Source organism: Humulus lupulus, chromosome 3, assembly GCF_963169125.1.
Source record: "Humulus lupulus chromosome 3, drHumLupu1.1, whole genome shotgun sequence".
Taxonomy (NCBI): Eukaryota; Viridiplantae; Streptophyta; class Magnoliopsida; order Rosales; family Cannabaceae; genus Humulus; species Humulus lupulus.
In genome coordinates this window covers 46,816,516-46,888,604 of record NC_084795.1, presented here as the reverse complement: position 1 = coordinate 46,888,604, position 72,089 = coordinate 46,816,516, and the positions used below count along the sequence as shown (strand labels likewise).

The 72,089-nt window shown below is 36.7% G+C and overlaps 3 protein-coding genes and 1 non-coding gene across 4 annotated transcripts; 3 read left to right on the top strand and 1 right to left on the bottom strand.

Annotated features, from left to right (window-relative positions):
- Positions 1-20,760: 20,760 nt before the first annotated feature.
- LOC133828137 (small nucleolar RNA R71) lies at positions 20,761-20,867 on the bottom strand. The gene has a single exon (XR_009890775.1). It is a non-coding gene; the product is annotated as a small nucleolar RNA R71 (small nucleolar RNA).
- Positions 20,868-25,315: 4,448 nt separating this feature from the next.
- LOC133824074 (uncharacterized) lies at positions 25,316-25,636 on the top strand. Its single transcript, XM_062256942.1, has one exon. The coding sequence runs from the start codon at positions 25,316-25,318 to the stop codon at positions 25,634-25,636; it is 321 nt and encodes a 106-aa protein (XP_062112926.1).
- A 21,034-nt stretch (positions 25,637-46,670) lies between these two features.
- On the top strand, positions 46,671-53,701 carry LOC133822632 (DNA (cytosine-5)-methyltransferase 1-like). The gene is made up of 12 exons (XM_062255033.1): positions 46,671-46,847; positions 47,009-48,506; positions 48,872-50,378; positions 50,527-50,694; positions 50,834-51,035; positions 51,116-51,227; positions 51,304-51,451; positions 51,566-51,763; positions 51,945-52,223; positions 52,319-52,480; positions 52,572-52,790; positions 53,172-53,701. Exons 1-12 carry the CDS (start codon positions 46,799-46,801, stop codon positions 53,307-53,309), a joined length of 4,680 nt encoding a protein of 1,559 aa, XP_062111017.1. The 5' UTR covers positions 46,671-46,798; the 3' UTR covers positions 53,310-53,701.
- A 718-nt stretch (positions 53,702-54,419) lies between these two features.
- On the top strand, positions 54,420-59,568 carry LOC133822631 (DNA polymerase epsilon subunit B). The gene is made up of 13 exons (XM_062255032.1): positions 54,420-54,722; positions 54,815-55,001; positions 55,218-55,371; positions 55,499-55,631; positions 55,892-55,968; positions 57,140-57,244; positions 57,371-57,451; positions 57,559-57,689; positions 57,794-57,888; positions 57,999-58,098; positions 58,289-58,403; positions 58,493-58,603; positions 59,072-59,568. The coding sequence occupies exons 1-13, from the start codon at positions 54,557-54,559 to the stop codon at positions 59,210-59,212; spliced, it is 1,596 nt and encodes a 531-aa protein (XP_062111016.1). The 5' UTR covers positions 54,420-54,556; the 3' UTR covers positions 59,213-59,568.
- The last annotated feature ends 12,521 nt before the right edge of the window (positions 59,569-72,089 follow it).

Here is a 72,089-nt window from a genome sequence, read left to right as displayed (position 1 = left end):
AACACGGCCGCGGCCCGAGCCCTTAAACCCAGAAAGCCAGCCTTTTTCCTACGTATTTCCTCGAGCCTAAACCTCAAAATTCAACCCCAACTATCAGCCAAACTCAAAATTAAGTCCATAATTATTAACCTTATAGCCTAAACATCATAACCAACCTATAAATCATTCTTTACACTCATCAAACACCAAAAATAAATTTTGGAATCCACTTTCATGCAAGCTCTAAGTTCTAACAATAATTCAATAAAATTCAACAAGTTAGGGCTTGATATCTTACCTTTGTTAGTGGCCTGAATTCCCCAGCTATTCCTTGTCTATCCGAGCCTCAATTCTTCAGATTTTCCAAGCTCCAATTCCCTAAGTTTTCTCCTTCAAATCTTCAAAATTCCCTTAGGTTCTAGAGTGGGAAAAAGAGAACGTGCGATGGAGAGAGAGAGAGAGAGAGAGAGCTAAGAACTTAGTAGATTCTGATGGGTTATGGCTAAGCCTAGACTTCCCACTAAGTTATCCCTTACCTAACCAAAGACCACACTGCCCTTGTTATTATCTTAGCCTCCTATTTGCCCTTTAGGGCAAAATGGTCATTTTGCCCCCCGTTTCCCGCTAATACCTCGAGTCATCCTACTAATTGCTAGTTAATCCTATCATGCCCAACTAATTACTAAATACTTACTCGTTTCTCAATAAACCCCAAAATATTCTCTAAGTTCCCAAAATACCCTTAGGCTCACCCCGAGCCGGGTATTAAACCCTGCAGTGACTATTTCGCTAACCCACTCACTAGGATCGCCTCGAGCCGTGTACTACAAAAATATTCACATAATAATGTGGTCTCAACCATTTAACACACATAATCACATTTATGCCATTAATGGGCCAAAACTACAAATATGCCCTTATAAACAATAAAGGGCCCACATGCATATCTAATACTCATAAACATGCATATAATATATTCACATCATCCAATATATCATGCATGCCACATAGTCATGCATTTAAATCACGTAATCACATACATATCCAATTATGCCCCCCCCCCCCGACACGCTAATCAAGGCAATATACCCTATTAGCACTTTTGGGTCGTTACAATCATACTTCCAAGTTTATCTCTGCAGTGAACAATTCAGTCTATTGGGTAATAATAACAATGCCTCTTGCTGCCCAATGGTCCAAGACCTAAAAAACAAGCATTCACACTCAAAAGTTATGCTAATAAGCATGTCAGTTTATATTCATACTCGAACATGGTGCTAATAAACATTTCCTGACATTTATAAGTAGATAACACTGCTAATAAGCATTTTCTGGCATTTACAAGCATATAACGATCTAATAAGCATTTCTTTAACATTTACCAGCATTAACAGTGCTAATATTCATTTCCTGGCCTACATATACATATAACAACGCTAATAAGCGTTCTTTTAACATTCACAAGAAATAATAGTGCTAATAAGCAAATTGTACGCCCTGATATTCAGCCCGGGTCTTTTATGCAGCTTGAGTATAGCTGGCTATCTAAGAACAACTCTAAGGGACCCACAAGTTGATATCTCCTCAGTGGAGGCAGTGCGACCCCCTAGATAATAACACGAGCTGAGGAGCACGAAACATTAAAGTGCGAGCTGGAGATGGATATAACTTACAGCCTCATGGACACGGGTTGGCATTATGCTCAGGTCAGAGTCCTTTGACCACCTGCCATGCCCGTGAGTTTATTAAGTTGGATACGTTATATATAAACATGCGTGGTCAGACATCGCATGTCCATTTATCCCTGAATTCTCGGACATGTAATATAAACGTAATCAGACATCACGTGTCTAATTATGCTAGGCGACCCATGATCTTTTTACCTAATGATTAGACCTTACCTTAAGATATATTGTAATATTCATCATTTGTAGAAGACAGGTCACAAAAAAGGATGAATATTCAAGTGACAACCCCAACACCTACCCTGGGATGGTTCTTCTATAAATACCAGGACCTTGGATAGAAAAATGGTTGGATTTTCCCTGTGTAATGCAAATATTCTGTCAAACTATAGAGAGACATACAGCAATAATATCGACTCGTGGACTAGGGGGATTTTAACCTCCGAACCACGTAAAAAAGGAACGAGTGATCTTACTATATCATTCTAAGCATATTTAACAATTATTATTCTTGTTATGATTTATCCTTAAGCACTAGTTTATTCCAGCTAATTTTCGTAATACACTGTTGGCGAAAAATCGCGTCAACAGTTTGGTGCTTTCATTGAGAGGGGTGAATTAGTGCCATTGAAAAAGATTAAAGAAAAAGTTCATCATGGTGGTCACTCATTCAAGGCACGGTAACAAAACGGATCAGCATGGTGGGCAGGAGGCTCACCATACAGCTGTTTCCAACGAACAAAACCCGGAGACCCAGCAGAGATCGAGAAAGCAACCGATGGGCCACGGTGACACCGGAAGTTCAGCACCTCTACCGCCGAATCCGAACCCAGGTTACTTGACTACGGTGGATTTGGAGAACATGCAGTTGAGGAGCCATCTAGCAAAAGAAAACAAGCAAATCGAGTAATTCTTGGCTCGGTTACCCCCTCTTGCAACTGACGTTAACATCGGAAAGAGGCAAGGCGGAACTCGTAAGTCACGCCGGGATAGTCGACCCAGGCCCAGTCAGTCGGTTAGAACCTCAACTCCAAGTTCTACGCCCGTTTCTCACAATCACCAAGAAACCTCGTTTGGTGGCTTTCCCAGAGATCATCAACGAGCCAGCAGGTCGGTCAGAACCTCGACTCTGAGTTCGGCGTCACCTCAAATTCCCATGGACACCCACACAGACGGTCAAGGACAAACTCGCAAAGACGACATGTCCCAACTGACTTCCCTGTACCGCGATCAGATCGTCAGGTTCAAAGAATCTGGAATGGTGGAACAAAGCAATCACAAGCTAACTTGGTCCGGCCTGATGGGATAAGGATTTCCTCACCGATCAGGCATCCTCCGTCGCCGATAAGACACCCGTCACCACCTCGTTCAGCTCGAGATGTTCCAACCTATGGAATTAGTAGGAGGAATCCTCCTCCCGCTGCCATTGCTCATGTCCCGCGGGCACGCGGGGATATCCCAGATCCTCATCCTCGGCCGCAAGCTCTGAGTTTTTCTAACGGAAACTATTGGATGGAGGGCCATCGAAGTGAGAGGACCAGCGCAGATTTGAGGAATCAGCTGAGCTCGACTCAGCACCCTCGAGTTGATCCACATACCGATCTTCGAGGTTGCCTAAATTCACAAAGAACCAATTCAGCTCGCGATGGAGTCCGCGGCACTCACCACGAGGGAAGTCCTTTAGAAGTGCGTGATAACGGGAATGCCCCATCGAACCAAGCTCAAACTTGGAGGGACAATAACCCGTCAAATGCGTACGGTCGAGTGGGAGCTGTTGAACAGCCCAGGGAATCAAGGACCCAACCCTCGAGAGGTTGGCCCAGATGGAGGAGTTGATGAAGAAAATCCTATCAGAGAAGGAAAAAGACGAATATGACTCAAGGGATGAGCTCGAGCTTTTCGCTCCCAACATCGCTGCAACGCCATACCCGCCAGGTTTCAGGATGCCTCATTTATCAAAATTCGATGGAGATGTTGATCCATCCGACCACTTGGGGATGTTCAATACCCTAATGATGGCCCATAACATCGGACCTGAGTTAAGGTGCTTGGTATTCCCTTCGACTCTGGTCGGACCCACCAAACAATGGTTCAAGCAATACAAAAAGCATTATATCAGCTCGTGGAAGAGCTTTTCCGCCGACTTTAAGAGGGCGTTCCGGGCTTCTCAGGCGGCTCGGATAAAGGCAGACTCCCTGGCAAACGTAAAGCAGCAGCCCGGGGACCCTCTAAAAGCTTACTTGAGTAGGTTCGCCAATATCGCAGCGCGAGCTAGAGATGCAGAAGAAAGCTCTAGGCTTATGGCGATGAGAACAGGAATCCTTGTCAAGGGCGACCTGTGGAAAAAAATCTAGAGAAAGGGCGTCAACACAGTGGACGAGTTCCTAAACAGGGCTCAAAGATGGATCAACCTAGAAGAGGCACGAGCTTTAGTCGCAGGAACCAGCCAAGTCCCTAATCATCCCGTTGGAGCGGTAACGAACGTTGCAACTGGTTCAAACCATTACCCAGAATAACCAAGGGGGAGAAAGCAAGAGGAAGGGAAATGGCGAAGGCGGCCAGAATGGTTCAAAGAAAAATAAGCCCGTGGAGAAATTCAAACCAATCTACGCGACTTATGCCGACCTCACGGATACCAGAGAGCGTATCTTCTTGGTGAACTCTACCCGCCTTCCGTGGAAGAAGTCGGAGCCTCTAAAAAATCAAAGGGCGAAGAGAGTCCCTTCAAAATTTTGTCGATTCCACAATGACATCGGTCACAACACCGATGACTACATGCATTTGAAGGATGAGATCGAGACGCTCATCAGGGTCGGGCCCCTGGCTCAGTATGCCCGGAATTGAATCACTCCTAATCAGCTCACTTGGCAAAACAGTCAATCAGCTTCGGAAGCCCCCGCAAATCAGACCGGAGCCAAGTGAGTCAAGACACCCCTCCTCCGATAACAGGAGGAGAAATAGCCACCATCTCTAGAGGCCCTCATCTGGCAGGCACGAGCAGAAATGCCTAGAAGAGGTATGTCAATGAGCTGAGGTCTCATAATGGAGTTGAGTTCATCCTGGAGCAGCGTTTGTCTAAACAACAACAATTGGAGAAACAACTGATCAGTTTTACTGAAGAAGACGCTAGTTGTAATGCCCCAAAATCCCTAATGCGGTTTAATGGCTGGATTAGTAGGCCGGGAGGGCCATAATTGTTTAATTATGCCATTAACTGATTATATGCATGTTTATGTGAATTATATTATAATATGATGTTATATGCATGCATGTGGGTCCACATTTGATTATTAGGGTGTTTTGGTAATTTGGATCGTTGAGGGCATATTTGTGTATTTTGGTGCAGGTTAAGGGAAAGAAAAGCTCACCCAGCCTTGAGTGGAGAGCTTAGGTGGTGCTGTGTACATATGCTGCCGCTTGACCACCACGGCCAAGGAGTTCTTAGAGGAACTAGGGAGTTTACCCTATTTTTGCCGCTTAAGTCAGCGGGTTGTAAATTTGAAACAGTAATGACCATTTTGAGTTGTAAATAACTTGTAAATGTTTTTTATGGGCCCATGAACAGTTTTATGTTCTAAATAACATATATCCTTTCTTTTTTATTGGTTTTCCACCTTAGCCTGTTAATAATACCTAGAAGCACGTTTTTAACCAAAGAACTCGGGTAGCGAGTTAAGTTTCCGGTTCACCATAACTATTCTGGGGTAACCAGGGTGTTACAACTTGGTATCAGAGCGTGCCAAGGTTAGGGTTCCTGTAGACTGGCTGTGCATGTACACTCATCACTGAAGTTAAGCTCAACTCATGGTTTATTATATAAGCAAGTATATTATATAAACAAAAGACTTCTCGGAGCAGAATCTCGGTATCCTCAATGGAAAAGATGGCATTCTGCCTTATTACGGCTTCCAAGAAGCTTAGGCCATATTTCCAATCCCATTCAATCCACGTCATGACCGATCAGCCTTTAAGGCAGGTGCTGCAGAAACCTGAGACATCGGGATTGTAGCGACCCAAATTTGCTAATAAGGCTTGGGGCCTTGATTAGCGTGCCTGGAGGGCAATAATTTTTATATTTTATTAATATATGTGAATTTAATGAATATGTGATTAGAATGCATGTTTAGGCAATTAAATATGCATGTGGGCCTCGTTTGGTTGTTAGGGGCATATTTGTAATCTTAGCCCGTTGAGGGCATAAATGTGATATATGTGATATAATGGTGAAATATTTGTGATGCACGTTCCGAGACGGTCCTAGGGAGCTGTTTAGCTAGGAAAGTCACAACGGGGTCAAATACCCGGCTCGGGAGAAGCTTGGGGGTATTTTGGGGATATTATAAAGTGTTCAGAAATTATTGTGTAGCGGTTAGTGATAGTAATAGCTTAGACATGTCGGGATTAAAACGGGGATTTTTAGGCACACTCGAGGATTTAGCGGGATGTGTTAAAAGACAAAATCGCCCTTGGAGGCATAAGAGGACTTAGGCTAATTTAAGGGGCAATTGGGTCTTTTTGGCAACTGGTTAAGATTAGATAAGGGCTGGGAATTATTAGAACAGTTTAGAAAAAAAGCTAAGGAAAGGAAAAAGAATAGAACTTCTCAGCTCTCTCTCTCTCCCATGCGACTTCCTCTTCCCCTCTCCTTGTTGATTGGGAGCTTGCTGAGTTTTGAGGATTATTGGCTAGTGAATTGAAGGATTTTGGCTGCTGTGACTAGGGGAGTTAGCTCAAGGGTGTGTTAAGTTCAGAGGTAAGGAATTCATCCATGTTTCCTTTAAGTTTTCAAGCTTGATTTTGAGAGTTTGAAAATGGAAGTTGAAAGCTGGATTTGTGGTCTGTTAGTGTGCGAATTCATCTTGGGAATCAAAAGAGGTTTAGCTTGGAGCTGGAATTGGGGGAAGCTCAAGGTCGAATCCTTGTTTGAGGTAAGAATTCCATACATTTTTTAGGTTATGCTCTGTTATGGTTTAAGTTTTATAAGGTTTTGAACCAATTTGTGAATCATGGGTTTGAATGTGTATCTAGGCTTGTTGTTGATGTTTCTGAGTTGTTAGATGGTCTATATGGGGTTTTGGATTGAATTTGAGACTTAGGTATGCTTTGGTATTGATTTGGGAGTGTTTTGGCTCGGGGAAAATGTTGGGAAAAACCTAGATTTCTGGGTTCGCGTATGGGCGTCGCGACCCTGTTCTTCCGTGCCGCGGCGCTAGGATGCATCAGGGGAAGGGCACCTTTCTAAGCGCCGCAGCCCTTATGGGTTAGTGCCGCGGCGCTAGGCCATTTCTGGGCAGGGGAAATTTTCAGTTTTTAGGCTTTTGCCCAGGGGGCTCGGGGGATGCTTCCACTACCTTGTGGGGGAAAATGGGAGGTCCTGAGAGCTCGGGATTGGTTTCGGGAGATGGTTATAATTGGTTAGTAATGATAGTGTTGTGTATGTGTTGTGACTAGGTTTTCAGCGAGGCTCGGGTTAGAGGACTGTGCTCGTGATTTCGGTGCTCAAGAAGCTCGGGACATAGGTAAGAAAACGGCTGTACCCATAGAGCAGGGCAAGGCCCCATAGTTGTGTTGCAAGGCATGGCCCTATATGATTATGTGCATGGTATAGCTCATTGATTATGTTAATGCGTGTTTAAGTGTTTGATTAATTATGCTATGTATGTAAATACGTGAATGATCGGCAAGAGCTGGGAACGGTGAAGGCCGAGAATGGCAAGGGCCGAGAACGGCAAAGGCCGAGTGTGGCAAGAGGCCGGGAGCAGCGTTTAGCACGCGGAGTGCGAGGTGCTAGGGCGAGACCCTAAGGGATGCCTGGGATATCCTTACGGTGTGGACCGCGAACCCAGGGCCTGGTGAAGCGCCTGGGACGGAATGGTCGTATGTGTTTAGCCTATTGATGGCCTGTTTATATGCTGAGTGATTTATATGCATATGTTGTCTATTTGTGTGGGGTTTTCTTGCTGGGCTTTGGCTCACAGGAGCTCTGTGGTGCAGGTAAGGGCAAGGGGAAGATTGGTCAACCTTGAGTACGGAGGGCGTGAGGCGATGCATACATGTTTGGTCTGCCTAGCCGCCACAGCCAGGGGTATTTTTGGGAGCTGTTTTGTACTGGATTATGTTTTGTCGTTTAGTCGACTTTAAACACATTTTGAGTTGTAAATATTTATAAACAGTATTTTCTTTTGGGATCCCTAATGTAAAACACTCATAATTTTTCAATGAACGATTACATTTTCAAATTATGTGATTTTAATACAGTTTAGTTACACTTTTGAACTTAATGCTTGGTTAGCAAGTTGAATGCACCTTTTAAACTCACTTAGTAACGACTCTATGGTAGTAGGGCATTACAGGGATGACTGTTGAAATGGGCGATCGAGCTCAGCCAGTTCGAGATACTGTATATACCCCGAACTACGATCAAAAGCCAAGCCCTGGATGAATGCACTGGATTCCAGGAAGAACCCTTAAGAGAACCAGTGCAGGAATTATGGAGAATCTTCGTAGACGGGTCATCTAATCTGAACGGGTCCGGAGCTGGGATCATCTTAATATCCCCTCAAGGACATCGTTTCCACTCCGCGTTGTGGTTCGGTTTCGTGGCGTCCAACAACGAAGCCAAATACGTAGCCTTATTGGTCGGGCTTAGAGTGGCGAAGGAGTTGAAAGCCAGGTCGTCCACTGCTACAATGATTCCCAGCTCGTAGTAAACCAAGTGTCTAGGGAATATCAAGCATGGGGGGCCCAAATGGCGGCTTACCTGGCCAAGGTCAAGAAGGAGCTATCCGAGTTTGAATATAGCCTAGTCGAGTAGATCCCTCGCAAGCAGAACACCAATGCCGACGCTCTAGCTAGACTCACTACCTCCAAAGAAGTCGAGACTCTAAGCTAGTACCAGTGGAATTCTCATAAAGCCCGAGCGTAGCGGGAAGTGCGATGGAGGTCGAGATGATCGATGTCAGACCGACCTGGATGACACCCATAATAGAATTTATTTCAACAGGAAAATTTCCTGTCGAGCGGAAAGACGTGAGGAGAATACTCTATCAAGCTCCAAGGTATACAATCATAGACGGGATGCTATACTGACGCGGCCATTCCTTACCTCTACTACAGTGTGTTCTGCTAGAGGAAACCAAAACTATTTTGCAGGAGGTGCACGAAAGCTTCTATGGGGATCACGCTAGGGGGCAAAACCTGGCTCTGAAAATACTAAGGCAGGGATACTTTTGGCCCACGTTATCAAAGGACTCCATATCCTAAGTCCAAATGTGTGCTAAGTGCCAACGGTTTGCCACCATCGTCCGAGCTCCGCCAGTCAAGCTAAAAATGATATCATCCCCCTGGCCATTCGCGGTATGGGGAATCGATTTAATTGGAGCCCTACCCCCAGGGAAGGGAGGAGTTCGCTATGCAGTAGTGGCCATCGATTATTTTACGAAGTGGGCGGAAGCAGAGCCCCTGGCGACAATCACCGCAAAAAGATTCCTCTACTTCGTGGTCAAGAATATTGTTTGCCAGTTCGGACTGCCAAGAAAGATTGTATCAGACAATGGGACACAGTTTGATAGCGATCTCTTCACCAAATTTTGTGAAAGACACGGCATAATCAAAAGCTTGTCCTCGGTGGCCTACCCGCAGACCAATGGGCAGGTCGAGGCTGTGAATAAAACCCTCAAAGCAAGCCTTAAGAAGAAGTTGGATGAGGCCAAGGGAGTATGGCCCGAGCAGCTACCACAGGTGTAGTGGGCATATCAGACCTCCCACCGAACTTCCACGGGGCACACCCCTTTCTCCTTAACTTTCAGAAGTGAGGTCGTCCCCTCTGTCGAAACAAAGATAGCCACACATAGGCTCTAGACCTTTAGCCCGAAGCCGAATGACGAACCACTCAGCGCGTCCCTCGACCTGATTGATGAAAAACAGGAAGATTCACAACTACGACTCGCGCATTATCAACAAAAAATCACTCATTATTTTAATTCAAAGGTCAAGAAGTGTGTCTTTGGTTTAGGAGACCTGGTACTCCGAAGGGTGTTTTTAGTAGGCAAGGACCCCAAAGATGGTGCCTTAGGTCCTAGCTGGGAAGGGCCCTATCAGATAGTGGAAATGATATAGGAAGGTACTTTTAAATTGGCCTGACTTAGTGGAGAAACGGTGCCATGGATCTGGAATGCTATGCATTTGAAAAAGTACTATCAATGATCAAACCACCTGTCTATGTAAGCCTCGAATATAAAAGCCATTTAATTTTAGAAATATATAAAAAAAATTATGGTATATTTGTATCTTTGTATGGTTCCATCTGCGTGTTAGTTCGCATGGTAGCGTTGATCCAAAATAACCCAGAAAGTCCACTTCCTGATTACTTGGGGGGCAGATAACCCAAGAACCAGGTTCCGAAACTTAGAAGTTGGTAAAATTGATTAACTAGTGTTTTTCTAAAAAATGTGAGGTGTCAATAAAACTAACGAGAACTAAGTTTTTAATTAAATATCCTGGACACGACCAGGTTCCGAAACTTAGAAGTTGGTAAAATTGATTAACCAGTGTTTTTCTAAAAAACGCGAGGTGTCAATAAAACTAACGCGAACTAAGTTTTTAATTAAATATCCTGGGCACGACCAGGTTTCGAAAATTAGAAGTTGGTAAAATTGATTAACTAGTGTTTTTCCAAAAAACGCAGGTGTCAATAAAACTAACGCGAACTAAGTTTTTAATTAAATATCCTGGACACGACCAGGTTCAGAAACTTAGAAGTTGGTAAAATTGATTAACCAGTATTTTTCTAAAAAACACGAGGTGTCAATAAAACTAACGTGAACTAAGTTTATAATTAAATATTCTGGACACAATCAGGTTCTGAAACTTAGAAGTTCGTAAAATTGATTAACAATGTTTTTCTAAAAAAACACGAGGTGTCAATAAAACTAACGCGAACTAAGTTTTGAATTAAATATCCTGGACACGACCAGGTTCCGAAACTTATAAGTTGGTAAAATTGATTAGCCAGTGATTTTCTAAAAAACACGATGTGTCAATAAAACTAACGCGAACTAAGTTTTTAATTAAATATCTTGGGCACGACCAGGTTCCGAAACTTAGAAGTTGGTAAAATTGATTAACTAGTGTTTTTCCAAAAAACACGAGGTGTCAATAAAACTAATGCGAACTAAGTTTTTAATTAAATATCCTGGACACGACCAGGTTCAAAAACTTAGAAGTTGCTAAAATTGATTAACCAGTGTTTTTCTAAAAAACGCGAGGTGTCAATAAAACTAACGTGAACTGCGTTTTTAATTAAATATTCTGGACACAATCAGGTTCCGAAACTTAGAAGTTCATAAAATTGATTAACAATTTTTTTCTAAAAAAACGCGAGGTGTCAATAAAACTAACGCGAACTAAGTTTTGAATTAAATATCCTGGACACGACCAGGTTCCGAAACTTAGAAGTTGGTAAAATTGATTAACCAGTGTTTTTCTAAAAAACACGATGTGTCAATAAAACTAACGCGAACTAAGTTTTTAATTAAATATCCTGGACACGACCAAGTTTCGAAACTTAGAAGTTGGTAAAAATTGATTAACCAGTGTTTTTCTAAAAAATGCGAGGTGTCAATAAAACTAACGCGAACTAAGTTTTTAATTAAATATCTTGGACACAACCAGGTTCCGAAACTTAGAAGTTGGTAAAATTGATTAACCAGTGTTTTTCTAAAGAAAAAGCGAGGTGTCAATAAAACTAACGCGAACTAGGTTTTTAATTAAAAACCCCAGATACAACCGGGTCCAAGGCCTGATACTTAACAGGTAGAATATAAATCGTCATTTTTGGTTATGGACAGAAGTAAAGTATCTATCTCGACCTAATGGTCATTTCCTAAGGCTTTAAACGTGCACGTCATGAGGCATGAGAAAGAAATCAAGGAATAAATAAAACTTAGATACTGAAATTATAGATAAATTGTCTCGATGAGAATAACCTAGTGCTTAACGTTTACAAAAAATATATATATAACATAAATGAAGGCAAATAAAATCTAAGACCCTCTAGGCCGCTTTGAGGACGTCACCTCCTCGATCTCCTGTTCTCAGTGATAGAGGCCTCCCCGATCTCAGACTGCAGCTCTTGTTGAAGCCGAGCCTTGAACTTCTCGAGGTAGTGCCCCCACACTTCGGAGGCCATGAAGGAGAAGTTGTCGTCTTGATTGAAGGCCCAGCAGTGGTACAGCAGGCTCTCCATGGAGGATGTCGATGCCTTCTTTTCCTCCTGAATAGCCGCCTTGACCCCCAACTGTTTGGCCTTGGCCCCCTCGAGCTCGGCCTGAAGGGCATCCGAGGCAGGCTTAGCTACCTGTTCACCCTCTTGAGTTGTGGTTAAGGCAGACTTTGCCGCCTGTTCACCTGCTTGGGCCGCCGCCAAAGCAGCCTTGGCACTTTGTTCGCTTTGTTGAGAGGTGACGAGAGCTGCTTGGGCCGCAGTCAGGGCGGCCTGAGCAGTTTGGAGCTCAGTCTTGAGTTCATCATTCCTAGCCCTGGCCCGAGATATGCTGCGATGTTGAGCCAAGACCACCTGCAAAAATCGAGGAAACAGTTAGGCACATACCAGGGAAAAATAATAAAAGTCAGGTCAAGAAAAATGCTTACAGTGAGGTTCATTCCCAGGGCTGATTACGTAACGTTCTCCAGGCTCCTCTCCTCGATCGCCCTCAGGTCGTTGGGCTTGGACTTATAAAAGTGCTCCACCACGTGGCTCGCCGTCTCGTAGACAGTCCCCTGAAAAGTGTCTAGAATTTGCTTTAGGTCCTGGGTGTTGACGAGGATGCAAACAGTGGTGGCAGGGACTATTGGAGCTGGGGGACCAACTAGTGCTACCTGGTCCCGAGCAGGAGCTGGGGGAAAGCGAGGATGGGGTGCAGTCGAACCCCTCTTCTCTGGGGGTGCGGCGGGCGGAGCTCCCGAGCCTGAGCCTTTCCCCTTGGCCGGGGATTTGGAAGCAATCGCGGCCGAGGGAGGCATTTTCTTTTATGTGGGCCGAAGTTTCTTCACAAGGGGACCCTCGCTGGATCTCCCTTCCTGGAACATCAAGCGGATGTCGGGTTCCCCTCGCTGTGCCATCTCCTCACCTAAAAAAGAATGGGAAATGAGTTAAGTATGCATATACATTCATCAATTTACAAAGAAAATATGTACAAAGTAACAAAAAATCCTACCCTCCGAGCTAGAGGAGGAGTCTATTTACACGATCTCTAGACTCGAAACTGCTATAGGGGAAGGAGAGCCTAAGTCAACCACTTCTTGGATTAGGGGAGGTTCTAGGTCAAGTTCTACCTCAGGACTGGACTCCTCTAAATATTGCCTAAGTCCAGGAGCAACAACACCTTGGAGAAGGGAAGACCACGACCTAAGGTTGGTTCCATACTCTTTGAAGAAGGCCGACCTAAAGGACATGGTATTGTCTACTACTACGGTCCCCCTAGGATGACCCATGTCATGATGTATCACTAAATGGTCCACACACTGGAGCAAGGTTATGTTACGGTGGGGGTCATTAGGGTGACGATGTACGAGCTAGTTTGGGTTAAACCTGACTAGCCTTAGGTTGGCAACAACCCTATCTAAATCCCTAAAGGGATATGGGTTACCTTGGTCGGAGGGGCTGGCTGCTACCCTCAACGCAGCTCGCTCAACAATGGGGTCCTTGGCGGCCTCGGGAGCTCGCCTCTTTCGCACGAGGGGTACCTCGTCCTCTTCTGGCTCCTCGCTGTCGATGGCCTCAGCGTTCCTTTTAGGAACGGGCAGGAGCTGACGAATTATAGGAACGTTGGCTCGCGTTCTTCTCAAGGCTAGGGTTTGACCTTCAGCAAGTAACTTACACGCCAACATCGTGTCGTCAGACACGAGCTGGCGGTAGTCCTTCTCGCTGGATGGGAGCCCTGCCAAAGTATCAAATTGACCCCCAAGGGTCACTGATTTGGCCATCCTCGCAAAAATGGTTGCACGAAGACACTCCAGTCAATATACACGCAAGAAAAACTAAGTGTGAAAGGAACTTTCTTTTTTCCGAGCTAAGAAAAGAAAGAAGACTTACGAGGGCGGTTGAAGTGTCGGTGTTCGCAGTTGCGAAACCCATTCGACATAAGGAACTGGTCTTTGAAGTCATTGGGATGACTGAGCAGCTCGATGACTGTGGGCGAGTTCAGGAACTGGGTCAAGTAATAGAACCCATCGCCTGGTCCCCTTTGGTCCGAGCTGGCTTTGAGGCAGAAGAAGTAGAGGATGTCTTCCGGAGTGGGGACCTCCCACTCATGCTTCAGAAAGAGGTACTTCAACCCCGCCAACAGCCGATACGAGTTAGGGGGGAGCTGGAATGGCGCCAACCTCACATAGTTGAGGAAGTCCATGAAGTACTAGTCGAGGGGGAGGAAGGCCCCGGCCTTTAAGTGTTCATCACTCTAGGCTGCGAAATCATCCTAGAGTGGTGCACAGCTCCGCTCCCCCTCATAGGGAGGTCGGGCGATGAGAGCACCCATCCCAACCTCAATGTTGTGGGACAGTAGAATCTTGTTGACCCTTCCTTGGGTCGTTATCTTGGAGACAATCCTTTCGGCCTCGAAAAAGGCATCAGGAGCGACCACGACCTCCTTCTCCACCACGGGGCCAAATTTAGGAAGGGGGGAATCAGGGACGACCTCCTTTCCCTTGTGAGATTGCTGGGATGACGAGCCAGCTACGTTCTTCTTGGATGCACCTTTCTTGGGTGCCATTAGCTTGCCTATCGAATAAGAATGACGGAGTTTTTAGTGGGCGACGTAGAATTTTTTTAACAGAAGAAATAACAAAGGCCAGGGGTCCTAACACGAGAGCTTATGCAATATCAACCCGCGGTGTGATGCCACGCATTGCCTATGCTACGCGCCTAGGTTTCCCAATAGACCCCTGATATTTAGGGATCCGTGTGTCAAAAAGTCAAGCCACCACCCTCCTTGAGGAACGGTTTATAGCAAAACCGCCCAAGAAGCGTAGCCCCTACACAACCTAATGTCGAAACCTAAAAACTTTTCATCTCCTACATGCCTAATGGATATTTTCTAAAAATTACCCAGGAATCACCTGAAGATTTACCCAATTTATGAACATCACCATCCTAGATGTACTTTAGAATCTAGTCAATAAACCTAAACCGAAACATGTGCACCAAAAACATGTGGGAACAGTCTAATGTTAGTGACGGTGAAGTGCAGATTAGCGTTATAAAGAAAGAAGAAATACACAAAAAACTAGTAAAAAAAAGTTCCAGTAGAATAGAGAACTTACAGTGTGTTCGTCGACGGAAAGAATGTGCAACGTAGAAGGAAAATTCATAGAAATAATCCTTGGTGGCTTGGCTTACAAAGGTTTCGGTGGCAGATTTTTGGGATTTTATGAGAAAGGGAGAAGGGTTTTCGAAGTTCAAAGGAGAGAAAACTAGGAAAATTTTCAAATGAGAGGGTATGGACACTGAAAATTGCAAGCCTTATTTATACGTAATAAGCATAAAGAAACATGGACCGTCCGATCAAGCTAATGCGAGATGCGAGGGTCATGTTTCGAAAGATTAAATGGCGGCAAAAAAGGTGGCCAGGCCATTTAATGCAATCCTCGAAACCCGAACAGGTGCCAATCGCGGCGTTCCACGTGTCCAGTACTCAAGTAATGAACAAATATTGATAATCGCAACAGAAGTTTAAAAGTCCCCACCGTGTCAGTCAGAGAATGACGTCATAAGACACGGGCAGGGACTTGGGGGGCAAATGTACGCTCTGATATTTAGCCCAGGTCTTTTATGCAGCTCGAGTACAACTGGCTATCTAAGAACAATTCTAAGGGACCCACAAGTTGATATCTCCTCAACGAAGGCAATGCGACCCCCCAGATAATAACACGAGCTAAGGAGCACGAAACATTAAAGTGCGAGCTGGAGATGGATATAACTTACAGCCTCATGGACACGGGCTGACATTATGCTCAGGTTGGAGTCCTCTGACCACCTGCCACGCCCGCAAGTTTATTAAGTTGGATACGTTATATATAAACGTGCGTGGTCAAACATCGCATGTCCATTTATCCCTGAATTCGCGGACACATAATATAAACGTGCGTAATCAGACATAACGTGTCTGATTATGCCAGGCGGCCCATGATCATTTTTACCTAATGATTAGACCTTACCTTAAGATATATTGTAATATTCATCATTTGTAGAAGACAGGTCACAAAAAGATATGAATATTCACGTGACAACCCCAACACCTACCCTGGGATGATTCTTCTAAAAATACCAAGACCTTGGATAGAAAAGGGGTTGGGTTTTTCCTGCGTAATGCAAATATTCTGTCAAAATATAGAGAGACATACGGCAATAATATCGACTCGTGGACTAGGGGGATTTTAACCTCCGAACCATGTAAAAAAGGAACGAGTGATCTTACTATATCATTCTAAGAATCTTTAAGAGTTATTGTTCTTGTTACGGTTTATCCTTAAGCACTAGTTTATTCCAGCTAATTTTCGTAATACACTGTTGGCGAAAAACCGTGTCAACACACATCTTTAGCATACACACAACAGTCAAAGGCCAGGCCCTATCAGAATATCTCATGCTCCCTAACAAGACAAACAAATAAGGCATTTATATCCTATTTAAGCAGTTAAACACATAACAACATAAATAGGTACCAAACCTTGAGTCGAGCTTGTCTTTAGTGGCGAGTGTACATGCCCAGCCAGTCTTAAGGAACCCTTAATTCTTGTCAGCTCTAATACCAAGTTGTAACACCCTGGTTAGCAATGACTGTTACAATGTGTACTTTTAAATAATGCTAGACTCTCTAAATGAGTCATTTGGTCGTAAACGTGTATCTAACGGTAATTAATAGGTTAGGGTTAAAAAAATTGGTCAAAGGAATATTTACTTTCATTAAAAAATTTAAGTTTGTACATGGGATCCCAAAATAAACATTACAAGGTCATTTACAATTCAAAATAATACAACAGGCCGACCTAAGCGGCAAAATTAAGGTTTAACCCTAGTTCCTCTATGAATCCACGACCATGGTGGTCGAGCAAGCTGCATTTGTACACGCTGCCACTGAAGCTCTCCAACTCATGGCTAGTCTAGCTTCCCTTTTGCCTTAGTTGCACCACATAGCACTCGTGAGCCAAGGCTCAGCAAGAAAACTTAAACATGCTTATAAGTAGTTGATTACATATTATAGAATCATAAATAGCATGCCTAGTAGTAATAACTCTACTCGTGCATGCATTCAATCTATATAAGGGACTATAGAGTCACACCGGGGTCCGCTGCCCTAGATAAGTGATTGTAGAGTCACCCTGGGGCCCGTTGCCCTATTTTTGTATAACCAGCCTTAGGGATGGCCAAGCATACTTGGTGCTTTATTTTTCAAGCGACCATAGGGTCAGTCAAGTGTATACCATGCTCCTGGATAGGCCTAACCATATCGACTAGCGCTCAGCGCGCTATTGTCGCCCTTGACTTATAAGTCAACCCTTTTGGCCTACGCTCAGCACACTATTGCCGCCCTTGACTTATTATAAGTCAAGTCTTTCAATCAGATAATACAGACAAGCATAAATCATTTAAAAATTATCCAGATAGAGAGCACTCAAGCATGCTTAATCAAATAATCACATGCGTAATCATAATCATGCTCATTCACAGGAGCCGAGCCCTAATCATAACCCAGGGCGCAATTTTCTTACCTCTGGTCCAAGCACTGAATAACTAGAAATGACCCTCGATCAAGATCCCCTTATGAGCCGTAGAAGTACCCTAGTCACAACCATAATAAATGATATCCATCAATATCGAGTAAATAAAGGCTTTCGAACCAAGTCCTAGCCTCTGGGATCTCGAATTCTATTAAACAGGGTAGTAGAATCCTTCCCGAGCCCTTGGGTTTGAGTCCCCGCAACTTGAAACCTCACTTGGCTATTCTTCCCAATTAGAGTTGCGATGTGCCCCAAAGCAGAGAAACCTGGTCCTGTTTTCACTGGACACGCGTCACAGCGCAGCCCTGTAGGCGTTGCGGCACTAAGGCGGTTCAGAAGAACCCCAACGCCCCTAAGTTCATAAGGGTCGCAGCGCTCCAAGACAGTGTCGCGACGCAACCTCGCGAACCTAGGTTTCCAACATTTTTCTCTGAGCAAAATTCATCTCAAATAACAACCGAACCCATAATTGAGTTCTAAACTCATAACAACACCTCATAGGCAACATATTAACATCAAAACTCACCCAAACTCTCATTAAAACTCAAAACCCAAATCTTGAGCTTCAAAGCTCAAGAACACAAGAAATTCACGAAATCATAAGAGAATTCTTACCTCAACTGTGTAATCACGACCCAAAACTGTAACGACCCAAAATTTCCTAATAAGGCTTAGGGCATTGATTAGGGGGCCATGATGGAAAATTATGGAATTATGTGATTATATAATATTTATGTGTATTATCATGTGATTATGTGATTTATATTATAATATGACTTACTATGCATGTTGAGGTGTATTAAATATGCATGTGGGCCCATTTCTGTTTAATTGGGCAATTTTCATAATTTGGCTTGTTATGGGTATATTTGGCATTTATGTGGTATGTGTGTGGTACTTCATTATTATTTGGTTATACTTGGGTTACTCAGCACGAGACAATCTTAGGAGGCAAGCCAGTGGGAAAGTCACAACTAGATTCATACTTGCCTCAGAGTGAGTCAAGGGATATTTTGGGTATTTGGCACATTACCGGGATATTGGGTAATGGGAATAAATATTTGATGATAAATTGGGAGTTAGTTAGATCAGGAATTATGGGAATTTTGACTATTTTACCCCCGGGGGCATTTTTGGGACCCCGAGCATTAGGATTTGCTTGAGGTTACTTAAGTGGTAACTCTTGAATAAAGAGTTATTTCATGTGCTTTTGAACTTATGATTGTGGAAAAATCGTGGGCGATGTTAGTTTATTTTTAGCTTTTGTAGCTAACCTTTGTGTTTTTATGATCTTAGTTAAGTTTAGTTATTTGTACAAAGAATGAACTAACATGTGAAACTATCTAAATTGAATTTTGATTGCTGAATTAGCAAGTTTGCAGCAGCAAAGCAGATTTTGCTGAAGCATTTTGATCATGTTGCTTTTGGACACCTAGGCGCACTTGGAAAGTCAATGGGTGAGCTGGAATAGTGGCTGAGGTGGCAAGTACATAAATCATTAGTCAAAAATTGGAAGTAAATGTCAAAAGAAAATAGGAGACCCACTATATACCAAAAGGAGGGGCACTATTGTACTTACATGGCTAAATGGGGAAACCTAGATGTACTTAGAGAAGGGCTAGCCACATATTGAGGGAGCTCTGCCAATTTTGGAAAAGAAAACAGCAAGAAAGAAGGGAGAATAAACCAGAAATCAACCAAGAAAGGAGGATGACGAAAAAAGAAGCTCAAGCATTATTTGGATTTGTTCTTTCTCATATTTCTAAACTTCATTTTTATGTTCTCTAAGTTGATTTCTAATCTGAATATTGATGGGCTGTATTGAATGTGGATTAATGCTCTTTAACTCAGCCATGAACTAATTTTTGTGTGGCTTGAATTGTTGATGAACCCTATGTTATAGTGTAGTAATCTCTTGCACCTTATTTTAGTGAAATCTCTCTTGTTCATTCAAGTGTGTTTATTATTAATCTCTTGTTGTTGTTTGGCCAGCAATGGCAAGGTATTTAATTATGTTTGATGCTGGAAAGATTAAATGTAATGGGAAGAACTTGGATGACACAAGTCATAATCTAGGTTAGATTATGTTAGTAAGTAACATAGGGATGTGTTATTTGTCTTGTGTTAATTTTGAGAATTGAACCTTGAATTTGCATTCTTAAATCTGATTTGGCATAGGAATATGCTTAATTAGGTCAAATAATTAATGTCATAAAATTTGGGAAAGTTTTATGAGTGTTTAGTGAATTCTTGTTAATCTGGGAGTTTTGCTAAAATATTGCTGCAGCAATCTGTTCAGGATAATCAACATAGGGGGAATCAATAATTCAAGTCCATTATACAATCCATATATTTCTTTCAAAATTTCCTTGTTTAGTTCAGTTTATTTTCAATATTTCAATCTCTTTAATATTTTGTTTAGCCTATAAACAACCCATTTGATTTTCAATACTTTTAAGTTGTTTAGTAATTGTTTTGCTTATTTTTATATTTTGCAATCCCTATGGAGACGATCTACTTATCAATGTATTACTTGTGTGATTACGTGCACTTGGGTATTTAAAATCAAATATTATTTTTCACAACAAGTTTTTGGCGTCATTGTTGGGAACTGGAACTAGAAATTTGTGTAATATCAATTACTTGCAATTTAATCTTTTGTTCTTTGTTGTTATAACCTTGTTTGCTTGTTCTTGTGTTTTCTCAGATGATCTACTGTATGAATGAGCAAGAAGACATTGAACTAGCTCCTATTGACCTTGAGATTGAACGAACAATTAGAAGAAGACTAAGGGAACAACAGGCTCAAATTCACCTTGCTATGGCTCAAGAAGGTGAAGGGGTTGAGGAAATGAGAGCTCAACCCATGCTTAATGTGACTGAGAGAGTTGTTAATGAAGCAGCCAATGTTAATAATGTCCCTAACACGATTGCTGTGGTCGATGATAGAGAAAGAGCCATAAGGGAGTACGCTGCCCCAATGTTTAATGAGCTGAATCCTGGTATTGTTAGGCCCAAAATTCAAGCTGCTCAGTTTGAGTTGAAGCTCTTCATGTTCCAAATGTTGCAAACAGTGGGTCAATTTAGTGGGCTACCTACTGAGAATCCTCATCTTCATCTTCGTTCATTTTTGGAGGTGAGCGATTCATTCAAGTTGCAAGGCGTTACTAAAGAGGCCCTAAGGTTTAAATTTTTTCCTTTCTCTTTGATGGATTGAACTAGAGCTTGGCTAAACACCCTTCCTCCCAACTCGGTATCTACATGGAATGAATTGGCTGAAAAATTCTTGATGAAGTACTTTCCTCCTACCAAAAATGTCAGGTTTTGCTATGAAATCATGTCTTTTCAGCAGCTGGAAGATGAATCCTTTTGTAAAGCTTGGGAGAGATTCAAAGAGTTATTGAGGAAGTGCCCGCACCATAGGATTCTGCATTGTATACAAATGAAAAGATTCTATAATGGGTTCAATTCTTCCACTCGCATGGTGTTGGATGCTTCAGCTAATGGGGCTATTATCTCTAAGTCCTACAATGAAGCCTATAAGATTTTGGAAAGGATTGTAAGCAACAATTACCAATGGTCCAATGCTAGAGCCTCAACAAGTCGAAAAGTGGCTGGTGTACTTGAAGTGGATGCATTGACAGCTTTGACCGCTCAAGTTTCATCCATGACTAACCTTCTCAAGAACATGAGTTTGGGGGGAATGGTACAACCAACTGCTATGGGAAAGTTGCTGACGTGTCTTGTGTTTATTGTGGAGTTGGGCACACATTTGAGAGTTGTCCTTCGAATCCCGCTTTAGTTTGTTATGTGAGGAATCAAAATGCCAACCGTAATAATTCATATTCAAACTCTTATAATCCGGGGTGGAGGTAGCATCCAAACTTCTCATGGGGGGGGTCAAGGAGCTAGTTTAAGCGGAGCACCAATGTAAAACAAGCCTACATATCCATCGGGGTTTTCTCAACAACAACCAAGAGCTCAACCACCTCCTCCTCAAGTGTCTCAAGCAAGCTATTTGGAGAGTTTAATTAAAGAATATATGGCCAAGAATGATGTTGTGATTCAGAGCCAAGTGACATCCTTGAGGAATCTAGAGATTCAAGTGGGGCAGCTAGCTAATGAGCTAAGGAATAGACCATAAGGTACCTTGCCTAGTGATACCAAAAATCCAATGAGAGATGGTAAGGAGCATTGCAAGGCGGTTACCTTGAGGAGTGGTAAAAATCTGGAGTTGACTGAGAATAATTCTAAGAGAAACAGCAAGCCCACTTCAATCCAAAGTAGTGTGGAAAAGGAAGACAGAGTTGTAAGTTAAAAAAAATGTCAAATGCTAATCCTGAAGCAATTGCTGCAGCAATTCCTCAGCAAAATGTAACAGAGAAGACTATGAGCAAGCCACCTCCACCATTTCCTCAGCGATTTCAAAAGCAACAGCAAGATGGTCAATTCCAAAGATTTTTAGATGTTTTAAAATAGCTTCACATCAATATACTGTTGGTGGAAGCTTTGGAACAAATGCCCAACTATGTGAAATTTTTTAAGGATATTTTAACTAAGAAGAGGAGGCTTGGAGAATTTGAAATGGTGGCTTGACTGAAGGTTGTAGTGCTATATTGAGGAATACAATTCCTCCTAAATTGAAAGACCCAGGAAGCTTTACAATCCCTTGTTCTAATGGTGGTAGAGATGTTGGTAGAGCACTTTGTGACTTGGGGGCTAGTATCAATTTGATGCCCATGTCGATTTTCAAGAAGTTGGGAATTGGAGAAGCAAGGCCAACCACAGTCACTTTGCAACTAGCCATTCGTTCTATGGCACACCCGGAAGGAAAAATTGAAGATGTTCTAGTGCAAGTTGATAAATTAATTTTTCCGGCCGATTTCATCATTCTTAATTATGAAGCTGATAGAGATGTTCCTATTATCTTGGGTAGGCCATTTCTAGCTACCGGGAGGACTTTGATTGACGTATAAAAAGGGGAGCTTACTATGAGGGTGAATGACCAATAAGTGACTTTTAATGTGTTCAACGCTATGCAGTTTCTGGATGAGATTGAGGAATGCTCTTGGCTGAGTGTAATTGAGTCAATTGTCGCTGAAAAATTCCACAAGGAAGTTTTTAAAGATGGAATGGGGGTGGGGTCAATTGAAGAGCTTGAAGACTTAAGTGAAGAGGAAGAAAACTAAGTTACATGGGTGGAGTCAAAGCAGCCCTTTACTAAATTTAGAAGGCCTTTTGAGTCCTTGGACTTGTCGGAAGGGAATTTTAAGCCTCCTAAGCCCTCTATTCAAGAGCCACCAAAGTTAGAGTTGAAGCCTTTGCCTAATCACTTGAAGTATGCCTATTTGAGAGATAATGAGACTTTGCTTGTGATTATTTCAGCCATGTTAGGAGTTGAAAAAGAGCGATTGTTGCTTGATGTTTTGAAGAAATACACAAGGGCCATTGGTTGGACCATGGCAGGTATCAAGGGTATAAGCCCCCATTTTGTATGCATAAAATTCTGTTGGAAGATTGCTGTAATAATTTTGTTGAGCAGCAGCGAAGGCTTAATCCTATCATGAAGGAAGTGGTTAGAAAAGAGATAATTAAATGGCTCGATTATGGAATTGTTTACCCAATTTCGGATAGTTCTTGGGTCAGCCCAATTTAGTGTGTTCCTAAGAAAGGTGGAGTCACGGTGGTGGCTAATGAAAATAATGAGTTGATTCCCACAAAAACAGTGACGGGGTGGCATGTTTGTATGGACTACCGAAAGTTGAATAAGGCCACTCGGAAAGACCATTTCCCGCTGCCATTCATTGATCAAATGCTTGATCGGTTGGCAGGAAAGGAGTTTTATTGTTTTCTTGATGGGTATTCAGGCTATAATTAGATTTCCATTGCGCCAGAAGACCAAGAGAAGACTACCTTCACTTGTCCTTATGACACCTTTGCCTTTAGAAGGTTGTCGTTTGGATTGTGCAATGCTCCCACCACTTTCCAACGTTGTATGATGGCAATTTTTTCAAATATGGTAGAAAAGTCTCTTGAAGTCTTCATGGACGATTTTTCAATATTTGGTGAGTCCTTTGACACTTGTTTGGCTAACTTGGAGCAAGTCTTGGCGAGATGTGAAAAAACAAACTTGGTACTCAATTGGGAAAAAATGTCATTTCATGGTACAAGATGGCATTGTTTTGGGCCATAGAATTTCTAACAAAGGCATAGAAGTGGATAGAGCAAAGCTTGAAGTCATTGAAAAATTACCACCACCTACTATAGTCAAGGGGATTAGAAGCTTTTTGGGGCATGTGGGCTTCTATAAGAGGTTTATAAAAGATTTTTCAATCTCCAAGCCCCTTTGTTCTTTACTTGAGCAAAATCGAGCATTTGAGTTCACCAAGGAGTGTCAAGAAGCATTTGTGACTCTGAAGAAAGCTCTTATCACCGCACCCATCATTGTAGCTCCGGATTGGTCTCTTCCTTTTGAATTGATGTGCGATGCTAGTGACTTTGCTGTGGGGGTCGTACTTGGGTAGTGAAAAAAGAAGGTCTTTCATTCCATGTATTATGCAAGCAAGACATTAGCTGATGCTCAATTGAACTATACCACCACTGAGAAAGAACTTTTGGTGGTGGTGTTTGCTTTTGACAAGTTTAGATCTTATCTTGTGGGGACTAAAGTGGTGGTTTACATTGATCATTCAACGATCAAGTATCTAATAGCCAAGAAGGATGCTAAGCCAAGACTTATTTGATGGGTGTTGCTTCTTCAAGAATTTGACTCGGAAATTCAGGATAGAAAAGGAACGGAGAACCAAGTGGCTGACCATTTATCTACACTTGAAGCTAGTAGTGAAAAACAAGGTGAAGGGCAACAATTCCCCGATGAGCAATTGTTGGTTGTGAACCAAGTCACTGCACCATGGTACACTAATTTTGTCAACTATTTGGTGAGTGGTTTACAACCACCTGATTTAAATAGGCAGCAACTCAAGAAATTCTTTCATGATGTGAGATTTTATTATTGGGATGAGCCCTATTTGTACAAGCAATGTCCAGATCGAATCATGAGGTGTTGTGTGCTGGAGGATGAAGTTTCAAGTATACTAGAGCATTGTCATTCAGTTCCTTATGGTGGACATTTTGGTGGGCAAAGGACAACAACTAAGGTTTTTCAATTGGGGTACTATTGGCCTTCTATCTTCAAGGATGCTCATGACTTTGCTAAAAGATGTGATCGATGCCAACGTGTTGGAAATATTTCAGCAAGGAGTGAAATGCCTTTGAATTGCATCCTTGAAGTGGAATTGTTCGATGTTTGGGGAATCAATTTCATGGGGCCATTTCCACCGTCATTCAGAAATTTGTATATCTTGGTGGTTGTTGACTATGTCTCTAAGTGGGTTAAAGTGGTGGCAAGTCCTACTAATGATTCCAAGGTGGTCATGAAGTTCTTACATACGCATGTTTTCACCCGCTTTGGCACTCCAAGGGCACTTATAATAGATAAAGGCACCCACTTTGTGAACAAGATTTTGGCAGCTTTGTTAGCCAAATATAATCTGAAACACAAGATTGCTACAGCCTACCACCCTCAAACAAATGGTCAAGAGGAAATATCCAATAGGGAGATCAAGGGAATCCTAGAGAAAGTGGTGAATCCTAGTAGAAAGGATTGGTCTCGGCGATTGGATGATGCTCTTTGGGCCTATAGAACGGCTTTCAAAACCCCTTTGGGGATGTCACCGTATCGTTTGGTTTTGGGGAAAGCTTGCCATTTACCCGTTGAGTTGGAGCATAAGGCATATTGGGCCACTAATAAGTTGAATATGGATCTCCAAGCTACTAGAGAAGCTCGAAAGTTATAATTAAATGAGCTGGAGGAGATGAGGTTTTTCTCCTATGAAAATGCTAAGCTTTACAAGGAGAAAACTAAGAGGTGGCATGACCAAAAAATTAAAGCTCGAGTCTTTGAGAAGGGGCAGAAAGTGTTACTCTTCAACTCGCGCTTGAAGTTGTTTCCTGGCAAATTGAAGTCCCACTGGTCAGGCCCATTCACCGTGGTGAAAGTTTACCCCTTTGGAGCAATTGAAGTTCAGGAAGATCAATCCAGAAGGGAATTCAAAGTGAATGGGCAGCGTTTGAAACATTATTGGGGAGGTGAGGTCGACTGCGAGAAGACCTCCATCACTTTGGAGGATCCTTAAAGTTGTTATTTTGGGTTGTCAAGTGATTCAGGCACTAATTATAAGGCAACCCAGAAAGAAAGAAGTGTAAAATAATATGTGTATAAAAATATAATATATATAAGTAGTTGTTCTTCTTCTAATTTCTTTTAGTTCTTTAGTTTAATTTCATGTGATTATGTTGTTTTTAGAAGTGGTATTACTTTTGTTCTTGTGTTTCAGGGGTTACAAGGTGAAAAATTTGCATTCTGGAAGTCAGTTCTGGGTTTGATAGTTTTGCGAATTTTTTGCTTCAGCAAAAGGAAGCAAAAATTTCTAAAAAAAAACGGAGGGGTTACGTCAAATTTTGGTTGCTTAAGCAAAACTTAGGCAAAATGGTGGCAATTTGGGCAGGCACAAGTCACGGGCGTGTTTCGTTCAGAAAAAAAAAAATATACATATATATAATACTATTTATATATATGCAAAAAAAAAAATATATCTATATATAAATATATATATACATAAATATACATATATACAGAAAAATAAATAAATAAATAACATACAATATATATTACTAAATATAGATATTATATATATATGAATAAAATACCCCCATGTACCCTATTCACCTTCGGCAGCCACCATCACTGTAATGACCAAAATTTCCTAATAAGGCTTAGGACCTAGATTAGGAGACCGGGAGGGCCATAATTGATTTATTATGCCATTAAATGATTATATGCATGAATATGTGAATTATATTATTATATGATGATAAATGTATGCATATAGGTTCACTTTTCATTATAAGGGCATTTTGGTAATTTGGCCTGTTGAGGGCATACTTGTATATTTTCATGCATGTTGGTGAATTATTAACGAGACCACATTATAATGTGGATTTGTTCGAGCTATTCGGCATGAGACGATCTTTGAATGCAAGTTAGCAGTTTGGTCATAACGGGGTTAATTTCGGGGCTCGGGGTGAGTCTCGAGGTAATTTGATGATTAGTACATTACCGAGAATTAAAGGGTAATGAGATATGATTTATTAGCATTTGAGAATATTGGGAATAACGAGAATTGGAGGACGTTAATTATAATTAATGAGATAGACAGGAAAGGACGATTTTGCCCTTGGTGGCTTAAAAAGGAAATAAATAGGCTTAGGGCATTTAGGTCATTTGAACTTAGGATATGTTTAAAATCAGATGGTTGTAGAAACCTTAGAACCAAAAACAGAGGTTCTTTCCCTCCACCACAATCATCTTCTTCTGTAATGACCCAAATTTACTAATAAGGCTTAAGGGCCTTGATTAGTGTGTCGGGAGGGCATAATTGGATTATATGTGATTTAATGATTTAAAAACATGTTATATGACTACTTGAACATTTGTGATGCATGACTATGTGTCTTAGTATGCATGTAGGCCCTGATTAGGTTAGAAGGGCATAATCGTAATTTTGGCCCATTGAGGGCATAACTGTATATATATGTGATAAACTGCCGAGAGCACATTATTATGTAGATATATTTGTAATCTGTGACTCGAGACGATCCCAGTGAGCAGTTTAGCGAAAAAGTCACGGCAGGGATTTATACCCGACTCGGGGCGAGCCTGAGGGTATCTCTGGGAATTTAGAGAATATATTGGAGTCTATTTTGATATTGAGGAATATAATTGGTGATTAGTTAGGTGTCGGGAAGTAAGCGGTTGATATTAGAGACACTCGAGGAATTAGCGGGAATTGAGTGAAGTGACCAAAATGCCCCTAGGTGGATTAAAAGGCTTAGGATTTAGGGGAGGGTATTGTGGTCATTTGGCTTATAAGGGATAAGACTTAGGTGTTGTTTTGGCTTTATGCCTTAGTGGGAAGTCTAGAAACTGAAGGAAAGAAAAAGAAAGAAAAGAAGGAAAATGAGGGAAAAGAAAAAAAAAAAAAAAAAAAAGAGAAATAGGAAGTCTATCTTTCTCTCTCTCGGTTTAAGCTTTTCTCCATCAGTTCTTGAGGTCTTTTAGGGCAGAAACTCAGGGAGAATCAGAGTAGAAGCTTGAGGCTAAGGTCCTTGGTTTGGCCTGAAGAATTAGCAAGGATTTAGCAAGGGAAATCCATTCACTTGAGGTAAGGTCTAAGGTTGTTTTTCTTCAGTTTCTGGTTTTATGTAAACAAGGATTTTGAGCTGAGCTTTGGTGGGAATTTTAGGGAAGTTGAAGCTGAGCTTTGAGGAGGTGAAGGCCAAGCTATTGAGGAGGATAACCTAGGCTAAGCTCATTCATCAAAGGTAAGGAATTCTAGTTCAAGTTCTGTGGTTTCAGTTGTTGTTTGTTAAGTTTCTGAGCTTTAGGTTCAGCCATGGTGAATTCTATGTTTAGGGATGCATGTGATTGGGTTATGTGTGTTTGGGATGCTTGGGATGAGTGGGGGATTTTGGTAGGCTTGTTTTTGTGTTTGGTTGAAGTTTGGAAGAGTTTTGGTAAGGTTTGGCTCGGGGAAAATCGAAGGAGGAAAAATGCAGGAGTTGTTGTGCTGTTACTAGCGCTACAGCGCTAGTCACTGGGCACTGTAGCGCTAGGCCATGTTGTCTGGGACATTTTTAGGTTCTGTTTGTAGTGCTGTAGCGCCCTCCAAAGAGCGCTGTAGCGCTACCTTATTTCCAGAAAAGGGTTTTTGGGTTATTTTCAAGGGTTTTTGCCCGAGGGTTCAGGGTTTGATTCCACCACCCCGTTTGGTGGAATTAGAGCTTCCCGAGGGCTCGGAATTGGTCCCGAGGCTAGGTTTTGGACTTGAGGTTTGGTGATGATTCAGATCTATGGTTGTGACTAGGTGTGCGCTAGGGCTCAAGAGGGATCGTGCTTGAGGATCAATTGAACAAAGCTAGCGAATCTAAAGGTAAGAAAACTGCACCCGGTTATGTGTTTGTGATGGGACTAAGTGCTCCCGATATCTGTATAATGTCATAGATGGTATTACACCATGGGACATGTGATAAACGGCCTAAGGGTGCCGTAAATAATACATGCGCACAAGACGCGGCTCGGCCACTGGTAGCCGAGGACAGCTTAACATTCATTGAGCTCGGTTTAAGCGGGCTGGAGTCAGTGGGATAAATAGAGGGTGCGGCCTAAGGGCATTAACCCTAGTTATCATGTGTGGATTGATTGTTGATATGGAATGATATAATTGGTATTATGAATACTTGATTAACATGAATGCTTAAACTGTTGAATACATGCTTATGCGGTATGAGTAATCTAATTGTTTATTGAATGATTATGCTTTGTTATTGTGTTTTCTTGCTGGGCCTTGGCTCACGAGTGCTACATGGTGCAGGTAAAGGCAAGGGCAAGTTGGACCAACCTTGAGGTGGAGAGCTGCGGGGCTGAATGTACATATTCAGCTGTTCAGCCACCACGACCGAGGGGTGGAACAGGACGAAAAATGCTTAACCGTCTATTTTGCCTTAGAGTGGCTAATCATTGTATCTAGATCTTAAATCTTTTGTAAACAGTCTTTAACTTATTATTTTGGGATCCCATGTAAATAGAAAATGTTTATTTGTAAGAAATGCAGCTTTTGTGACCAAAATCTTTTAACCCTAGTTCAACTATAGTTTTGGCAACACGTTCTGATTAAATGACTTGATTAGCAAGTCTTGCACCTTTATAAACACACAGTGTAACAGTCTTGGCTATCCAGAGCATTACATCTTCTCTCCTTCTTCCTTTGAAATTTTGAAGTTCCTTTTGAGGATTCAAGCTAGGAAATCAAGCCTTGAGGGTTTAGGATTGTGTTCAGCCATTGAAGAGGGTTTAACCTTGAGCTTGAGGTAAGATTTCAACCATGGAAACTTTGGTTTTTGCTCTGTTTTTCATTGCTTTTCAGCTGGAACTTTTGTTTGGATAGTTGAGAATTCATGGGAGTTTTTGGTAAAGTTTGGTTGGGTTTTGATGCCTAGGACTTGTAGAATGGGTTTTTGGGTTCATTTGTGAGTTTGGTTAAGTTTTGGAATCAGTTCTTGAAGATTGGAAATTGGAGAAGTCGAAGGGGAAAAACCAGGGCTGAATCACATAATAAAATGCAGAAAAAATACATATAAAAACCATAAGAACAAAAACTACATCCTCGAATCGAAACTCTCGGTTCTTTGAATCCATTCCACCTCAATACACATTCCCTAAGCTTCCAAGAATCTTTCCCGCCACTAAAGCTATTTTCCTGCACATATAAACATAAAGGAATGAGCCTAATGCCCAGCAAGAAAAATCTAACATATAGTCATACACATAGAAATTCATAATGCAACATAAAACATACCATAACACTTATGTCACATACATACTATAATGGCCATTATTACTTGGGGTCCCATAAACTAAACAAGTCATATTCCCATTAGATTAGTGGGGTCTTGCTAGCTAAGCAAGTCATATGCCCATAATCTATTTGGGGCTTGTTAGTCATATGGGTCATATGCCCAAGTCTACAATCATACTTATCATAACATATTGCATAACATAAAATCATAAGATAACATATAAAAGCATATAACACATAAATCCTATCCTATTTTCCTTACCAAAATAACCGGGATATGAGAACTGATTTGGGACCTTGGAACACTCCTAAAAACCATTTAAAATATGGTGAGTATATTTAAGAAAAGGGATGAAAGTGAAGAAGGATCTATGCTATATACTTACCAAAAACCTTGTGCTTAAGAACTTGGATTTCCTAACCAAGAATAAGAATAAGGTTAGAATGAGTAGAAGACTATGAGAACTTAAAGAACATAATACAGAAATGGACTAGAGTTTGGAAATACCTTGAAGACTTATATGATCAATCTAAACCTTGAACCAAAATGTGAATAAACCTCACTTCCCCAAGTGTTTGATAAGCTTATAATGATCAAGCTTATAATTCCCAACCCAAGTGTTTACACTCTCACACTCACCTAGCAACTTGCAGCCTCTGAACTTAGAGTAATAGATGAATAAATGGCTGGGTACTAGGTCCTATTTATAGAGTTTAGGAATGAAAAGATCTCATTTAACTTGAATAAAAATAATGGCTTTTTAAGTGAAAATAATTTGAATTATCGTTCAGCAGAGGCTGAAGACTCGTTCAGAAAGGTGCTGGACTTATCAAGAGGTTGAAGGTTTGAATGGAAAACATTTTTGAAAACTTTCAAATTATGCTGAGGGAGGCGATATATCGCCTGGGCCAGTATGCCCGAGGCAATCGTGCAACGTTTCGTGTTTTTTGTATCTTCGTGCTGTGATATATCGCCCCCTATAGCTGCGATATATCGGCATACGCTGATTATTTAAACATGAAATTACACATTTTTAGCTTAATTTGAATTGAGTAAACAGCCTTGACTAAGCCCTCTAACGTTTTCAAAGCTGCTGACTGACCTTAGAGTATTCAAATTTTAACCTTAATAAATTAAATCCTCAAAATACTTAATCATAATAATCCTATACATAACATGTGCTATTATCTTATTGGTTCCTATCTAAACCTTATAGTATAATAAATATTATCCTCAATATCAGTCATATTAATCAAACCTTAGGTTAAAATTAATATTCCTAAACTATAGATTAAACTTAGAAAATCTACAAATACTACTATGAGTGTCCAAATAAATCCCGGTCTGAACCAAAAATCCACAGTTATAAAGATAATACTATTATTACTATTATACTACTATCTAACTTAGCTAAGTAAAGTTCTTGGACTCTACAATTCTCCGTAAGGGGAAAGACTGGGTAAGCTGTGCAATCCCACACCGCCTAGGGAAGGTCAAGTGTAATGATTCTAAGACTGTGTAGGTATGGGACTACACAGTTGAAGATGGCTTAAATGGATTGATGGGTTTCACCTATATTAGGAAGGTGCATCTTCTTTTCAGTAGCCCATCTCTTGAGAACTCCATGGTTAAGCGTGCTTGGCCTGGAGTAATCTAGGGATGGGTGACCTCCTGGGAAGTTTTCCCAGGAAGTGTGCGAGTGAGGACAAAGCACGCTGGAAAGACTTGTCTTGGTTTGTAGGGCCAGTCGTCATTCCAGAAAGCAGCCATAGTGACGTGGGGCGTCACATAAGCACTGGTTGTATGGTATTGACTTATGAGTCAAGAACGGTATTAGCGTGTTTAACGTAAGTCGAAAAGATTAGATCTAATCGACATAAGCATTATCATCATAAGCATGAAATTCTTGACCGACCTTAAGTTTGATGAAAAACAAAAGCGCTTGTCTAGTCTAAAGGCTAGTTATTTAGAGCCAAAGCCAAAAGGCTAAGGTGACCTACACGTCACATGGCTAGGAGGGTATGGGACCTCAGAGATAGACTTATCAGTCATCTACATAGAGATAGACTTATCAGTCATCTATACAGAGACAGACTTATCAATCATCTACATAGAGATAGACTTATCAGTCATTTACACAGAGATGGACTTATCAGTCATCTATTTTGAGAGTGACTCATTAGTCACCTATCCAGAGTGTGACTCGTTAGTCACCTATACAGAGTGTGACTCATTAGTCACCTATCTCAGAGAGTGACTTGTTAGTTAACTATTCAGAGAGACTTATTAGTCATCTATACAGAGATAGACTCATCAATCATCTACATAAGGGTAGACTTATTAGTCATCTATACAGAGAGACTTATTAGTCATCTACCTCAGAGATAGACATATCAGTCATCTAACAGAGATAGACTCATTAGTCATCTATTCAATAAGCAGGTCCCCAGAGATTGACACATTAGTCATCTATTCAGACGCAGGACCCCATAATCATTTATTTGGACTTGCTTGCATGCATGAGTAGGGTTATTACTGCTAGGCATGCCTATTATGATTTAGTAACATGTTATTACCTGTTCATGAGCATATTGAGTTTTCTTGCTGAGCTTCGGCTCACAGGTGCTATGTGGTGCAGGTAAAGGCAAAATAAAGTTGAACCATCCTTGAGTTGGAGAGCTTAGGTGACAATGTGTACATATGCGCTGCTCGACCGCCTCGGCCGAGGGTTTAAAGAGGAACTAGGGTTAAACCCTATTTTGCCGCTTAGGTCGGCTGGTTGTAAATCTTTTGTTGTAATTAACCTTTAAATTATATTTTTTGGGATCTCAATGTATACAGTAAACGTTTTAGAGAAACGTGGTATCTTAACCAAAAAATTTAACCCTAAACCATTAATCATACCTAGTTACACGATTATGGCCAAATGGCTCGATTAGTGAGTTTATCACTGTTTAAAATGCACAATGTAACGGTCCCAGGGTAGTAGGGCATTACAATCATATACACTCTCACATAAAACCCTGCCCCATCACCACCATCATCATCTCCCTTCATCCCCGAGTGAACAGTCACCCCGCACCTCACAGCCCACCAGATTCGTCCCAGCTCGAGCCCCTAAGCGAGTCTGCCCTGCATGCCCAAGCCACCCACACCTATCCTTCGAGAGCCCACTTGTTATTTTGGTCAGACATAACCCCAAGCTGAGCCCATGCGTCTCCAAACCTCGGAACCCAGGTGCAACTTCAGACGCGCGCCACGCAAAGGCGTAGCTTCACCAGGCACCTAGCCTCATCCACAAGTTACTTCGCCTAAACCAACTCGACATCCCAGCGTCTCACAGCTAGCACCGAGCACAAACATCATCAAGCCCAGGCACCTCAAGCAAGCGTTGAGCATCGAACAAACTGAGCCCAGACACCACAGTTCCATTCGTGCACCACGCAGAGGTGTGGGTTCTCCAGGCACCTAACCCCGTCCACAAGCTTCTGCGCCTAAACCCACTCGATGCTCAGGTGCATCCGAGCCAGACCAAGCATTAGCCATCGCTGAGTATAAACCAAACCAAGCCCAAAGTTTGCCTACACTGTGAGTTACACTGGGATTTTGGAAACTTTACACAGACCCATACAATCTGTGCTCTGAGATTACTCATGGGTAATGCTTCATTTTATTTTGCTTCTCTACTTGTCAATTGTGCCTTTGCTATGAATATTGTTGGGTTCTCTGCTAGAATTTGATTTTGGGGCCAGCTATTAGAAAATTTATTAACAATGTGGTTCAAGTGTTTGTTGTACTGTTTTGTTGCTCTGGTGCTGTCAATTGCTAAGTAGTTATATTTGGTGTGTGGGTGCCTGGTTCATTTGTTGTGCTGCGACTTTGTGATCTATTTAGTACCTTTTTGCCACTATGGCCACCAAAACAAGAGTGTAAAGAAGGAAATCCAAACCATCATCTACCCCACCACCGACCAAGAAGAGTACCAAGGTCCCAAGCTGTACCCCACCACTAGCCAAAAAGAAATCCACTGCCCCAAGCTCTGTACCACCACCAACCAAACAGATTCCCTTTGTCCCAAACACTACCCTACTACCATTGCCTTCCCCAGCCACTGTCCATGACCCTACCACCATCACTATCAAACCAGCAACTAAGACAACACCCACCATACAAAAATCCAAAAGGCCAGCCAAGCCCGCATCAGCCGTACCTCCACCCAAGTCACAAAAGACCTCCACTACCACCAAAGCTACCCCCTGGCCAAAACTATTGCTGTACCAACCCCAAGCACCAAGAAAAAAATGGCCCCTTCAGGTCCCGCTAAGAAATTTGTTTCTACTCAAGCCAGAGCAAAATATGAGTCCATTAAGACAAAGAAGTTGCTCCCCGAAAAAGGATTTTTGCCTACCATAGTTGAGGTGCCAGCCTTCATCAGTGACGTTATTAAGCAATACAATTGGGAAACTTTCTGTCAAAAACCAGAGCATGCTATCATTCCATTGGTGCGTGAGTTTTACGCTAACATAGCATCCTCTGCGAATTCTGAAGTGATTGTTCGAGGCAAGGTTGTTTCATTTTCTGGTGAGGCTATTAACTCAATATTTGGGTTGGACAGTTTTGAGTGCGATGTCTATAACGATATGGTAGTGGCCCCTACACCAGACAATTTTGACAAGGCACTGCAGCTTGTCGCATCTCCTGACGCTCAATGGTGTGTTTCTTCTGGTGGTGTGCGCACTTTATTGCACACCTCTATTTTACCTGAAGTTGGAGTGGTTGCATTTCCTCAAATGTCGTCTGCTGCCTACAACACATGACACTACGGTATCCAAAGAGCGGGTACTTCTGTTATATTGTATGCTGGCTGGTTTGAGTATCGATGTGGGCAAGTTGATCACAAGGCAAATTGTTAGGTTTTCCAAAAAGAAAAAGGGCAAGTTGTTCTTTCCATCTCTCATTACACAGTTGTGCCTTCGAGCTGGGGTGCCTTCTGCGTCCACTAAGGATGTGCTATTTGAGCGCCGAGACATTGACTTCACCATCACTAGTCAGAGCCGCGAGCCTGTATCTGCAGCTAGGCCATCCATAGCACCTCCACCAGCTTCCCCCCTTGCGCCCACACTCGCCGACCTCCTTGTTCAGCAGCGGGAACTTCTTGGGCGGATGGTGTCCCTTGAAACTCAGCAGCACGCCTACTGGAAGTATGCCAAACGCGGGATGCGGCGTTAATAAAGTCCCTTCAGCAGAACTTCACCAAGCCTACTGCTGCCTTTCCTGCTTTCCCCAACTCCATTTTGGAGGCTTGGACCGCTCCGGTCGTTCACGATGACCCTGTTCCTTCGGATGCCAATTCTAAGGAATAGGCGCGGGGAGCCTCTTTAACCCAACTTTTGTTCTGTATTTCTAACTCTGCATTTAATTTCTATTTTGGATTATCCTGTTGTTTACTTTTCGTAGTTTATTGTTTAGTCTTTGTCTGTTTTGTCTTGCTGGATATTGTGTCTGTGTCCTGTTGTTTAGTTGATCTTTTGAGGATACTCTTTGCTTTTGTTAATGTTTAACTAGGGGGCTCAATGACGACTTTGCAAAAATACAAAATATAATAAATCTAAGTTGAAGCTGAATGTCTTTCTTTCTTAAGTTTTAAACTATATTATTTGGGTGTGAATTTTGCTACCAATTGCCGATGAGAGTGTTTTTCTTTTTAGTGTGTGCATAGCTTGATTAAACATTTTTGAGACCCTAGAAAGAGCCAATTTCTTGTGAGAGCTTAAGTTTCTAGAATTACTTAGTGATTTTCCTTGAGGCAAAATCCTAGACAACACCACATCGATGAAATGATTTAGGCCATCCTTGGACCGTTTGAGCCTTTGAAGCCTACCTTTTATGCATTTTTATCCCTAGTCACCCCATTGAGCTTAAGTGTCTCTTTTCTTTCTTAACCACTCATTAGCCTAGCATTACATATATATGATCACCTATTTTCACCACACCCCTTTAGCACATTGATCTTGATAGGATTGATTTATTGTTGCATTTTGGGGGGTTTAGAGGAGTTGAGTGTGAGAGAGAAAAGTGGGTGAGCGTTTTCCTTTTCTTATTTTGCTTGTTTTCACCATTGGGGACAATGTTGATTTTAAGTTTGGGGGGAGTGTGTTCTCATTTTTCTTGTTCTCTTGCCATCTAGTGGTTTATCTTCATTCTAAAAAAAAATAGAAAATCCAAAAAGAAAAAAAAAAGTGCACTCCCTTGCATCAAAGCACCTTTAAAAAAAAATCAAAAAAGAAAAAAAAAGCAAAAAGTATGTATGTTTGTAAATAAGTTTGGGGGTGTAACTCTTCAAATAAAAGAAAAGTTTGTTTTAGTTTTTGTCTTTGTATGTTAGTAATAAAGGCTAGTGGCAAGAGTTATATTTTGTTGTGGGGTGTTCTTGGGGGAAATTAATGTATGCATTGATTTAGGTCCTAGAAAGATTGAGGTGCTTAGGATGATTTGAGCCAAAAAGTTATCTCTCTTATCCTACCTTCACCCTATCCTATCATTACAAGCTTGATAAAGTCTTATTGATCTTTGGTGTGGTGTTTGTCTACATTAGTGGAGAGGGAATCACTAAGTAACTTATGGAGACATTATTTAAGCTTTAGGACCAAGGTCTAGCTTGATTTTTAGTGATTGAAAATGTTTAGAAAAAGCTATACATGCACTAAAGGGTGAAACATTTCATTCATATTTTGGCAGCAACATTAATGCTTGAAGAATTTGATTTAAAGCTTCTGAAAGATTGAAATTCAACTTCTCTTATTCAAAATAAAATTTCCCGAGAGCCTTCCCCTTTTTTACCATTGGCAAAGCAAGGTTTATCCACTGTTGTTGTGTTTTGTTTTTGTTGTTGTTATACCCAGATTTCGAGCCATAGTGAATGTGACCTCGAAAGCTGAGTTCGCAACAAATGGTCTCGCAAGGATTGGGGTATGCTCCAGGATGGTATATCGAGTCTGCAAAGTACGATATATGATCTCGAATGTGGTGACCTCAAAATGATCTCGATCTCGAAAGGTAGCTCTGAGAACACCCTCATCTTCAGGAACAACTTCGGAGCAGGGGTCTTGAGCTCGATGTACTATCTCGAAAGCAATGTTAGCTCGGGAGATGTCAGTGGCTCGCACAATGACGTGAAACCTGAGATGCTAAAGCCTTGGAGATACGCTATAACCACCTTGAATATCTACAAGTATTATAAACATGAGATGTAATCCTCATTTATTAATTTAAATCCCCAAGAATCGTGGGATATTATTTAGTCAGTTATGCGTTTCCTGGTCTTCAGGGACGTTTCCTTTTTTTATCTGATTAAAGGCATTTAAAGCCATTTATTTTATTCACAAAAGAGTAACTACCCAAAATATGTGGGATAGTATTCTGCATCCTTCTCTATAAATAGAGAAGCCATGCACCATTGTAAAGGACCGAAATTCTGATCCTTGAGAGAAAACTCTGGAGAATTCATGCTAAAGAATTTTTCAGAGATAATCTTAAGATTAATAACAGAGACTCGTGGACTAGGCAGATTTAACTGCTGAACCACGTAAAAAACCGTGTATTTGATTTGTTTGTTTCGTTTGGCCATCGTCATTCATTGTTTTTGTGCTCTTCTTTTATCTGTTGACGAAAAACGGCGTCAACAGTTGTTTCCTTGTCCTCTATTGTTTAAGTTTGTGCCCTTTGTGTCTTTTTGTTATTTGTGTTTTATTTTTTAGAGTCATCACTTGAGGACGAGTAATGTCGTAAGTTTGGGGGTGTGATAACTCTTAAATAAAGAGTTATTTCATGTCCTTTTGAACTTATGATTGTGGAAAAATCGTGGGTGATGTTAGTTTATTTTTAGCTTTTGTAGCTAACCTTTGTGTTTTTATGATCTTAGTTAAGTTTAGTTATTTGTACAAAGAATGAACTAACATGTGAAACTATCTAAGTTGAATTTTGATTGCTGAATTAGCAAGTTTGCAGCAGCAAAGTAGATTTTGCTGAAGCATTTTGATCAGGTTGCTTTTGGACACCTAGGCACACTTGGAAAGTCAATGGGTGAGTTGAAATAGTGGCTGAGGTGGCAAGTACATAAATCATTAGTAAAAAATTGGAAGTAAATGTCAAAAGAAAATAGGAGACTCACTATATACCAAAAGGAGGGGCACTATTGTACTTACATGGCTAAATGGGGAAACCTAGATGTACTTAGAGAAGGGCTAGCCACATATTGAGGGAGCTCTGCCAATTTTGGAAAAGAAAACAGCAAGAAAGAAGGGAGAATAAACTAGAACTCAACCAAGAAAGGAGGATGACGAAAAAAGAAGCTCAAGCATTATTTGGATTTGTTCTTTCTCATATTTCTAAACTTCATTTTTATGTTCTCTAAGTTGATTTCTAATCTGAATATTGATGGGTTGTATTGAATGTGGATTAATGCTCTTTAACTCAGCCATGAACTAATTTTTGTGTGGCTTGAATTGTTGATGAACCCTATGTTATAGTGTAGTAATCTCTTGCACCTTATTTTAGTGAAATCTCTCTTGTTCATTCAAGTGTGTTTATTATTAATCTCTTGTTGTTGTTTGGCCAGCAATGGCAAGGTATTTAATTATGTTTGATGCTGGAAAGATTAAATGTAATGGGAAGAACTTGGATGACACAAGTCATAATCTAGGTTAGATTATGTTAGTAAGTAACATAGGGATGTGTTATTTGTCTTGTGTTAATTTTGAGAATTGAACCTTGAATTTGCATTCTTAAATCTGATTTGGCATAGGAATATGCTTAATTAGGTCAAATAATTAATGTCATAAAATTTGGGAAAGTTTTATGAGTGTTTAGTGAATTCTTGTTAATCTGGGAGTTTTGCTAAAATATTGCTGCAGCAATCTGTTCAGGATAATCAACATAGGGGGAATCAATAATTCAAGTCCATTATACAATCCATATATTTCTTTCAAAATTTCCTTGTTTAGTTAAGTTTATTTTCAGTATCTCAATCTCTTTAATATTTTGTTTAGCCTATAAACAACCCATTTGATTTTCAATACTTTTAAGTTGTTTAGTAATTGTTTTGCTTATTTTTATATTTTGCAATCCCTATGGAGAAGATCTACTTATCAATGTATTACTTGTGTGATTACGTGCACTTGTGTATTTAAAATCAAATATTATTTTTCACAACATTAAGCTTGAAGTAACCTGTCAGAATAATAAAAGAACGTTCAGTACGTTCTCTCTCTCCCGTTATCCCTTTTCGACCCCCATTCGCATTTTCAAAGGAAACTCAAGTTTTAGGACTTGGAATCAAGCAAGGATCGAGGAATAACAATTCTATGAAAGATTAGAAGCTTATTAGCCAGTGGATTTGGTGAGAAACAATATAATCAAAGGTAATTTAAGCTTTGAATTTATGAGTTTCCATTTCCTAGAATTTCTTAAGTTTTGAAATTGGATTTTTCGTTTTGAGGAGTTTTTGGATGGATTAAAACTTGGGGTTTGATGGTTTTGGGCCATTGATATGATTGGGAACTTCATTTATGAGATTTGGGTATGTTTGGATAGATTTTTGGAATGATTTAAAATGGGAAAAACAGAGTTTCTTGGTTGTGTTCGTGGTTGGGCCGCGACCCTTTTATTGTGTGCCGCGGCCTAGGCTTGAAAAAAATGAGGTTTTCAGTTGTTGGGGGCACTTTGGGCCACTGCCCCTTTTTGTCAGGCCGCGGCCCACGACACAGGCATAGAGGGGTTTAGCCCCTGTTCTTGATCAGGCAGCGGCCTGGGTTTTTGGGTCGCAGCCCAAAAGGGCAGAAATGACCAAAATGGGTTTTTAGTCATGGGAACTTAAACCTAAGGGCTCGGGATCAATCTTACTACCCGGTTTGGTAGAATTCGATGTCCTGGAGGCTATGACTTGATTTGGAAGTATTTATTTACTCGTTTTTGACGGGATACTATATTATGGTTGTGACTAGGTTTTCACTAGGGGCTTGGAAACAGGATCGTGCTTGAGGGTCGTTTGTTGGTAACCTGTGCTTGGACCAAAGGTAAGAAAACTACACGCAGTATGTGATGCATAAGATACATGTGATTAGGGCATGACATGAATGTTGAATATGAGATTGATCAGAGCTTGAGTCTCTGTAAATGTGCATGATCATAATTATGCCAGTGAATGTTGAGTAAGCATGCTGAATGCCTTATATTTGGATATTTGACAAATGATATATGTCTGGGTGCATTGCTTATTTGTGAGTGGTACTGACTCATTAGTCAGAAACGACACGAGTCGTATGGAATTGACTTATGAGTCAAGAACGGCATAAGCGTATTGAACGTAGAGCCGAAATGATTAGATCTAATCAACATACACATTAAATGCTTGACCGACCCTAAGTTCGATGAAAACTAAAAGCGCTTGTCTAGTCTAAATGCTAGTTACTTAGAGCCAGGGCCAAAAGGCTCAGGTAACTGTAACGTCACATGGATTAGGGTGTAAAGCTCAAGTGCGTGACTTATTTGTCACTTATCTGATTAGGGTGCGGAGCCCAAGTGCATGGCTCATTTGTCACTTATCTGATTAGGGTGCGAAGCCCAAGTGCGTGACTCATTTGTCACTTATCTGATTAGGGTGCAGAGCCTAAGTGTGTGACTCATTAGTCATCTATTCAAAGATGGACACATTAGCCATCTATTCACATATTGACTTGATAGTCATCTATATAGGGGGTAGGGCCCATAATCATTTATTTGGATTTGTTTGCACGCATGAATAGGGCTATTATTGCTAGGCATGCCTATTATGATTTAGTGACATGTTATTACCTGTTCATGAGCATATTGAGTTTTCTTGCTGAGCTTCAGCTCACGGGTGTTACGTGGTGCAGGTAAAATCAAAAGAAAGCTGGACCATCCTTGAGTTGAAAAGCTTAGGTGACGATGTGTACATATGCGGCTGCTCGACCAGCACAGTCGTGGGTTTAAAGAGGAACTAGGGTTAAACCCTATTTTGCCGCTTAGGTCGGCTGGTTGTATATCTTTTACTGTAATTAGCCTTTAAATTATATTTTGGGATCCCAATGTATACAGTAAACGATTTAGTGAAACGTTGTATCTTTAACCAAAAATTTTAACCCTAACCCGTTAATCACACTTAGTTACACAATTATGCCCAAATGAATCGGTTAGCGAGTCTAGCACTGTTTAAAATGCACAACGTAACGGTCCCTGGGTAGTAGGGTGTTACATAAACAACACCTTAATCCAATCCTAGCTCCAATTTCCATCAATTACCAAGCCAATTCTCCTAAAAAATTCAAAGAACTTAAACAAACTAAGGGAGAGAAAGAAACATGAGAGAGAAAGAGAGAGGGAACTGTGTGTTTTGTTTTCTGATTTTCTAAAGGCTGCCTTTAGCCTAAGTCAAACCATAGGCAAGAAAAGACCAAAACGCCCCTAGTCTTTCCCTTAGTTTTTTAATGCCCTTAAGGGCAAAATGGTATTTTGCCACCATTTACCCACTAATATACAATTAACATCATATTTCCCAATTAATTCCAATATCTCCAAATAATTATCAAACAACTTCCCATTACTCGATATATCCCGGTAATGTACTAAATTACCAAAATACCCCTAGGCTCACTGATAACTCTATAAAATAGAGTTATTTTACCACATTTTATGTGCTAATTGTTGCTTAATTCTTGAGTTTTTAATTGATTTATTAAGTTTTTAAGTAATTTTGAATTTATTAGTCTTATCATGATTTTATATACTTTTGTGTGTTTTTATAATTATTTTGTTGTAAAATGTTGTAGTTAATTATTTGAATTATTATTGTTAAGTTAGTGGTAAAAAAATGTTGTATTATTGAACTTAAATGTAAAATATAAATTAAGTTATAATCAGTATTTTCAAAGAATTAAATTGATTTATTTTATAATTGAAAATATTGTATTATAATTTATTTTATATTTATTTTGTAGGGAATTTATGCTCTTGAAAAGAAAGAAAAATGAATGATAATATGGCATTTTCAAGAAAGCAAGACAAGAAAAAATGTGGCATTTTTGCATTCTCTCTTAGGCCCAAAGCAGCTTCCAGGCCCAATGCCTCACCCATTCTCAGCCGTGTCCTCTTCCCACTGCTGCCACGTGTCCAGTTGCCACTCCTTCACCCATTCGACCAGCCAATGCATGACTCTTCCCTCCAGCAGCTCCTTCGGTTCCCTGCTTCATCACCCAGCCGCATGAAGCCAAGGCCCAAGTCGCTGGCCCAATTCCACCAGGCCCGCCTGATGCATTCCGCCAGCAAGCCGTTTGTCTCCACCAACTCAGCCAACTGACCAGTTCCTTCTCCCCAACCGCATGCCTCATTCCAGCGCCTGGGCCTCCATGCGTGCAGCTGCTCCCAGCCGTTCCACCATCAGCCAGGCCCGAAGACACTCATCAAGGCCCACCTGAAAAGAAAAAGACTACTCCTTTTTTTTTTTTTTTTTTTTCTGAAATAGTCAAAATCACAAAAGGCCAAAACTCACATTTTTTATTCCCAATGTTTTTCACTCAAATATCAATTCACCATTCCCTATTTTTCTTACTTAAATAAACATTCCTAATTCATTTTTTTACCCTAGCTTTTCACTAATCTTTTACCCAATCAAACATTTCATCTTTCCAATACTATTACACTTACTCTATTTATCCTACCACTTCCCAGCACAATTAAATTAATCAATTTATTTATTTTAACTTGATTAATTTAATCTTCATATTTTGCCTATAAATAGAGTCTTGTAAGACCATTTGGGGGAGCTTTTCTTCATCTTTTCAACATCTTCTACACTTCATATTTTTCTCTATTCTTTTCACTATTTTCTCTCTACTATTTTCATCTTTTGAAGAGCATGTCAAGTATGTTATTTTGTAATTTTTATTTCAATCTAGTTATGAGCTTCTAATATTTTTCAAGATTATTAAGATAATGATGAAGCAAAATGTAACTAGATAGTATTTTTTGTTGTATGTTGATTTCCCATTTGTGCAACATTGTTTATGGATTTTTCTATCAAAGATATGCATTTTTCATCTATTATTGATTGTTAAAGCATATTACACTTAGTTCTTCATTATGCAAAAATATGATATTCTTTGATTAAATGTTTTTCATTAAATTGTTCACATCTAATTCTTAGAGCATAAGTATCATAGTTTGCCTAAACATAATCTCTTTGATTTTTTGTAGTTTCATTAGGTTGTAACACAACTAATGCTTAGAAATTATATCTTATATAAGCGAAGAAAAATCGTACCTTTTTGAAAGTAACTTGTGCTTGAATAGAAAATGTATTTTGAAAAAAAATATAGTGTGATTTATTTCAACTATATCTAAACTTGGGAATCAATATACTTATAAATACTATTGAACTTGCATTTTGTGGATTCTAATATCTTAATAATCTTATTTTACATATCTCATTTGAAAACCATTTTTCTATTTAATCTTAAATCTTTTTATTACCTGTCTTTTATTTTTCTAAAACAAAATCTCATCAAATATTTGGAACTAGGTTAGAATATTCTTACTTTGTTTGAAATAGTTTCTTTTGATGTTAGTCAACTCCCATGAGTTCGACCTCGTACTTACATGAACATTATATTCCGAAACGATTCATGCACTTGCGAATTTAAATATTAAAACACCCTCTTTTGGGACCAACACTCACCCCGAGCCGGGTATTTGACCTCGTTGTGACTAAACCGCTAACTTGCTCACTAGGATCGCCTCGTGCTGAGTAACCTGAGTATATCCACATAATAATATCGTCTAAATTACAAAATACATATATTTACAAATATACTCTCAACGGGTCAAAGTTACGAAAATACCCTTCTAATAAGAAACGAGCCTACATGCATGCTTAATACATGCAACACTAGTCATATCATAATATAACTCACATAACTCATATAATCATGCATACAATCATAGAAATGCACGTAATATCACACAAACACATAATTAATCCAATTATTGTCATCATGGCCTCGTAATTAAAACACTAAGCATTATTAGGAAATTTGAGATGTTAAACTAACAAGGATCAATACATATATGGCGAAACATTGTCATGGAATATAGATTTAATTAAACAAAAAAATTGTTAATTGCATGATTTTTCTAGGGATAATTATGGCGAAACTCCTTAAGTAGTTCATTTTGTAACACTTAATTCCTTATGTAAAATATATGGTGGCAAAACTCCCTACCGTTAATGATTTATTGCAACGTCACTCATTTCTATTAAGTCAAGTGTTAAGTTTGACTAAAATCATTGCAAGAGACATGTGACAACATCATATTTGTTTAAAAATAGTTTAATTCAATAATTATTATAAAAATAAATTAATATGTATTTAAAAATTAACTAAAAATTATTACAAATCTAATAATTAAACAAAAGATCATATTTATTTTATAACAAATTTCGAGTCTTAAAATCAAGACAAATTTAAGAAAAAAAATTAAAACTTAAATATTAAAAATCTAAAACTTAAACAAAAATATAATATATTTTTATTATTTAAGTTTTGATTTTTCTTGATTTTAAGATTAGAATTTGTTTTTTGTTTAATTTTTAGATTTTTAATTATTTTTGAGTTGATTTTTAAATTTTTTTAATATATTTTAATTTATTTTTATAATAATTATTGAATTAAATTTTTTTTGGGCCATGCTGCTACGTGTTTCTTATAATGATTTTTGTCAAACTTAACACTAACAATAAGGAGTGACGCTGCAATAAATTCTTAACGGTAGTAAGTTTAACTGCCAAATATTTTACATAAAGAGTTAAGTATTATAAATTAATTACTTAAAGGAGTTTTGTTGCTATTATCCATTTTTTCTATTGTTTCACTTACTCTTAATATGAATGAAGGTACAATTTCAGAAAATCGTTAGTTGCATGATTTTATTATGTAATTTTAATTAAAAATTTGCCACTTGCATGGTTCATTTTATTATTTTCGTACTTTAATATGAATAAACAATATTATAAGATTTCTAGTTGCTATTTTACTAATTATCTCATTCGAAAGTATATAATTATCTTTTCATTTGGTAATATCGTTATACTTTGTGTCAATTTTTTTTAATGCAGATCATTAATAGCAACGAAGGTTATCGTCATGGAATATAGTCTTAATTATACAAAAACTCGTTAGTTGCATGCTTTTCTCTATTATTTCACGTACTTTGATTAAGAATGAACAAATTTAGAAAATCATTAGTTATGGTTGTGTTTGATAAAATTTTTGTTTTTGAATTTTTTAAAATAAAAAATAGAAATATAATTTTATTTTTGTTTCTTTATTTTTAAAAAATAAAAATATATTTGGTAATTATTTTTATTTTTTGTTTTAAAAAATAAAAAATAATAAATATGTTTGATAATTTTTATTTTTATTTTTTGTTTAACAATATAAAATGTTGATTTGAAGAAAAAAAGAAAAAAAAAAATAAAAGTCGAAAACGGTTTAAAAAAATTTTGAAAGTGAAAAAAATTATGTTTTCAAAATTTAAAGAATTTTAATTAAAATTTAAAAAAATAATAAATAAAAACAGAATTACCAAACACATTTTATGTTTAATTGTCAAAATTTTAATTAATTAAATAAAAAATTATTTTTTTTAAGTGTTACCAAACAATACCTACATAATTTTACCTAATTTTAATTAGAAAATCGCTACTTACATGAATTTCTTTATGTACGTTAATATGAATGAATGAACAATTTTAGAAAATTGCTACTTGTATAGTTTTCTTTACTAATTGACATACTTTTATGAGAATTTATTACTTATCTAGTTTCACGTGCATTTACAAATTATCATTTTGATATTTTATTTTATTTTTAATAATATTTATATGATTTATTTTATTTTAAAATTGACCTATTTAGTATCTTAGATTCAAATTTGATAAATACAATTTTATCAATATGACCAATTTATCAGCAGTTATATATTATATGTAATTAAGTAATTATATTTGAATTTAAAACTCATATAATTAAGACGAATTTGATTAAATTGGTAAAAAAATATTAATTAAATTTGATATTAGAATATTAAATATGTACGATTTTAAAATATAAAATACTAAATATATACAATTTTAAAATATATAATACTAAATTTACATTATTGTAAATTCAAAGTACAAAAAGATAATTTTAAAAAAACTCAAGTTAACAAATAGTCACCTACACTACTTTTATTCAATAAATTGACCATTGCTTTATTTTTTATTATTATTTCAAGTACTTTTATTTTATTGTTTGATATATGAAATCGACTAAAAGTATTGGATTTGAGAAAATTAATTATTCATAATACTTTTTTTTCTTGATTGAATTTCACATGTATAACATAATAACATTTTTTTAAGTACAAATAGAATTCCATTCTCTTAGATGATATTTTAATTCAACAAAACTTACTATGATAATTATTTTGGTAAGATTTCATATATTTATCTGTAAAAAATAAAAATAAAGGAAAGGGGTTGGTGGGAGTGTTATCTTGTTCAATTCCGTACAAATATAGAATGAATTATCTCTCCCAATCGGTAAAAATCAGGGAAAAAAACACATTTGGTAACGTTTGAAATTTCAAGGCTACACTTGGCGCCAACTTGGTCTCAAAACACACGGTTTGGCGCTCTGGTTTTCCATCAAATTAGACACTATTAAAACCCCTTCTTCTCACTCTCTCACTCCAGTTCTAGGGTTTCCATTCCCTTCTCTTTCTCTCCCCTCTCGTTTCAGTCAGTATAGTGTAATCTTGTCGAAATGGGGTCTCTCCCCGAGTCCGCTCTCTCCAATCAGACTGAAAATCCAGGTATTGTTCTTTATTGAGTTTGTCTTAACCTATTTCGATTGATTTCTTTAACACAATTGGGTTATTTTGTAATCTGTTTTTATGCATGTGTTTTTGTTTTTTCATTATGATTCTGCATTCTCTTCATAGCTTTCTGTATTGATACCTAGTAATTGTTATAGCATCGAAGAAGAAGATGGGTAAAGCAAATGCTACGGTGAAAGCTGAGCCTAAAGGGAAGAAGCGTGTTTCCCCTCGGAATGCAAGTAGCGAAGAAGAGGCTTCTGGGCCTCGAAAGCTGCCCAAACGAGCAGCTGCTTGTACTGACTTCAAGGAGAAATCTGTTCGCCTGTCCGAAAAGTCTCACCTTGTAGAGAACAAGAAGGATCAGCTTGTCGACGATGAGATCCTGGCTTTGCGCCTTACTTGTGGAGAAGGTGGTGATGATGGTCGCCCCAACAGAAGGCTTACTGAGTTCATTGTGCATGATGAAGATGGTGTTTCGCGCCCTCTCGAGATGTTGGAAGTCGATGACATGTTTATCTCTGGCGTTATGTTGCCCTTGGAAGAAATTTCTGACAAGGGTAAGCTAGGAGGAGGCATAAGATGTGAAGGTTTTGGGCGAATAGAATCGTGGGACATCTCTGGTTACGAAGATGGACAACCAGTTGTATGGCTTTCGACTGAGGCTGCTGATTATCACTGTGTTAAACCTGCTGCTACTTACAAGAAATTTTATCTCCATTTCTTTGAGAAGGCTCGTGTATGTGTCGAGGTCTACAAACAAGTTTCTAAATCTTTTGGAGGGAGCTTTGATTGCAGTCTTGATGAGTTACTAGCTGGTGTTTTTCGTTCAATGAATGCCAGCAAGTGCTTTTCAGGTAACTTACCTATAAGAGACTTTGTTGTTTCACAGGGTGAGTTTATATATAAACAGTTGATAGGCTTGGATGAAACATCCAAGAATGGTCATCTGTTTGCCAATGTGCCTGTTCTTGCCACTCTAAGAGATGAGTGTAAAAAGCGTCAAAATTTCATGGAACCAAAAAACATCCCTTCAAGTGGGACATTAAAGATCAATTCAGAAAGTGGAGATGCTAAAACCAAACCAAATGCATCTGGTTCACCCGTTTGTGCTGAAGAGGAAGATGAGGATGTGAAACTAGCAAAGTTATTGCAAGAAGAAGAGTACTGGCAGTCAATGAAGCAGAAAAAGGGCCGGGGTTTGGCCCCAGGGTCAAGCAAGTACTACGTTAAAATTAATGAAGACGAAATTGCAAATGACTATCCTCTACCTGCTTTTTACAAGAACTCCGCTGAAGAAACTGATGAGTTCATAGTTTTTGATAGTGACTTGGATATGTGCTATCCTGATGAGCTTCCTCGAAGCATGCTTCATAATTGGTCTCTCTACAATTCAGACTTGAGATTGGTTTCGCTAGAGCTTCTTCCTATGAAACCTTGTTCAGATATTGATGTTACAATCTATGGATCTGGTGTAATGACTGCTGATGATGGAAGTGGATTTTGCCTTGATAATGATTTAGAACAGTCTTCTTCAAAGAGCACAGAAGCGCAAACTGTTGATGGTATGCCAATCTATTTGAGTGCTATAAAAGAGTGGATGATTGAATTTGGTTCGTCAATGGTTTTCATTTCAATCCGAACAGATATGGCATGGTACGTTTTTTTTCTCTTGTCATTGCCACTCTTTTACAAAGTTTAGTTTCTGCGACTTATAGTATTTTAATGAACACTTGTTACACATTTTTACAATTTACTTTGTTTTTCCTTTCTCAACAACGATGAATATTATTAAGAAAGGCTGAAACAACTTATGAAATAATGTTTTGGATTAATGCATATGTATAGAGCATGGTGTCTGTACTGCACACATTATTTTGAAATTTAAGTCGTATGCAAGTATGGTAATAATGGTGAGCGTTAATGTGTAGTTAAGCAGATAGGGTCAGTATAATTATTCTAGAAGAGATCAAATATGGTTACTAAAACAGTGGGTGTTTCACTTCTCTCCAAAATTCCAGGTACAGACTTGGCAAGCCATCAAAGCAATATGCACCTTGGTATGAAACTGTTCTAAAGACAGCGAAGCTTGGGATAAGTATTATTACTTTGTTGAAGGAACAAAGCCGAATTTCACGTCTATCTTTTTCTGATGTCATCAAGAGAGTATCTGAATTTAAAAAAGATGACCGCGCTTATGTTTCTTCTGATGCAGCAGCTATTGAGAGATATGTAGTGGTACATGGGCAGATTATACTACAATTGTTTGCAGAATTTCCAGATGAAAAGATCAGAAAATGTGCATTTGTGATGGGTCTTACAGATAAAATGGAGCAGAGGCACCATACTAAATGGTTAGTAAAAAAGAAGAAGGTTGTGCAGAAGAGTGAACTCAATTTGAATCCAAGAGCTGCCATGGCACCTGTGACATCTAAGAGGAAGGCTATGCAAGCTACTACTACGAGGCTGATCAACAGAATCTGGGGGGAGTACTATTCAAATTACTCTCCAGAAGAATCGAACAAAGAAGCTGAAGGTGAAATAAAAGAAGAGGATGAAGTTGAGGAGCAAGAAGAAAATGAGGAAGATGATGCTGAAGAGGACTTCCTAGGGTTGGAGAAAGCAGAGAAACCTAGTCCATTGTTGAGGAAAACTAAATCATGTTTTACTGAAAAGGAAGTATCTTGGGATGGAAAGTCTGTTGGTAAAACAACTTCTGGTGAAGCTCTTTATCGGAGAGCATTCCTTCGTGGAGAAACAATCACTGTTGGGGGAGCTGTTTTGGTGGAAGTTGAAGACTCAGACGAACAACCAGATATATATTTGGTGGAATATATGTTTGAAGCATCAGATGGAGGAAAAATGCTTCATGGAAGAGTGATGCAACGAGGATCTCAGACAGTTCTTGGAAACACTGCTAATGAAAGAGAAGTATTCCTGACAAATGAATGCATAAATGTGAGACTGGAGGATTGTAAACAGAATGTTGTTGTGGCTATCAAAATAATGCCATGGGGCCATAATCACCGGAAGGATAATGCAAATGCCGACAGGGCTGATAGAGCAAGAGCAGAGGAGAGGAAGAAGAAGGGTTTGCCAGTTGAATATTACTGTAAAAGCTTGTATTGTCCCGAAAAAGGTGCCTTCTGTAGTCTTTCTCCTGATACTATTGGCCTGGGTTCTGGTATCTGCCACTCTTGCAGAATCAATGAAGTTCAGAAAGAAAAGGAAGTTTATAAAGTGAATTCATCTAAAAGTAGTTTTGTCTATTATGGAATTGAGTATTCTGTTTATGATTTTGTGTATATAAGCCCCCATTCTTTCTCTGAGGAAAGAGTGGAGAGTGGAACTTTTAAAGGTGGGAGGAATGTGGGTCTTAAAGCTTATGTTGTGTGCCAAGTGTTGGAGATTATTACTAAGAAAGAAACCAAAGAAGCTCAAGTTAAATCTACACAGGTGAAGGTGAGGAGATTTTATAGGCCAGAGGATATATCATCTCAGAAGGCATATGTTTCTGATATTCGGGAGGTAAATGCTTACTAAAATGTGTTTTTTTTACCTCTAGCAAAGCTTCTTACCATGTTTTAATTTATCTTCAATTTTAAATACTGATCTACTGTATATTGATAATTGCTCAATCTTTATCTTAATTAAAGTTCCTCTCTATTGAATTTAGGTTTATTACAGCGAAGAAACACATGTTATGACTGTTGACAACATTGAAGGGAAATGTGAAGTCAGAAAGAAGAATGATGTTCTACTACTATGTGATGGTCTTGCCATTTTTGAGCATATTTTCTTCTGTGAGCGTCTGTATGATCCTAAGAAAGGATCACTCAATCAGGTAGTTGTTTGTTTAGATCTATAATTAAATTGCTTTATTGATGTTTATAAAAATGTAATTTCAGGCAATAAAATTTATCAAAGGTGAATAAAAAGAAGCTTTATTTTTTAAATACAAATTTTTGTCTCTTTGTGGACAGTTGCCAGCTCAGGTAAAACTAAGATACTCAACTGTCAAGTACGGCAGTGATGCTGTGTCTAGAAAGAAAAAGGGCAAGAGTAAAGAGGGAGAAAATGATTCAGAAATTGAAAAACCTATAGAAACATCTCAGGAGAAGCGTTTGGCCACATTAGACATTTTTGCTGGTTGTGGCGGTTTGTCAGAAGGCTTACATCAATCTGGTACTTATGTTTGGTTTCTCTTTTACCACGATGTTTGTTTCCATTATCAACTACTCAATGATAAACATGTTTATTTATAGGTGCTTCATTAACTAAGTGGGCAATTGAGTATGAAGAACCAGCTGGAGAAGCATTTAAACTCAACCACAAGGAGTCATCGGTGTTTGTTAATAACTGCAATGTGATTTTAAGGTAGAAGTCTCAACTGAATGGATTTATCCCCCCTCCAGTTTGCAAGTAACTTAGTTTGTTGTAATTTGTAATGCAGGGCTGTAATGGAGAAGTGTGGGGATGCAGATGATTGCATTTCGACCTCTGAAGCAGCTGAGTTAGCTGCAGCACTCAATGAAAACATAATCAATGATTTGCCACTGCCAGGGCAAGTGGATTTCATTAATGGAGGACCTCCATGTCAGGTATGTACAAGTTTTACCTTTTTATGCTCAGAATTCATCTTTAATTCTGTTAAACATAAGGCCTTGTGGAGTTGTGGGAATAAACCAATTGGGGAAAACCATTTCTTTTTGCAGGGATTTTCAGGAATGAATAGGTTCAACAATAGTACTTGGAGTAAAGTTCAGTGTGAAATGATCTTGGCGTTCTTATCATTTGCAGATTACTTTCGTCCCAAGTACTTCCTTTTAGAGAATGTGAGAAACTTTGTATCCTTCAACAAGGGTCAGACGTTTCGATTGACTCTGGCTTCACTTCTTGAGATGGGTTATCAGGTAGGTTATGTTCTACTGCTTACAATGGAAACTAAACTACTTACTACAATTTCTTTTCTATATATAATATATATCGCTGATGTATTTGTCTGGTTTTGTGGGTGTATGTAAGGATACTTTTGTTTATGTTTGAATATAAAACATGAACTTTAATAGTGCATTTATTGATGTTGATATGTAGGTGAGGTTTGGTATTCTGGAAGCTGGAACTTTTGGGGTTTCTCAGTCACGAAAACGTGCATTTATTTGGGCAGCCTCCCCAGAAGAGGTTCTCCCAGAGTGGCCAGAGCCGATGCATGTTTTTGCTGCCCCAGAATTGAAGATTTCATTATCAGGAAATCTACAATATGCTGCTGCTAGGAGCACTGCAAATGGTGCTCCTTTTCGGGCAATAACTGTGAGGGATACTATTGGTGATCTTCCACCTGTAGGGAATGGAGCCTCTAAGACCAATTTAGAGGTATTTAAATTCATCTATCATGGTTTTTTATTTGTTAATTTTTTTAAATTTAAAGAACTAAAGAACACAAACATATCCGATTGTTGTTTATACAGTATGAAGATGAACCCATCTCATGGTTTCAAAAGAAAATTAGAGGGAACATGGCAGTTTTGACTGATCACGTATCGAAAGAAATGAATGAGCTGAATCTTATTCGATGTAAGAAGATTCCTAAGCGAGCTGGTGCAGATTGGCATGACCTTCCTGATGAAAAGGTGCAAGAGAATTAGTAAAATTTTGTTTGTTTTATGAGAAACTCACTGATTATCAATAATGTAACTTACACATTCAAACAACAAATTGTAGGTAAAACTGTCCACAGGACAAATGGTTGATTTAATACCATGGTGCCTGCCAAATACTGCCAAGCGCCACAATCAGTGGAAGGGCCTGTTTGGAAGGTTGGATTGGGAAGGGAATTTCCCAACTTCCATTACGGATCCTCAGCCAATGGGTAAGGTTGGGATGTGCTTTCACCCTGAGCAAGACAGAATTCTGACAGTTCGAGAATGTGCCAGATCGCAAGTAAGTTTATGTTTCTTTAAATAATTTTCTTACTGTTAGAACATGCACCAAAGGTTAAGCAAATAAATTTCTTTGCTGCTGTAAGTTGAAGCTGAAAAAAAAACGGGGTAGGTTATATAAACAACTTGGCAGTGATTTTTGAAGTAAAACAAGCTTACCCAGTAAAAGACATAAAAGTAATAATAAAGTAAGTCTAATTGCTCCTATAGTTGTCAAGCTAAGGTCAAATGGCTTCCCAACTTGGTTCTTGGACCTATTTCTTTGTGATAATTGAGACTTAATAAACAGTAAAATTATCAAATTATGGGTTAGTAATCAGATAAAAATTGCTGAGGTAGTATTATCATATTGTTGAAAAATTCTCTTTATATGCTGATGCAGGGTTTCCCGGATGGTTACCAATTTTCTGGCAACATTCTTCACAAGCACAGACAGATAGGAAATGCTGTACCTCCTCCTCTGGCATATGCATTAGGTAGAAAACTCAAGGAAGCCTTGGCCAGCAAGAGATCCAGCTAGAGAGTTACTTTCGTTATTGTTCTGAATAAGAAGTTGTGCAAGATCAAGTAGGTGCGGATTATTTTTTCTCAAACCACATATTGGAGAAAAGGCGAAATCAAAGCATTTTCCGCCCAATATTCATTTCATGAGTTGGAGAATTTTCTTTATTGGCATTGTTTGGTGACACATTCTAGCTTCATGTAACTCATCAAAAATGCAGTAGAAGTTAGAACACACCACAGATCTAAGGCTATGTTCACCACATTAGATCATTTTAATATATTTGTTAATAAAATAGGGAAACATTAGCTTATTCAAGATGGGTGATTTATATGTGAAATGCTTGTGGCTAGCATTTGTAGTATGTAATTGGATGATTTTATACACCGAGCCATTTTTTAAAAGTTTAATTTACATATTTATGCTTGAGTGGTAACATTATCTTATATCTTTGCAGGGAAATAAATAAATTATGAAACTAATATCTTTTTTATGAAAATTTGGAACCCTCTCTAAAATCTACAACTTGTACATCCTAATCGACAATTCACTTGTTATACCTATTAACAATATCATAAGTTGTATAAACTACTTTGTATATTTGTGTATCAATAAGTAACATGAGCCAATTTGCTTAAAAAAAAAGTAACACGAGACTAAAAAATAAGTTGTAATTTTATACCAAAACGAAAATAAGTTTACAAATTCATGTGAGAAATCCAATGTAGAAATGTGTTAGAAATCAGAACTAAACAATTTTGTAAATTTATGCATCAATGAACAATATATACGGATAAAGGTTTCACTATTATAGGAGAGTCATCTAAAAATTAAGTTTACAGCCATTTTTTGCCATTATTTAAAGCAATATTACATTTTAATTTGAGAGATTTAATAAAGAATAGTTGTTTCCAAAGTGGTAAAATTAGAAGGAATCAAACAGAGGTACTAAACAAAACAAGTAAACAGTTTTGAGGTTAAAGTTGAGATATAAAATATAGTTTAGGGGTCAAAGTTAACAATTATAAAAACTTAGGGACCAAATCAGGAATAAAACAATAAATTTGAGAAAGCTAAAAAGTGAAATGAAATGAACCCTTTTTATTTCTCTTCCCCAATTTCCCGCCGTCTTAGAGAGATATACATTCCAAAATTCCAATCCAAAGCTATCATTTTCCCGCCAATACGAAGGAACCCATATCCAGTCCTTTCTAGAGAGAGAAAGAGAAGAGAAGAGAGAGAGAGAGAGAGAGAGAGAGAGAGAGATGAGTACGGCGATTCGGAAGAAAGTGCAGAAGAGGTGCAAGATCAGAGGGTATAACCTCAAAGTGGATGCGCTCGACGAGATTCTTTCCTTCATCTCCCGCTTTCCCGACGCCGATGCCAATGACGCCATCGATCTCCTTCTCGATGAGCTCCATAACCAAACTTGTAATCTTAAGCTCATTCATCTCTCACTCTCAGCTCTACTCAATTCATTCGAAGTCCTCTCTCACTCTAATTCAATTTCTTTTTTGTGGCAGTGAAATCTCTTATCATAGATAAGGAGGTGGTTCAAGCCGTTGTTACCCTTCTCTTGGAGGCCGAAGCCGCTGGTGACGAAGAAGGAGACACCTCACATGCTGCCTCTACCATTTCCGCCATTCGAGTAGTCGACGCCTTCTTGCTGCCCAAACTACGTTACGACTCTATTAGGAAGCTTTTCTATGAGTATGTTCTGATCTCTAAACCCTCTTTTTGATTAATTGTGAGCTGCACTTGTGTTTTTCTTGTACATTGCTTTCTAGTTTTGCGAAATTGGGCTTTTGGAATGAAAATTGCTTGTACTCTAGGGTTTTTGTAGCACCCAAATGATGGTATGAATATATTTCTAGAATTTTGGATAAATTGTATTGGAAATCTGACATTGCTTCATCATTTTTCTAGGCATACTGGAAATCTGCCCATTCACGGTGATGCTTCTGGGAAAGCAAACCTTTACCGGGATAGGTATCAATTGCTGTTCCAGAGGCTCACTCGCGATCAGCATTTCTCTAAACCTGCATTTGATTCCGAGATTTCGAATGTTGGAAATTGTGAGGTAGTCTCTCTAGAACACCGGAGAAACTGGACAGTGCTAGGATTTGTTAGTGTCACAATTTTTTGTGATTCTAACTTCTAATTTGTTCAGAACAATCACTTATTTTTTGTGATGAATTTTCGTGCAGATATCTCCAATCCAGTCTCTGGTTGGGCAAACGGGGAGAAAATGGGTGATGGGTTTGATATCTCAATTGGAGGATGGGCACTTTTATTTAGAAGACCTTACAGCATCAGTGGAGATCAGTTTGACCAACGCAATATCCTTTGAAAATGTTTACTAATCATATTTGGTTCCGGGTTTTGGCCTTTTACAACTATACTAGTAATCTTTTAAAAGCTGTTCTCATTTGGTAATCATAGAATAGCAAAGAATTTATTTTAAGTATTGATGAGATAGTGGTTAGGGATGTTTCTATTTCTTAGCTAGATCATCAAATCTTGAAATGCTTGAATCTGGAATTTCATGTTCATTCGAGACTGGAAATGTAAAATCATCATTTTCTTTGACAACCAATACAAGATAACAACAGGATTTTTTTCTGAGAACACTATAGTTGTAGCAGAAGGTGAAATGCGTGTAGAAGGAATTTTTCAGGTTAGCTTTATTCTTATCCTGAAAAGTGCTACGCCTTGATTTGATATTCCAATTTTTTCCCTTCTGAAAGTTGCTTTTCAGTTTCTAGTTTCAAAGTAGTAAACTGTTAGCATCAAACCAGCTTAGTTCTTTTTGTTTTGTAACTTTTGTTGCCCCCACCCCACGATTATTTTCTTTGCTGCAGCTGGCTAGTGTGGTGCTTTTGTTATTGTGCTCGTTGGATTTCATAAGTGCCTCTTGTTTTACTTATTTTCGCAACTAGTCAAGTAATTCAGAAATAAATAAAGCTTATGTTGTTATAATAATATGCTTGAAAGTAATTATACGGAAAAATGTTCTTATTATGGGCTGGGCATTTAATGGAATGAGTTTCTTGGTTGGCTACTTGCCAAAAGTAAAATAAGAAAAAGTGTTGATTACTTTGATACTTTGTTGGCTATAGGTCAGAGAGAACAGAAAGGCTAACAAATTCATGTACCTGCAATATTGTGTGATTTTTCATATAGGATTGTTAGTTTGAATTCTTCACAAAATCAAAATCATGTGAAAACCCAGTTATTTTCATTTTAACGTAACCTTTTTTTTTCGTAGTTGAACTTTGGTTATTTGTAGTATTTATTATTATTATTATTATTATTATTATTATTATTATTAAGCAGTTCTTTGTAATGCTAAAAGCCTATAAAACTATAGATTTAGGTATTATAGATTATGGTGTTTTTTCTGTTGAATGTTTCAATATGATACTAGTTCTTAAGTAAAGTAGGTGCTTTACATAATTGATCATGGATACCACTTCATATGAGGATTCCAGTTTTGAATGTGTGTAATATTTTATTCTTTTTGCTTTCTACCACGTGAAGAAAGGGCTATGATACCTGAAGAGGGTGATTGTGGTTAGTTAGGGTATGATCTTTCTGTTCTAATCTTGTTTTCTTCTTAGTTTGCTTTTTAGTTTTTATGTTTATGTATTTTTCATTTGTAAATTAATGTTAAGGTGAACAAGAACAAGCTGCAATTCACTTGTTTTATGCTCCACTTGACTTTGTATTCACAACATTCATATGTGAATTCTACTTTTACCTTAGTTACTAGATGCTAACTCCTACCGAGAGGTGTAAATATTTAGAGTTCGGATTTGCAAGATGCTAAAATTTATTTGCTGATGAAGGTCATTACTTGTGGATTTCCCCCATTGGAGGACAGAGAGAAGTCACTCAAACTGCTTGCTGGGCATGACTTTTTTGGCAGTGGTGCACTATTAAGAGAAGAGACTGTATCCGAATTTCTAATGATAATTTTACTGATTTTAGCATTACAATATTATTTCATATTTTAGAGTAACTAAAGTTAGGGGAAAACCTTTAAGGGCTGCTTGTGTTTCCTATACACTAATCAATAGCTTAGACTTGCAGAATTGGAAAAGAAAGCAGTTAATGACATGTTTGTCATAATCTCTGACATATGGCTAGACAATGAAGAGGTGATTGACATTTTCTTCAGATTTGTGTGTGTATATATTTTTTGGTTCTTATAATTTATTTTGTTAAAGACTCCTTGTAACTTCAAATTGTTCTATCCGTAGAGAAGGCTATGGGAAAGCTAGCCACTGTCCTTGATGTTTTTGAGAATGAGGAGGTGGTACCTTCCTTGTTTGTGTTCATGGGAAATTTCTCTTCCCACCCATGTAACCTTTCATTTCCTTCTTTCTCTAGCCTAAGGTTAGTAATCTTTTAGAAAGATCCTCTTAATTATCTTTTCCGCAGATGATATTTTGTTCCTTGTACTACTACTAGCAAAAATGATGATCAACCTGGATATGCAGATCCCAGTTTGGAAAGCTAGGGAAAATGATTGGAATGCATCAACGGCTGAAAGAGAACAGTCGATTTCTGTTCATCCCAGGCCCTGATGATGCTGGTATGCATAACAAGAAATTTTATTCTCATTTTCTATGAGAAAATGTAGTGAGAACATTCTAAATGCTATACTTTGTGTATTGAGAAAATTCTGTTTTTTGAAAACTTAAGGTCCATCAAAAGCTCTACCCAGGTGTGCTTTGCCAAAATATTTGACTGAAGAACTTCGAGAACACATTCCAAATGCTATATTTTCAAGCAATCCTTGCAGGTTAGATTGTTTTCTTCAGCTGCTAGACTATTAATAAGAAGTTTTATTGAATAAGTTCAACAATCCAAATGACATTCAGTAAAATTTTAGGTTCATGAGGTCCTTGTCAGAGGTTTGGATTTCATTTGTTGTATTTAATATAGCCATTGATTTTTTTTCCCTGCCAAAATTTTCCGTTATCCAAATGCAGAGTCAAGTTCTTTTCCCAGGAGATTGTATTTTTTCGCGAGGATCTGCTGTACAGAATGCGCCGGTCATGTCTGCTTCCCCCTTCTGCAGAAGAAACTGAAGATCCTTTTGAACATGTGGGTTTTCTTATCTTTTTTCTTCATTGATTGATTGACCTCATGCTTGTTAGATCATAGAGCTAATGAGATTCATGTTTCTGTTGTAGCTTGTTGCTACCATAACCCATCAAAGTCATCTCTGCCCACTTCCTCTTGTGGTTCAACCCATCATCTGGAACTACGATCATGCTCTTTATCTTTATCCAACTCCACACACGGTAGTACTTTTACTGATGTCTTTTTTCTTTTTTGAAACTAGACTCCCTGCCCAACTCTACAATATTTGGGAATCAGAAATTTTAGCAATTGCTATATAAGTAGTTGAACTTTAGGCGGCAAACTACATGCCTGATCATTTGAGCTACTCTTCTTGGGTTTACTAATGTCTTATTTTGTATGGCATGACTTAGAATGCAACCTTGCCAAGACTAATAAACCACTTGTGCCGGGAGATTTAAAATATAAATGTGATTAAATCTGGTGATATGGACTTTCTTTACTTCATTATTGATGGTTTATATATCGAATCTTTTCCTCAATTGATGATTTGAAGAGATATGCTTTTAAGTACAGTATTTTTAGTTTTGGAAACTGAAAAACATGAAAGACCCACTTAATGGTTGGTTTTATATAACTGCTTAGTAATGGTCTAAAAATCTGTATTATACTTTTGTCTATCTGCACAGATAGTCTTAGGGGACAGAAGTAAGCAGAAGGCATTTAAATACACAGGAATCACCTGCTTTAATCCTGGCTCCTTCTCAAGTGATGGTACCTTTGTGGCATATCGTCCCTGTAATCAGGAGGTTGAATTATCTGCTTTGTAAGAGTTAAAGAGATACGCCTAGATGCAAGAAGAGAATTAGTAGACGATGCAAAGCACTCTTTGTCCTCACGTGTCACGTGTGACTTGTGGAGGCATATCTTAAAAACTGACTGCTGACTTTAACTACTGGAAATTTCTTAGAAATAGTTTATTTAGTTGAAGGTGATGTGCTTGAACTCTTAGCGTTACTGCTCTATTTTCTAAAGCTTTGATTGGAAATTACAACCATTGTAATTAAAAGTTGTTGCTGTACAGTTTATTTGACATTAGTAATTTATTTCTAGTCTAGAGATTTCTTCTGTATCAAATATTTTTCTGAACTCAAAGTGTATTTGATATAATTTTGGGCATTTGTGACGCGTTTCTTCTTGTCCCTTGCTTTATCTGAATCTGATGTGAAGAGTGGAATGAGGATTTCACAAATTTATTCTCATATTATATTACATACCCAAATGATTTTAGACCATTGGTTTTATACTGTAGTAATCTAGATTAGATTTAAGTGATATATAAGTGTATGAATGGATGTATATGTGAATATAATATATATATATATATATTCACAGTATTGCATAAAGTGGTTGTGCACACAAAAAGTTAAGCTGTAGGGTTCATTGGGTCGAAGTTCCCAAGCAAAGACTGGATACATCATGATGACTGTAAGTGAATAGCAGTTGTTTTCTGAAAGTGTTTATAATTTGTCAACCCTTTAGTTATGCGTATATAAGACCTTTTGTGTTCAGCGGTGCAGGTCTACTTTCGTCTTGTCGGCTAACAAATTTGTCAGCCGCAGCTTTCAACTGGGTAGCTTCACCAAGAACCAAGGTGATGTACTTCATTGTATTAATCAAGTATATATGTTGATTTATTGCGAAAATCTTTTCAATATTCTAATTAGAATCAGTTGATTTCTACATTATCCTCCTTTTTTGAAAGCCCTTGATTTAGTTAGTATTGCTAGTTCCATATCGAGTCTTCTCAATAGTAATTCCATTTCATCAGGACTCCTTGTAGCACTAAAAAAGAGCTGAAAAAAAGTGAAGCATCATTATATAGCTCTACAAGTAATATATATGAATATGCTGGCATATGAAAATATAGAGAGGCTAGCTAGAAAGAATCATTGATTGATAGAAACTTACTTTGTTTATGGAGATGGGTAGTTGCTAGGGTTTTGATGGTGATAAGGGAATATGATCACATTGAGTAATAGCAATAAGCTCCTGATTTAGTGGTAGCATTCCATGTTGCACTTAGCATCATTAGCATTTTGACTCCAAATTAAGACATCACAATTACAGCAAAAGATATATACTTATATAGCTAGAAAAAACAGTCCCCCAATATCCCAATTACAACATTATTACTTCATTTACAAGCCGAAGAGCTCATATATATTAAAATATTTATGTAAAACCTTTGTGGAGTTCATTGTGGCAGAGGGCTAATAAAATTCAAACACACAAAGTTGGAAAAGTTTTGCAATGGAAGAGTGAGTTGTCACGATGTTAGTGGTGTATTTTCAGTGAACATGATAACACACTTGAGTAATGTTGGAGACTCTTGGTGATGCCTCTTTTTGTCTAATTTCTATGTATATGGAGTTGAATGTGACAAAATCATTTTTGGACTTTGTGAGCTTTATCATATTTTATAATTACATCAATCAAACACTTGAGCCGAAAGAAACGGTTTCAGTGCACTTGTTCTTCTTTCAATTCATGTACTTTACTACTTGAATACTATAATGTTATCTTCATTTACACGTCGAATACGATTAGTGGGATGAGCCCCATATGTTTATTGTGAAAAATATTCTCTTTTATTATTGATGGCTGCTAATCCTGTCCTCGTATCTATTCCGGAGATGTCACTCTCAACTGCCCTTTGGCCTATTAAACTAATCAATTATTAATTTGATCAGTACAAAATCTATATACTTCTTAAACTTAATTAGTAGCTATAATACCGTAATTATATTAGCCCGATTTATTTGTTTAAAAGCACTTCCAATGGATGAGTTAAAATATGTTATTCTTTATAATATAGAGAAAAAATGGTTAAGTAGTCTTCTAATGAATGATGTAAAATTATATTTTTTTACCTAAATGAATAGTATTTCTCTATATGTAGTGAAAGACTATTCATCAAGCTATAAATATTTTATTATTTTTTTTATAAACTTTTGTATATATATACATGAGTATGATACTATTATATTTAATTATTTTATTTCTTAAAATGAATAAAATATTTTAAAAAATATAATATATAGATGATGTAGAGAAAAAATAGAGAAGCAGATATACAATATAATGTAAAAATTTGAGGTAAATTATAAAAATGTATGTTTTGGTGATATATTTTGTAATACACTTTCTCTATAATATTTAGCTAAAACTCATAAAAACATCTTCCATCAGCTCCTTTATACATATATTTATAATAGCTATGCACAAATTCCAATTAATTCATATCTACATTTACATAACATTTACTTATCATTTATATAATATTTTAATATTATTATTTTTCTTTATAAACTTTCTCTTTCCATTTAGTATATATTTATTATTTCTTTTTTATTTTTCAATTATTTTATTTTACTTTAAGTAATAAAATAAGTTTAAAGATATAATATTTAAATGATGTAGAGAAATATATAGAGAAACTGATGTATGGTATAATGTAAAATTTAAAGATAAAATAGAAAAAAAGTGTGTTTTGATGATGTATTTTAAATGATGGAGTAGAACACCCATTGAAAGTGCTCTAAGTAAAAGATTTATACATAAAGAAATTTACAAATCCCTTTTTTTAATAAAATAATAATTATGTTCTATACATTTTTTTTTCTTGATAAACCAAACTTACCCTTTTTTCCAATTGAGTATATCGGTAAAACTAACAAACTATAACATTTATTGCTTTACTTAGTCAATCACCATATTTGTCAGAACACTTCAATGTTTATTTTTATTAGAATACTATAATGTTGTTAAATGATACAATGATTTATAAATTTCTGAAAAGCCTAATAACAACTTAAGGGCATTTATCAATACCAAGTTGTGAATAAAAAATGTAAAGGTGTTATATTACATCAAAGTTAGTATAAATATCCATTACAAGTAATGTACGAAAGCCAAACAATGACATATATATAACTTATATCCCTGTCCAGTACCTAATAATGCCCTTTCTTTTAACCCAAACTCAAAAGTGAGTTGCACTCAAAGAAGCACTTAAATACAATAATATTCCGTTGCCCTTTACTATTATTATTATTCCACACTAGTATAATGTTTTTGTTACATCTCAAGCGCTATGTTACTTTTTCTAAAAGAATATCAAGGAGAGATATTAATCAATGTAAACACCCCATTCTTAATTTCATTTACTATGGATTAGAATTTATCATTGAAATAAATTAATGACTAAAACCCAGTAAATACATGACTTTTTTACAACTCATTTATCATCAAATTAGCTCAGCACTGTACTAGGTGTTATTTTGTACCCAAATTAAAAATGATACATAAAAAAAAATCAAATGTAGGTTAATAATAGAGAATAATAATGAGGACCATATATATATATCTACATATAAAAAATTGAATAGGTAGAGATGAGATGAGATGAGAAGAGAGTTAAAGCGAGTAAAATATAGTTTTTTATTTGGTAGGTAGTTGTACTCCTCAGCTGGTTCAACTTAAGAAACAAAACAAATGAAGTCTCCTATAATAGCTAGCTAGTTGGTTTTCGGCAGTTTTACAGTTGAGAAGTTCAAATTACTTGTCGACCCAGAAACCTTCCATCCTAAATTAGGTGACCTAGTGTCAAATCACCTTATATATTATTATTATATATATTTTTACTTCAAAAATTAACACATTGTTTTTTTGTCCAAACTGACAAAATAACGGCCTGAATAACATTATTATTTGTCCACACTTCAACTTCAACTACAATATTTATATATATATATATATATATATATAAACACTCATATTCACACACACACACTCACACGAGTATATGCATGTTGATTTTTTTTTAAAAATGTTTAAAGTCCATTGAGCCATTATATTTGCAATTTGGTCCTCTCTGTAATTTAATATTTAAATATATTTGTTGAAGTTTATCAAAAACATTAGCATCTATAGCAAAACAGTCAAACAGATAATGTTGTTTTTCAGACTATTATTTATAATAGTACGTACTATTAAAAACTTGAGGAAATTAAGAGGGAAAAATAAAGCTTAAGAGTATATAACCACGTCCGAAGTCAATTGAACTATTGCGTAATATTTATTTCAATTAATTGAGCTATTATTGCTTCGGATTTATTTCAGGAGAAATCAGGAGAAATTGTAAGGTGCCGATTATATAATTATATATATGTATATATATAAATATATCATACACACGAGTGCATATATATATATATATCAAGGTACGAATTGGTGTTCGATTCTGTACTTGAGACTTGGGAGGCAAAAAAGAAAAGTTAAAATAATGACACACGCGTACATGTGAGTAAATGGATGGTAACCAACTTGTAAGAATATTATTATTATTATTATCATCATCATTATTATGTCGAAACATATTTTCACCTTTTAGACAAACGGTTTAAAACTGTATAGCTAGCGAGGACAAATATTGTTCTCTAATATATATATATATATACAGTTAGTTTCTGTTGTATGTACTCTATATTATATTATGTCCAGGAAAAAAAAAATCAAAAGCTACTTAGCTACAAACGTACCATCCAATAAATTAAGTTAGGTTTGGACAACGAATTGCCAAGATCTATTACAACAAGAAACCCAAGAATTTTATTCAACATTAAATTATTTTTTTATTAACATTAATGGGAACACTATTACGTATATGATATATATATGTATAGTACTAGTAACATGATCGATATCTTCATGGAAAAGAAATATTAGTAATACACAATAATAATAATAATAATAATAATAATAATAATAATCAATTAAGTTCAATTGATCGATCAGGTGCAAGCAAATTAAAGTACAAAATAACTCTTGGGATATATAGTATGCGGTTAATTGCACTACTTGATGACCGCTACACCAAAATAAACAAAAGTAGGTGAAAACAGGTGAACAGTCAAATTTATATATAGGAACCGCGCCTAGTCAAATTAACCGCTTTGACTATATACTAATTTGATCATCAATTTATAATATTATTAATAGTCGTGATCTATCACTCCACATCTTACCATTATCTAATTAATACTTTTCAGAACAATATCTCTTTTATATAAAAATTGTGAAGATAAAAGAAATTTTTGCTTTTTAACTGTTTTTTTATATTTAATGGTATATTATAAAAATGACTTAAATTTAAATAAAATTAAATAAATAAATAATTAAACAAATTAAAATAAGATATTTTTGAGATATTTTACAATAATAATTTTTTTGATAAATCATGAAAGATTCATTTTACAATAATAATTATTTAAAAATAATAAAATCATATATTTTATAACTTAAATAAAATTTAATTAAACTTAAACTTAATATTATATTAAACATATAATATATAATCTTTGTTGTCACTGCAAAATTAAAAAACTAGAACAAACATAAATTTAAACAAAAATAAATAAATTAATTAAAATATGATATTTTAAAGATATTTTATGATAATTTAATAAATCATATTTATTTAAAATAATAGCATACATATCATTTTTTATCTTATAAATTTGTATGATAGTTTGTGTTTTATCAAGTGAATAGAGTTCTTTTTCTTTATCAAATTCACAAAAGGACATTGTGAGATACATTAGAAACTAAAAATAGTTGATGCATATATACTACTGTCTCGACTATGATTTTTTCTATTCTTATTTTATTTCTATTATTAATTTTTTTTAAAATATTATTGTAATTTATATATATATGTCATGTAGTCATATAAATTTATATCTATGTCAATGTTGTGTTTAGATGTCATATATGTAGAGATTATTGATATAAATATTTATCTATACTTAGAACTATAATTCATTCTATTATATATTTATATATATTTTAAAAACAGTGAATCCATTTTTGTTAAAATTATAGACAATGTTTACAACTTTAAAACAAAGCAAATGTGCATTGCACGTTGCTTCTACCTAATATATATCTCTTCTATATAATAAGTGTGTAGATAACATAAATTCTTGATTCTAACAGTTTTTTATTTATTTTTTCGTTAACTTTAACGAAATATTCTTATATTTAACGGTAGATCGTAAATATGACTTAAACTTAAATAAATAAATAATTAAAAAAATTAAAATAGGATATTTTTGAGATATTTTACAATGATAATTATTTAAAAATAATAAAACCATATATTTTATAACTTAAATAAAATTTAATTAAACTTAAATTTAATATTATATTAAACATATAATATATAATATTTTGTTGTCACTCCTAAATTAAAAAACTAGAACAAATAAAAATTTAAACAAAAATAAATAAATAAATTGAAAAAGAATATTTTAAAGATATTTTATGATAATTTAAATAATTAAATCATATTTATCTAAAAATAATAAAGGCATACATTATTTTTTTTATCTTATAAATTTGTGTGATAGTTTATTTTTTATCAAGTGATTGGAGTTCTTTTTCTTCATCAAATTCACCAAAGGACATTGTGAGATACATTAGAAACTAAAAATAGTTGATGCATGTATACTATTGTCTACACTATGACTTTTTCTATTCTTATTTTATTTCTATTAGTAATTTCTTTTTAAATATTATTGTATTTTATATATATGTCATGTAGCCATGTAAATATATATATCTATGTCAATGTTGTGTCTAGATATCATTTATGTAGAGATTATTGATATAAATATTTATATATACTATAGAGTTATAATTTATTATATTATATATATTTAAAAAAAATAGTGAACCAATTTTTATTAAAATTATAGAATGTTTACAACTTTAAAGCTAAGCAAACGTACATTGCACGTTCTTTCTACTTAGTTTTTATATATATATATATAAGAGATTTGTGATAATAATACTAAATCTTTATTAATTAAATACTATAAATATTTATTTTACAATAATAATAATAGTCGTATTTAAGTACTAAATTTATTTTTTGATCATAATAATATTAAATATTTATTAATAATAATTGTACTTAAGTATAAATCAATTTTTTGTATGAGTAATAATACTCAATCTTTGCTAATATTGCACTTTTTTAAGATACTATTACTGGTAAAAAAAATTGAATTGGTATCTAATAAGTAGAATTGTTAGTGATGATTTGATATTATTACCATCAAAAAATTAATTTAGGAAGTGCAACTAATAACAGATATTTGATATTATTTTCCTTAAAATATTAATTTAATTAGTATTAATTAATTGCAACTATTAACAATAAATTGGTATTCTTAGAAATTAGCACAATTTGAAATGTCAAATATGTATAATTAATTACTCAAGAAATACTCATAGTCTCCTTTTTATATATTTATATGTATTACTTTCTCATGATGCTGTCTCGTTAATATATGTGAGCACAAAGGATAAAATATTCTACCTGCCTTTCTCTCTAGAGAACGCAGTGTAGAGGAGACGTATTGTTGGGGATCGAAGTTTAGCTTTTGAACGAGATTCCAAAATGAATAATGATGATCTTGCAGCGCTGTATGAGTCGCTCGCATTAGAAGATGAACAAGAAGATGAGTTTTGTGATATTGAGATGATCAATCCCTATTGGAGAAAGGATCGGAAACGGTGGCAAAATCTCTAGTGGGGAAAGTGATAACGACAAAATTGATAAATGTTGATAGTTTTATATTCAGTGTGAGGAACTTCTGGAAAGTACAAGGATCATTTAAAGTGGAACCATTAGGAAGAAATAACTTTCTATTCAGGTTTTCCCTAGTTGCAGACCAAAGAAGAGTGCTTGAAGCAGGACCGTGGATATTTGAAAATTGTTTATTAGCATTGAAAGAACCAGATGAGATGTGTGACCCAGTTGGCGTGGAGATTGACTGGGCTCCATTTTGGAATCAAATCTTTAAGGTACCGGTGTTTTGTATGTCCAAAAGTTGGGGCTATGAGGAAGTCATTTGTAATGTTACAAGAGATTCTTTGGTTTGGGGAAGTACATGAGGGTAAGAGTCACTACAAGAAATCAGGTTTTTAACTACAAAAGTTTTAGCTACCAAATATTTTTGGTAGCAGTTAATTACCATTTGCTATTAAATTTTGGTAGCAAAATGATTTAATAGGAAATTCTAATCATACAATATCAAATATTATTGCTACCAAATATTTTGGTAGCATATTTAGTGGCAAATTATAGTTAAATGATACCAAATACGTCTGCTACAAAAATATTTGGTAGCATATTTATATTGTCAGCTACCAATATTTTTAGGTAGCTCAAATTAAATATTAGCATCAATTATAAAATTGATGCATTTTATATGATTTTATCTTTGTTTTTTTTCCTATTTAGTGATCAATTCTTTGGTAGTTGAAATAAATTTATTGCTACTAAATTATATCATATTTTGGCACTAGCAAATAAAATATTTCTAGTAGTAGTATTTTTGCTACAAAAGTATTGGTAGAGAAAGTACACAATAAAAATTATAATGTAAAAAATATATAAGAATACCAAACATAAAATAATTAAATCTAGATTTGTGTTATGGACTCTCAACAAATTAATAATATTTTAATTCGTAAAATAATTTTATTTTTTAAAAAATAAGATCAAGATAAAAAAAACCAACTAAATGTATATGGACAAAATCAAAAGATAAAATTAAAAATATCATAAGTACAATAACAAACTCAAAGGAAAATAAAAGTAAGAAACTACATAAGTCATGTATAGGGCTGCATATAACTTTCCTAAAACAAATATATTGCATTGAACCTATGGCAAGTCTCAGTTAAAAAACGCAAAATGGAAAATCCAATGGGAAAAAGCCTCTTGGGGGAAAAAGAGCATAGTGACTATAAAACTATTCAAAATAAATAAAAAACTAGAACCACAAAACTCTTTAGATACAACTTTTGAAAATGAAACAATTGGAGAAGGAACTATAGTATTGCTCATTTGAATTAGTCAACCAATTCTATGAATTCGTCAGCCCACTCCACTCGAATTTGATCAATATTTTGTTTTGTGTAATCTTTCATCTTCTCATTGCACTGTAATAAATAAATGTAAGTAATAATGAATATTAGTCAATTGTATAATATAATAACAAAATATTCTTTTTCAATAGTATTTATATACATCTTACATGAGTAGTTAACCAATTGATAGGTCTAGAATCCATGCAAAAGTCACACATATATCTCATTACATAATATCCACACTCAATATTCGATGGTTGTTGAGGACACTGTACAAATTCATAAAATGTAAATGACAAGATAAAAAGACATTGATAATTTAAATTTTCAATACAATATTATATTGTAATATTTTAAAGTAACCATCAAATGTAATATATATTATGTGATATTATTTTATAACTTACCTTTATAGATTTCCATGTAATACCAGACTCTTTTGGTTGCCTATTTATGGAGGTATTGTAGTAATCAAAAGCCCTAATAAACAAATAAAATATTTAAATAAGACTAATCCATAGCACTATTTAACTTGCATTGCCATTAGACTTTTAATTTCGTTACGTGGGGGTAGTTTAATTGGATCAAGCCAATAACATGTATCACGCAATGGATCAATTATTACTAGCATCCAATGATATCTGCTGACCATAAAATATGATATTGTATATAAATTAATATATTGATAATGTAATTAGTTAAATAAATAAATCTTACCCAATACGAATAGGAAGCAACCAAAATTGTCCTGTTTCTGTGTCTTCCAAGCGATTTGCTATTGATATTGCATTTTGTGTTTGACACGAATCCAAAGCCAAAGGTGGATGAAAGAAGCGAAAATATTGTGCTCGATTTGCTTTTTCCAACTTTCGAAGTAAGATTCTAAATATTACAATTGAATTTGTAAGACAAATAATGTTATTTTGTGCATGAGAATTATGTGAAAGGTATTTCTTTTTTACCTGATCCAAAATGTTATACAAGGAGCTCCAATCTCTATCATGGTGCCAAGGTGAATCACATCTTCAGGTGAAATGAATAAGTATTGATCACTATCCAAAATTTTTGGGTCCATGGCAATACGAAATGTATGTGCAGGTTCATAAAGTCGAACAACTAGTAATACAACTTTTACACTCTTTGGAGCATCCTTGGGCATCTCAAATTGAATTGGAGATTTTTGCACTTCCTTTAAACTTGTGGAGGATGTACTGAGAATTTTTGAAGAAGAAGGTTGATCTTTTCCTTTACATGGCTCCAGTTGCGGTGAAAGGCTATGTTGTTTATTCTGAAACAAAATATAAAATCAATAATTGATTAGAAAAAAACATCATAAATTATATGTAATAATGGATTTAAAATTTAAAATTTAATGAAACCATTGATGGAGGAGGTGTGATTTGTGACTCTAATGCTCTTTGTTCTCATAATCGACTTTGTTGTGATTCGTAGAACTTCTCCATATTCTCTTGAAAAGTTCTTGCAATGTTGTTATTTTGTTCGTTTTTAAGATCTTCAACGATTTTCTCTAATTTCTTCAAACGTTCATCTTTAATCTCTTCACGTTTGGATGATAACTGGGTTGACATCTTCTTTCCGGGTATAGGACCAAAACCTCGTAACCAATCATATTTTTCTTCGCCTAAAACTTGCCTGTATATAGCAGCCTCATCCACTACTAGTAACAATCCATCTTCAAATTGAATGAGTTTCTCTTTTCGTAACTCTACCATTTCCTTCTACAATAACAACAAAATAATAGTGTAATAGTTTTACAAAAGTTAGAAGGTAAAAATTCATAATTTTTAAAAGTCGAACATACATATTTGTCCTCGGCTATTCTGTGGGTCCACTCATTCTTAATTGTACAATGAGTTTTTCGAAACATTTCAATCTCTCCAAACTTCATTGTTTCTTGTTGTACTTTGTCATCCATTATTTGTTTTGATTTCTGTAATGCATTTAAATAATTAATAACATTAAATATAATAACATTACAATGATTTTATGTCAAAAATATGTTTACCTCCTCATGAAAATACTGAATAAATGACTTAGTTCCACCAGAATGCATAAAAGAAATACTTGATCTATTTTTTGACCCTGCAATTGACTTTTTCTACAAAATACTTTTCATGTGAGTTTTAAGAATTAAAAATTATGAAATGTGTACAAATAATTCAAGAAATGTAGGATACCTTCCATTCTTCGTTAGAGAAACATTTATTGCACATCCATTGCCAATCTTCATCTCTTAGCACCAATTTCACATGCCGATTTTCTAATGGATTCTTACCTTCTTTGATGATATTCTTGTACTCTCTGTGACAATTATTACGATAATCTTTATAGCGCTCTGAACAATAGTGATTGCAAATAGTTTCAAGATATGGATCTTTTTTAAAATCCATCTCGAATACATCCTGCAAAAAGAATTTCAAAAAATAAATTGTCATGCAAAAAATATTATAAAATAAGTATGCTAACATAAATATACCATGATACGAGCATATACGACTTTCTTATCTTCTGGAGGAACTTTAGCCCAGCCACTATATTGAAGTGGAGCATGATGGCATACATTTACACCAACAATGTTCGCAAATGCAGTGGCATGCGTCCCATGAACTCGAAGTTCACCTTTTTTTTATAGGAAATCTTTAACTTACTTGCATCATCCTTTAATAAACGTCTGACACCATCCCCATGAGTAGGGCCACGAGTTCTCTTCCTTGATTTTGTCAAATAATTGTTATATTACTTATAATCATAACTATTTTCATAAATTTTTAATGTATATATTATCATAAGTTGTACATAAACCCTTTATACTTTCTAAGGACTTGTGTGTTTCATCATTTAATGATGTTATTGAATCATCATTGGAAGAACATGGCAAATGAGGAGGAGACTGTGTAATTGATGAAGAGTTAATATGCGTCCTCTTATGGCCAAACAACCTTCTAGTAGTTAATGGTGGATCGAGAGACTTCTCATTTGTCATGATTAAAAATCTAAAAAATATAAATTTTTTATTAGCATATAATAAATGTGCATATTCAAAACTTTACAAAAAATAAAAATAATAACACACTTTATACATAGTCAATTTCATCACTCAAAGTTATATCTTCAGAATCATCGAGTAAAGCTTCTTCATCGGTATCGTCATTGTTTATATCACTTTGAACTTGATCATTATGATTTATTTGAAGATCATTGAACAATTGATGATTATCACATTCTATATCTTCAATATCATCCCGAATAAGATTAGTATCATTTGTCGTTGAATCAAAATTCACGCCAATGTCATTCAAAGATTCTTCTTGATATGCTTCAGAACTGTTGATAGTTGGATCTTCATCATCAACTTCACCATCCATTGGCTTTGATGGTATATCCCAGATGTGACGATGATTTACTTTTTGTACCACTTTCCAATCTTTATTATCTTTACTTTTTTTTTAATGTCATCCAAATAAAAAACCAAACTTACTTGATTGGCAAGAACAAATGGTTCATCTTCAAACCATTATGAGTTGATGTTGATACTAGTAAAGTTATATTCAGAGTACATTCTATCACTTCCATTGGTATTGTACCAAGAGCATTTGAACAATATAACTTTGTTCAAATAGAGGTAATGTACTTCCCAAATTTTATTGATGACACCATAAAAATCACATATATTTCCATCAT

Excerpts from the sequence above, each read along its gene's own strand:
- LOC133824074 (XM_062256942.1), top strand. The coding sequence starts at position 25,316 with ATGAGGTTTTTCTCCTATGAAAATGCTAAGCTTTACAAGGAGAAAACT.
- LOC133822632 (XM_062255033.1), top strand. The coding sequence starts at position 46,799 with ATGGGGTCTCTCCCCGAGTCCGCTCTCTCCAATCAGACTGAAAATCCA. Across the intron at positions 48,507-48,871 it reads ATCCGAACAGATATGGCATG|GTACAGACTTGGCAAGCCAT; the intron begins GTACGTTTTTTT and ends CCAAAATTCCAG. Across the intron at positions 50,379-50,526 it reads ATGTTTCTGATATTCGGGAG|GTTTATTACAGCGAAGAAAC; the intron begins GTAAATGCTTAC and ends TATTGAATTTAG.
- LOC133822631 (XM_062255032.1), top strand. The coding sequence starts at position 54,557 with ATGAGTACGGCGATTCGGAAGAAAGTGCAGAAGAGGTGCAAGATCAGA. Across the intron at positions 54,723-54,814 it reads TGAGCTCCATAACCAAACTT|TGAAATCTCTTATCATAGAT; the intron begins GTAATCTTAAGC and ends TTTTTGTGGCAG. Across the intron at positions 58,099-58,288 it reads TTTTCAAGCAATCCTTGCAG|AGTCAAGTTCTTTTCCCAGG; the intron begins GTTAGATTGTTT and ends ATCCAAATGCAG.